The sequence below is a fragment of the Fringilla coelebs genome (assembly GCF_963513975.1).
Source record: "Fringilla coelebs genome assembly, contig: SCAFFOLD_32, whole genome shotgun sequence".
In the NCBI taxonomy this organism is placed as follows: Eukaryota; Metazoa; Chordata; class Aves; order Passeriformes; family Fringillidae; genus Fringilla; species Fringilla coelebs.
In genome coordinates, this window is record NW_028167319.1 from 1587081 (window position 1) to 1657773 (window position 70693).

At 51.3% G+C, this 70693-nt stretch overlaps 2 protein-coding genes across 2 annotated transcripts; one reads left to right on the forward strand and one right to left on the reverse strand.

Annotated features, from left to right (window-relative positions):
- Positions 1-31703: 31703 nt before the first annotated feature.
- Positions 31704-33803, forward strand: LOC311166023 (serine/threonine-protein kinase pim-1-like; the record flags this gene model as incomplete). Its single annotated transcript, XM_084227513.1, has 6 exons — positions 31704-31721; positions 31793-31894; positions 32007-32061; positions 32326-32628; positions 33273-33416; positions 33697-33803. The coding sequence occupies 6 exons, from the start codon at positions 31704-31706 to the stop codon at positions 33801-33803; spliced, it is 729 nt and encodes a 242-aa protein (XP_084083639.1).
- A 13620-nt stretch (positions 33804-47423) lies between these two features.
- LOC311166041 (olfactory receptor 14J1-like) lies at positions 47424-48356 on the reverse strand (the record flags this gene model as incomplete). The annotated part of the gene is made up of 1 exon (XM_084227525.1): positions 47424-48356. One exon carries the CDS (start codon positions 48354-48356, stop codon positions 47424-47426), a length of 933 nt encoding a protein of 310 aa, XP_084083651.1.
- Positions 48357-70693: the final 22337 nt, after the last annotated feature.

The following is a 70693-nucleotide window of genomic DNA, read 5'->3' on the forward strand; positions in this document are numbered from 1 at the left end:
GAAACAGAACAAATTGAAGGTCCTTTCGATTAATCCCTTGGGGCAGAGGGTATGCTTCTGTCTCTACAGGTGCAGGAATTAAGTGGGTCCCAGCCAAAAATGTCAAACCATATCTCACCCCAGAGCGTGTTGACGAGTCTAAGACTGACGAAGCAAGTACACAGATGTGAGCTGAGCAGAGGGATCCCGGGTCACGCCTGACGTACCTTGTGCATCTGTGGAACCTGCAAACTCTGATTTTATGCTATTTATAAATGTGTCAATTGTGGGTTTTGTAGAGCTGATTTTTGGCAAAGGCACGGTCTTAGTTTTTTTATGTTATAGATCCCCTCTATGAGACTTTCAAAGATAAAATCTTGTTTTTAGGTCAAAAAGCAAAGTTCTTTAATTCATAATCTGTGGGACAATTTTTGCCAAAAATTAGCTCATGAAAAGGATGGAGCGAAATCAAATCATATGCTGGTGTTGGTGGGTTTTAATTGCTTCTTGTAGTGCGGATTTGCCTGTGGAACAACCAAAAACCAATGTTTGGGTGACCTTAGCCAAGGCAGCAGGCTCGGATACCATATGTATGTCTAATTCGGAACCAGAAAAACCTTTCTCAACCTGTCTAGTCGGTGTGCCACTAAAGGATTTGCCTTTGATCAAAAAGCAGTTTAATGGTGAGCCTGGTGAAATTGACAATGGGAGTAATCCTATATTAAATTGGAACATCTGGGCCAAAGAACTTCCCAAAGCAGTATCTGAACAGCAAGGATTAGAAATCCTTGGTTCTTTAAAAATGGGTTTTTGCCTTACATTTACAGCTAATGATTGGAAGGAAGGTGATCCTCCAAAGTACAATGTTACTCCCCATTATTTTGCATACAGAAATTTAAGGTTTTGATGTAATTATTCAAACAGTTGAGATGTGATTTCCGAGGCTGACCAATATCCATGACAATTACCAAAAGGATTTTGGCTCATTTGTGGAGATTGGGCTTGGCAGAGCATTCCACAATACCTTGAAGGTGGCCCAGGTCGCATTGGAATGCTCACTGTGGTAGCACCTACTGCTCAAGCACCCACTGCTAAAGTTCTTCATTAAGAAGAAACATAGGGGAACAAGATCTGCTTATCATTATGATGAAAACCGTAGGAGTGATTTCATGCCTTGGAAAGCTGCCATAAGGGTTTCAGCAGGTTTGTTTTTACCCCAGCTGGCTTCAGCAATGGCACTGAAACAATTAGATCAGGTTGGATGTTGGCTGAGTAAATGAACCAATGCCACATGTACTGCAATCAGTGATATGCTGACAGATGTTAACAGTGTTGGGCATGCTACCCTTCCAAATAGAGCAGCAACTGATTTTCTTTTACTGGCACATGGACATGGTTGTGAGGAATTTGAAGGATTGTGTTCCATGAAGCTGTCTGATCACTCTGAATCCATCCACAAAAGCATACAAAAGCTGAAAGGTTTGACAGCTCAAATTAAAGAAGATGGTGGGTCCTGGTTAGATGATCTGTTCCAAGAATGGAGCTTTGCACCTCGGCTAAGGGAACTTTGTAAGATAGGTCTCTATGTATTGGGTGTTCTGGTAGTGATACTAGTAGTAATACCTTGCATACTTCGGTGTGTGCGACAGATGATGGACAAAACTATCAAAGACGTTTTTATTACACAAGAGAGAGAGGTAGGAAATGGATTCACAGAGAGTTCTTGAAATCTCACAGAGGTGGTGGATGAAGGTATAGACATGGAGGAAGATTTTGAATAAAGACCTTGGAACCAACAAGACTTTTTTGAACAATGACTCGTAATTATTGCCAGACATGATTTATGCCCTTTGAACTGACTGGACTTTCACAGCATTAAACTGCTGTGTTGTAATATAGCAATGCTTACGGCAAGCAAAAAGGTGCTTTAAGTAGGTAAAAAGCAGAAATATTATAGCAAGGCTATGGAACACAAGGTAGCAACAAATGAAACGGTTATGAAGGTTTCTTTTTAGATGAATCAAGAGCAGGAATTGTGGGAATCCACAAAATCTGTGGGTTTTGGGAAAGCTGCAAAAGGCAGGCCTTTGAGACAGCAGAACTGCGATCAGAGCTGAGCAGTAGCCATGAGATAGGTCAGCAGAAAAATTATTTAAAAAGTAGAAAAGCAAAGAGAAATAGAACAATGGCCTGTGTATTAACGCTTGTCTAGGATAACTCCCTAAGTTATAGAAAAGTTTATCTGGCAAGATATTAGGAAGTTTGAAGGTTAATAATGGAGCTTTGTGCATTGTGTTTTAAGGCTTACAAGTAGGTATTGTATTGGAAATAAGCAAGCATTGTTTTATCCAAAGGTACGTGTGCTTATAGGGGTTGGACAGAATTACTGTCAATGTGCTTCTGCTTCGTGTTATTGGTGAAAAAACTTATAAAGTAAGTTGTAACATTAAGTTCTTGGTCAGCTGCCTGGGATGTGAGCTGCTGGCATCTTCCCATTGTCATACCCATGTAATGAGACTGATGCTGAAAAAAAAAACAGCTCAGGGCACGTCCACAGCAGTCCCGTCCCATTTGTGATTTGTACATAGAGCCCCGGCCGGCAATAACAGCTGAGAGCTTCACGGGAGTGCAGCAAACAGAGGGCCTGACAGGAGGGGAAAGGGCCCTGAGGGCAGGAGAGATGAAGGAAAAGGGGAATGGAAAAGGAGAGAAGAGAGAATTCACAGGGCTTGAGATCTGAATCGTCCCTAGATTCTCCTGGATTCCCAAAATATCAATGGTGTCTGAGTCTATTATGAAACAAAAGAGGTGAAAAAGAGAATATTGATTAGTTGTTCATCAGCTATTTTGAGCACTGATGATTTTGGGATCTGAAGGAAAATGGATTATATGACCATGACACTAAAAAAAGGTACATATGCATATAAAAATATGGGAATCAGAAATACAAGATAAAAAACCAAAGATCAAACAAACTCTGGCATTTCCTCATTTTGAAAGTAAGGAATCTGTGCTACAGGTTTCCTAAAATTCTTGTAGGTACTTTTATATGTAATACAAGCATACAAAACGTCAAAATTGCATTTTCAAAAGCACTATGCCTTCACCACGTTCAAACAGTTTTCCAAACAGTTGGAGACAAGAAAAATGTCAAAATTCTGGAAGCTCTCAAGTCCTTTAATCTCAGTCTAATCCTGAAAGAAAATCTAAGTAATGTGTCTTTGGAAAAATAGGTATAATTATATTCTATTCAGGAGACTTTTATCTCGGGGTTTTTTTAATCAGCTATCCAATACTGGAAAGAAAACAAGATCTTTCTTGTGGCCTGGAAAGGTAGCAGAAAGAATAATTTAATAGACTCTATTCAGAGCTCGATTTTTCTTACACGTTATTTTTACTGGAATTGCCTAGCTAGAAAGAGCCAGGATTGCTCTAATAGAGCTCTTCCAAGATGAGTAAGAAGGACAGGAAAATACAGGTCAGTCAGCCTTGCCTCTATCCCTTGACAGGTGATGGAGGAACTAACCCTGAAAACCATCCCAAACCAATGGAGAAGTTGATTGGGAGTCATGGTTTACCTACCTGATGCCCGTGATAGGACAGCCAAACTGATGGATATGGGTGCAGCAATGGACGATGTCTGCCCCAGCTCTACCCAAGCCTTGGAGAGTCTCCTACAGCAGCCTTAAACACCAACTGCCAAAATGCCCAGCCAGGAAGGCTGAGAAATGGATGAGGGCTGTCATCAGTGGCACAAAGTAGAGCTGGAGGCAAGTCCCGGTGCTCTGAGCCCCAGGGGCTGATGCTGGGGCAGATACTCTTTAATGTCTTCATTCCTGGCCGGCCTGGAGGAGCAGTTTACCCTCAGCAAGTCTGCAGACAGCACAAAACTGGCAGGAGCAGCTGATAGCCCAAATGCTTGTGCCATTCAGAGGGACCTCGGCAGGCTAAAGAATCGGCCTGAGGGGAATCTGATGGAGTTCAAGGAAGGGAAATGAGAAGTCTTGGACCTGGGCAGGAATAACCACAGGCATCAAGAGGGGATGGGAAGCGGCTTTTTTATTTTCCTTCTCCTGGTGCTTTGGGGTTGTGCCACAGAGCGAAGGCAGCAGGATGGCTGCAGGCAGAGAAAGAGAGGGTTTGCAGCGGGGCCGTGCGGAGCCGAGCCCGGCCGGCCCCGGAGCCGCCCCGCCCGCGCTGTGCCCGCAGCCCCGGCTCTGCCGCGCGCGTCCCCGCCGAGTCCGGACCGCGCCGGGGCCGCGCTGGGCGCGCGCGGGCCCGAGCGCAGCGCCCCCCTCAGGCCGCGCGCCGCCGGCGCAGCCGCGGCCGTTGCGCTGCGGGCGTTGCGGCGACAGTCGGCGATCGACGCCATGGCGGAGCTGCCGCTGCCCGCCGGGCTCCGCGCCAGCACCTTCCCCGCCAAGCTGTGGCGCCTGGCCAACAGTCCCCGCGTCCGCTCCGTGCGCTGGGACAGCCGGGGCCAGGGGCTGCTCATCGAGCGCTCCCTCTTCGAGCAAGAGCTGCTCAGCTCGGGCGACGCCCAGAGGGGCGGTGGCCATGGGCGGGCCCCGGTGCCGCTCACGTTCCGGGCCACGCAGTTCCGCAGCTTCGTGCGGCAGCTGTACCGCTACGGCTTCCGCAAGGTGCCGGGCTGGCTCGGCTCGGCTGCGCCGGGCGACGCCGGGGCCTGGCTGCACTACAGCAGCCCCTGCTTTCGCCGCGACCGGCCCGAGCTCCTGCTGCGCATCAAGCGCCGGAGCGCGGCCAACAGGCAGCGGCCGGCGGCGGGGCGGGAGGGCCGCCGGCGCCCGCCCTGCGGCTCGCAGCAGCTGCCCGGGGCGCGGCCGCTGCCGGCCGGGCGGCACGGGCGCAGTCGCTTCCAGCCGCTGCCCAGGGAGCGGCCGCCGCTGCCGGCCGGGCGCCCGCCCAGCGGCTTCCTGCTGCTGCACAGGGAGCGGGCGCTGCCGGACGGGCGGGAGCTGCGCAGCCCCCGGCCCGGCCGCCTCCAGCAGCCGCCCGCGGAGCGGCCGCTGCTCGCCCGGCGCCCGCCCTGCGGCTTCCACCTGCTGCACAGGGAGCGGCCGGGGCCGGCGCGGCGGGAGGGGCCGAGCCGCTTCCAGGAGCTGTACGGGGAGCGGCCGCCGCCCGCCGAGCGGGAGGTGCTCGGCATCCCGCCCTGCCATTTCCTCGGGCTCCACGGGGAGCAGCAGCCCTCAGCCTGCGACCCACGAGGTAGGCAAAGACTTCTAGCCTTGCTTTTGCAAAAGGTTATGGAAAGTGATCGTTCGAAGTAGTTCTCCACAAGGCTCTGTCATTCTCGGCCAGAAGTTGTCAAGCCTACCAGGAAGGGGCACCTAGGAGGCCAAAAGATTCTGTGCCTGCTTTTCCTGGCTGCTTCCCGTGCTGTTTGATGCAAGGCAGCCCTCGAGCTCTGTGTCCCGCAGCCACACTGTGGAGCCTGACCAAGGTGTTTGGATTCTTGCAGCTACCCCGGGCAGTTCCGCTCCAGCTGGCCCTGCGGTTTGTGCAGCACTGGCAGCCTCCAGCTCAGCACAGGACGCAGCTGGGCTGGAGGAATGGCCACCAGAAGATCTCAGCCTGGCCATAGAGAAAATGATTCGGGAGATCAGGAACTCCCTGTCTCAAAGATCTCCCTCTGCTCAGGTAATTGCATTGGATGGGGATAAAAGGGCCTGGACTGAGAGGTTTGGAATGTTGTTACATGGCTGAGAAGCAAAGGCTTCTTTAATTGAACTTATTTCATCATTATTTAGTGATTTAGTTATTCTTGGTAAAGAAAGATTTCTAAAAGAGGAAATGAAGAAGAAATGAAGAAGAGGTTTTTCTTGCTGAGAAAGATGAGAAGGGTGTTTGGAGAATTGCCACTGAAGGCCAAGTGTGCCGTGCAGGGAGGGGCATGCCAGAGGTGCCTCTGTTGCAGCAGCAGCTGTGGGCTGTGCCTCTTTTGGGTGGGAAGGCCAAGGCAAAGCAAGGGCTGGGCTGCAGCTGCTGCTGCTGCTGTGTGAGCCCTGCCGTGCGTGTAGGCGCTCCCAGAGCCGTGGCTGGGGCTGGGCTGGAGCTGCAGCTCTCTGTCCTTTTGCAGATGATTATCCGTGTTGCCAAAGAATGTCTCTCTTTCTATTCATGTGCTGACCCAGTGCCTGCAGTACGTTTATGGTTATGAGGCAGGGCCGACTCAAGGTGGGGAGAGGGATTTTTTTGGATTTACCAATCCCTTCTTCTCAAGTGGCATGACTTTTGTCTTCTGTAAAGTCACCCATAGCGGTTTTCAGAAGCATTTTATTCCATAAGAAAAGGAAATGTTGCAGGCTCGGAACCATCTTTAGAATCTTTAGGGTTCTGATGGCCGGGCTGTCGCAGAAGAGATGAATATTCTGGAACTGGTTATAGTGAGAATATCTGTGTGTCCAGAGGTAATTTGCAGGTGCTTCATTGTGGGCATTTACTTCCCCAGTGGAATAGAAACACTGCTGGGTTGTCTGGCTTTTCCTGTCTTTTGGGTTGTTTTTTTCCTACTCTCCCGAAGTACAGATTTTTGCCACTGATCCCAAATGTGATCCTGGGAATACCCTGGGTGCATAAATGTTTGCCTGGATCGTACACAGGGGCAGCGGCAGAGGGCTCTGAAAAGCACCACCCTGTGCTGGGTTGTGTGAGCGCTGGGCTGGGGGTGGTGAGACTGCCAGGCAGAAATGTGTGCTTTGTGTGGGGGTTTGCAGCACACAGCCCTGGGCAGGGCTGGGAGCGAGCTGTGCCCTTGCTGGCAGCCGTGCTGGCAGCAGGGAGAGCCCCTGGCTTTGTGCTGGCTGATTTCTGCCAGCTCTGGGATAAGCCAGGGTCAGAGCGTGAGGGCACGCTTGGTGTCTTGTGGTTTGCTCTGCTCATGTTTTGTCTCAAAGGTCATTTTGTAAGAGCTTCAGTTTCACCTTGGCCACCTGAGTGCTGAGTTTAAAAGGCTTGTTATGTGAACCGTGTGGGCAGTGTTCCCTCTTCCTCTGTGCTCCCTGTCCTTTGGGAGTGGAGAAGGAGAGTTCTTGTATCCCTGATGTGTTTCCAGCCAAATAGTGAGTGATCTTTGTGTTCCTTTCTTTCTGTTTTTCTGCTCAGGACAATGTCAGTGTTGGCCCTGATTCCTCAGGAGGGGAGCCTGAGAACAGAGCTGCAGCAGAGGAAGCTTCCTGTGGCACGGAGAGCTGCAGGAACAGTTCCCAGGAGCCCGAGGAGCCTGGTAAGGACAGAGCCCACACTGGTTTAGAGAGGTGTGAGATGGCTGCTCTGAGCAGGCTTGGTGCTTCCTGGTGCCTTCAGTTCAAATCCTGCACTGGCACAACCTGCCTGAGCCCTGCCCTCCACCCTTCTCCAGAGGCTCTGACACTGAGTCCTCTGCTGTGGCAAGAGAGCAGGGAATAAAGCTGACCTTGGGGGAGTTGTGTCAGCAACTCCGGGGTCCCAGTTTTGTGCTGCAGTCGGTGGATAAATTTGCTGCAGGCTGACAGGGGAGGCCATGCTGAGCAAATCTTGAAGGAACAGGGGGAAAAAAGTGCAAAAAGTCAGGGTAGAAGTCCAAATCAGTGACTCAATGTAGTAGCAGTCAGCTGGTATTGGTGCTGACCCACAAGAAAAACAAGGAGCAGAACATCAGAGGCCAACCAATTGAAAAATGACAGTGAGTCCAGTATCAGAAGGGAAAGCTTGAATGAGCCCTGCTTAGGGAGAGCTAAGAGGAGAGAGGGAGCACTTTGGATCCATTCCTTAGCCAGGCTGGTGCAGCCTGCAGGCCTCAAGGGAGCTCTGTCCCTCCCGGCCCTTCCTGCCTGAGCTGATGGTGGAGTGGGAGCAGCTGCTGCTCACTGCAGAGGGCAGTGGGTGGATGCCAGGTGATGGAGCTGGTTCATGGCTCAGCTCCCAGCACCCTCAGCTTCTGGCATTTCAGTGAGGACTGAGGTCTCTGTGTCAGCACAGAGAAAGAACAAGGCTGGGCTTCTTTGTTGCAGCTGGGGCTGAGCGTGTTTCAAGCTCTCCTGGGTGCCCTTTGCACTGTGAGTGCTGAGACTTTATGGAGATCCTTCAGTGTTTTGAAAGACACTTTTGACCACTTGGAATGGTCCCTGTTCTTTCAAGGGCAGGCTTCAAATGGCCAAGTGAGAGTCTGCCTTTCAGGCCATCTTTGATAGTCCCTGGTAGAAGGACAATTGCTGCCCAAGGGAAAGGTGCACAAGGGCCAATATTGACTGAGCGTTCCCTTTGCTTCCCAGGTGCCATCTGAGCAACATCTCCAGGAGGGCTGCCCTGCGTGGCAGGGAGAGACAGGGGAGAGCCCGTGACCATCGGGCAGGTAGAACTCCTCTTTTTGTAAATATGTTTATAGATTTCTATAGTTATATTTATCAACGGGTATAGTTCTATTTATAGATTATAGTGTTCTGTTTATAGGAGTGTATATTGATTGATCTGCATAGAATTTTAGAGTTAAATTTTATTTCTGTAGAGTAAAAAATATATATATATATATATGAAGTTAAATTTTTAAATATGTATAGTTATATATTAAGAGGAATATGAATGTCTAGACAGTTAGATTGATGGATAGATTGCTGTTTTCATAGGCCTAGGCTGCATTGTTTCCTCTTTCCCCCTCGGCTGCCTTTCTCACCTCTTGCTTTTCCCCCTGTGCCCCCTGTGTCCCCTCTCCCTGTGCTGGCTCCGAGCTGGCGGCCGGGCCGGGTGGAGCAGCACTTGCAGCCCCGGCTGTCCCTGGAGTACTGGGAGCTGCCGCTGGCCCCAGGCACTGTGCCCTGAGGAGCTGCTGGAGGACGGTGAGACAGAGGGGGCTGAGGGGGCGGTGGCGCTGAAGGGACGGGCACCCTGAGCTGCTGCTGGGGCTGAGGGCTGTGGGGCAGCCGAGGGCCATGGTGGCATTGGAGGTGACAGGGAAGTGGCACAGGCTGAGGGGCTGGCGGGTCTGGGGGGACAGGATGGCTCCGAAGGGACTGAGGGCATGGGAGGGCTGTGAGGGGCTGAAGACACTGAAGGGGCTGGGGGTTCAGCAAGAGAATGGCGGGGCTGAGGGGATGGAGAGGGCCAGCAGGGAGCACAGAGGGCTCCGGGACTGCAGCTCTGCCAGGCCTTGGAACCAATTCCAGAGCCTCCACTTTTGTCAGAGCTGCGAGGAAGACCTTGAGGACAGCCGGAGACTGACGGGAGGCAGCAGGGAAAAGCTGAAGGCCAGCAGCAAGAGCAGTGAGCGGGGACCTGCTGCTGCCAGCCTGGAGAGAGCCCGGGTGAGGCCCCAGGCCCGGGCAGGCAGGGTGGGGCTGGGGGCGGCGCGGGCTGTGGCCGTGGGCACTGCCCGGCGGGGCAGGAGCGGGCCCTGCCCGTGCTGGGGCTGCTCAGCGCAGCTGCCCCGGCCGGCACAGGGGCTGTCCTTGGGCAAGGCAGCCGTGCCGGCAGGGCCGGGAGCTGTGCCAGCTGTGCCGGGCTGCCGGGGCTGCGGGACGGTCCCGCCGCGGCTGCGCTCACCACAGCCTGGCCCGCTTGGCTGCTTTCTCTTTCCGAGCCTCCTGGGGAGGCTCTGAGATTTCCTCTTCCCTGATGGAAGTGCAGCTGCTGCCAAGGGAAGCGTCCCCATACTCACTCAGTGTTCCCTTTGCTTGCCAGATGTCCCATCTGCTGTCCCTGTCCAGGAGAGCTGCTCTGCACGGGAGGAGGAGACCGAGGGAGAGACTTTGGAGATGGGGCAGCTGGGATCCCTCTGCTTCAAGTGCTGTCTGAATATCCATGGACATGCACCTAGACAGGGATTATTACATGGGTGTTTTTATATGTAGCTTGCTATTTGTATGGGAATATTGGATATATGCTGTTGTATATAGGTATGCATATATATACATATATGTTTGTAATCACATCTATGTGTATATAAGTATACATAGATGGTGTTATATCTGTGTTTAGCTTTATTTCCTCAGTTCGCAGGTGTAGGTAAATAGTTTTTAAATAGGTAGATTGGAATTTGTGTTGGGAGATAGGTGTATTTTTGTATGTGTATTGTTCTATTTCTGTCTATTTATTGATATTTAGTATGTGTCCACATGTATAGGTCTATGTTTGTATTGATGCAGTTGGGTGGATATTCAGCTTGGCACAGGAGGAGTTTGTATAGTTATAGATAGGTTTGGTTTATATATCTACTGAGATATATATGTGTATATATATGTACATAGATATATTTACATATATGTATATATATTTACCTATATATTGTACGTAGTATGTGGTTTCTAATCTGTATTTACATCTGTTGATTGTTGTATTTGTATTTTTATATGTGCATATATGTATGTATTTAATTCTATGTAAAGATGTATGGAGGGTATACTTTAATATTCAATTCTTAGTGTAGGGCTATTTAGAGAGGGAATCATATTACTGTATTTCTTTATGGGCTGTAAGTTTCTAGTCATATGTAATAAATTAAGTTTTTAAATTCCTAATTGATCTTCACGGATAGTGAGTTGTGTATAGTAGAGGTTGGCAATAAACCAAGTTTTGTTAAATGAACTTGGTGTTTGTATATTTTTACATACACATGTAATAATCAAATAAATTCCTGTTTTTACCTAAATTGAGATCTGTATAGTTCTGTATTGTCAGCATGGGTGTAGCAATTTGTAATAAATGACATTTATCAGCTGAAATTGATTCTCGTGTATTTGTGGATCAGCAGTGTGGCTGTGGCAATCTGCAAGAAATGCCATTTTTCAGCTGCGATGGGTGTTCTGTGATTTGTGCTACCCAAAGCCATGAGCAGATGGAAATGCTGGAGGATTTTGGCCATGGAAATCCCCGGCCATGCCCAGCACATGCCCCACCTGCACTCAGGCTGGGCAAGGGAAGCGCAGATTTGGGCTGGCAGCAGAGCCACACCTTGGCTCAGAACTCGCTGCAGAGGCTGCTGAGAAAACCCCGGGACTCCACTGAGCGCTCAACTCCTGCTCTGTGGATATGCAGATAATTCAGTCCATGTTTGGTTCTTTACACACAGACACACACAGAGATATGTAGGCAGCACTTAGAAACCTGTAACATACTCGGTTGTGGCAGCTGAAAAGGACATTTCTCTGTTTGTATGGAGGGTCAGCAGAGTGGTGCCATTCTGTGGCCATCTTGTAACAGGCAGTGGTCACTGTGTCTGAGCAGTGCAGTTGTAGCAATCTGTAATGAATTTCCCTTTTAAACTGACATTGGCTTTGGGGCACGTCTCATTTCCATAATGAGTGAGCACGTGTCCTGGTTCAGGGCAAGTTTGGGAGAAAACCTCCAAAAGGGGGCCCCTCCAGATAGCAAACCCACACGGGCCCTCCCCCAAGTGGTTTGGGAAGAGTTCCTGGGAGAGAAGTGGAAAGAACCTGTTTAATGAACAGGCCAAGCACACCCCAGCACACAAAATGAACAATACCACATGACACCACTCTGTCACCGCTCTGAGTAAGATGACAAATTCAGAAAGTCTCTCTTCGGGGTGGTTCCTCTGTTATCAGTCCCTCCGGCGCTGGGGCAGCTGCTGCAGCCACAGAGCGCAAACTCTCGGTGTTTCCCAGGTCCCAGTCTGGAGCAGGCTCGAGTAGGTCCAGAAAAGGGAAAGGAGAAACAGTCCAGGAAGAAATTTGGACTGCTTGGCTAAACTTACTAATGAGCAGAAGCAAAAACCAAGAGCAAAGCAGAAGCAAGAGCAAGAGCAAAGTGAAAAGCCAAGCAAAAAGCAGAAGCCGCACCATGTACAGCCCCATCTGTGTGTCCTGCCAGCCGTGGGGGAGCGGCTGATAGCAAAACCAAAACAAAACATTCTGTCTTCAGAGCCAGTCTTGAAGGCACAGAACAGAATATCCAGCATAAACAGAACACACAGATGGGGATACAAGCATTGTAACATCACCCTAGGGTGCCACGTCAATGTTTGTCCCTATTTCTTCACTGATCCTGAAGCTCTGACGAGTGTATGACAGGCCATGGCACCCAATTCCTCACGGGTCTGTCCAGCTGTGGGTAATAGACCCGTCTTGCCTGTGAAACATCCATCTGAGGTTATTTGTCTGAGAGCTGTGGTCCATCTCTAGAACCTCCTCAGGCAGCACCATGGCTGAGGAGGGGAAAAATGTAAGGGGATTCTGGCCTTTTTTCTCTTTTAACACATATTTGCACTCAGCTGTAGCCTGAACTTAGTAAGGAAAAGGATAGACCTTCTTTAGTCATGCAGTGTGGGATAAATGGTGTGGGAACAGGCACAAACCAAGCTGCAGGAGCAGCTTCTTCTTGGTCTGAACAGGGCATTGTGTACAGGAAAGCACCACAATCTGAATGATTCACCTCTTAGGTAAAGCCACAATGGTTCACCGTGTAAAACGACCTGGGGATGGAAATGACAAACGTCCCTGAGCTGGGGCAGAAGCCTGGGAGTCAAACGCTTGGAAAAGAGACCGGGCAAAGGCAGCCTAAGGCTCAGGCACGCATTTGACCCCAGGCAAGAGGGAGCTTGTCCTGCCAGCATGGGCAGGGACTCCAGGCAGAGGAGCTGGCCGGCGGCAGGGAGCAGCTCCTGCTGTCCCCGCGAGGGCAGGACTGGCCGGACGCAGGAGCAGCGGGCGCAGCGCGGATGGACAGCGGAGCCGCTCCTGAGCCGCCAAGGTGACCCCTCCTGATGCTGCAGCCACCACGCAGTCACCTGTCCTGCAGGCTCTCTCTGGCTCCCTGAGCTCCAACCGCTGCAGGAGCCAGCCTGACCATCAACTAGAGAAATTATAAGACATCAGAACTTGTTGGCCCATATGTATATATTTATATGTATGTTTGTAATTTTATATGTTTGTAACATTCATCTATCTGAAGAAAGGGTAACCTTAAGAAAGTGTACTTGTTTTACAACAGCACGGTTCCATAGAAATGGATTTCAAATTCTTTTCTGAGGTTGCTATAGTAAATAGACACTTTGCTAAAACTATTAGGGATGAGAATTGCAGGGCTGGTTTAAAATCGAATCCAAATTCTATTTCATTGTGTGCAATATTTCCATTAAATCTGATTAATATCCAGGAATAAAAAACAAGATTTCTCTTTTCTTCTCATATTCTTTTTCTAAGAAACAAGACATTTGTATAATTTTGATTTTTATTTTAAAGTCAGTAATCCACTTGACTAGTTGATACCTTGGAACTTCTTTATCATTTGCAACTACCCATGGCTCTCAGGAACAGAAAGGTTAAAGGAAGGAAAGAGATCAAATCTTTTAAAGCAATGACCTGAGACCTTATCTTACATCACTATGTAATCACTCAGTTAAACACACCATTACCTAAAATCATGTATATATGTACTTGGTATGCAGTATCCACTGAATAAATCCTGTACATAAACAAGTTCTCATCTACATTTTTTTGCTAGCTCCATGTTCTGTTCTTTCTCAGTAAAATCAGGAAGAGGAACACGGCTGTTCTTTGAAAAATTAATCCGTTAAAATATTGACAACCCTGAAGTTTGATTTAGGAGAGTACAAACAATAATTTTAATTGTCACCAAAGAAAAACAAAATTGATACCTCATCTGTGGTAAACAGCAGACATTGTTACCAGTAGGGTTGACCAAACTACCTGTAGGATGCTGTCTAGCAGTGAATATGAAGATCTCATCAATGATGGGGATAAGAGACAGTGACCCTTGAGGATTCAAAGAATCATTTGATAACAGTAAAAAGAGTTTATCTAGCTCATCTTAGTTACACTAAAAATGTATTTTATATGGATTAGATTTATACTGATTGAAAACTCATCACTTCTTGTATGTTGCTGAATAATTAATGCTGATTATTTTAGTCTCAGCCCACAGATTTAAAAGACAAATCCATTGCTACAGCTTGCAGTATGGAACCAGTATCACTTGATTTGCCACTGGAGTATCAGAAAGTGTTGAAAATGACATCGACTGCCATCGTGAGGCATTCCCAGGAGCTGTTCAATATTGCAAATAAACACAGGTCTGATTTGCAGTCTGTCAGCAAATTTGCTGAGAGCAAAACAAATATCTAAAATTGCCATGGCTATAAAGCAGAAAATGTGCCAGTGGAAAGAAAGTGATTAACAGATTCTGTAAGAAATCATAAAAATTTAAGTTACAGTTAAGCAGAAGTGATGCAGAATTGTAAACACAAGTAGCCAGTATCCTCATATCCTGTTTAGAAAGGCAGAAAAAGTCAGTACATTCCAAAGTTGATTGTTGTACTCATTCGTCTGGGGGTTGCTGAGGCAGCAGCAATGCACTTCAATATCCAAGATTTGTTACAGTTCAGACCACGTTATAAAATCTCTTGAATGTCCATGTGCAGCACGATTTATTCTTTCAGCTAATATTTGTGCTCTTGGTAATAGGGTCGTGCAGCCATGGATTGTAAGAGACAGTTTGGATCACAGACTTCATGGTTTCCATCTAGGAAAAGTAATACTAGAAAAGCTTTAATATTCTTCACATTTTATTATTTTAAGCCATCTAAAGCAAGAATTTTACTCCGATTTTTGTCTTGGAGCAGCTCTTCTGGGCTACTCCAAGATTTTATAGGAAGGCTTGTCAAATGTGTGATAACCAGGTATCTAGAATTTAGTTCTGTGGTCTCAGCACAGCCATCTAATAGTGTTTTAAGTGCAAAATGTCCATGAAGAGCCTACAGATACCACCCAAGACCTGCAGAACGCATGTGTCCTTTTGGACAGGCAAATAAAAAATGGCATCGCCCCTTAAAATGCTCTCAAACACTCTTAGGCAGCTACATAAATTTTCTGTAGTAGGACTGCATGTTCTTTGCAGTCCTTATTTCCCCTAGTAAAAATGAGTTGTGTTACAGCTGATATTTAATAATTTCAGGCTGTATTTTAGTTTCCCATGTAGCTGTGCCTGCGTGGGAGCTGGGTGTCCAAACTGTCTGTAGAGCTGGTGGAGATCTCATCCTCAGTTCAGGTGCCTTCAAGAGGGCCCCTTGATCAATTTCATCGACCTGTGGGACCTGTTGTGCCTCATTTGCTGCTCCAGAAGGAAAAGGGTCTCCCATACACACATGGGATGCAGGGCCTTGAGTACAGGGGATGAGCTGCTGAGGTGGAAGGTACACTCATCTTCTTTAGATCTATATCTGTATCTCTATCTATATCTACATATGAAAATCTAGCTCAGCTCGGCGTCATGAGGGGCTGCAGGAGATGTTGGCAGCTGCAGACAGGCTCAGCTGGCACTTTTGCTGATAACTCCCAGGATAAACCCAGGAGGCTTTGTTAAGGAGGTCTCCATTGGTGGGAACACAGCTTCATGAAGGGCACTGACTTCAGGAGTCTGACTTTTGAAACAAATTAATCCCTTTGCTGAATTGCTGTGATCTTTGGCAGCTATGAATGCTTACAGTGAAACTCACTGAAGGAGAGGGTCACACATATATGTGACGTAGCAATAAAAACCAAAAAACTACACAAGTGGGATGCACTTTCTGACTCTTCACTGTGAGCTGTCAGCACCTTTTGTCCCTACTCGTGTAGCTGCTAGAAGAATAGAAGGGAGAACTGCAAATTCAATTTTAAGACTGGTGTGAAATACAAAATTAGACTTACAGAGAGCAGAGGAATGATTGTGATTTATAAGCATGTATCTCATTTTTATTGGAGAAAACAGAGACTGATTACAAAGGATATGCTGACCAGTTCAATGTTTTCTCTGTCATTTTTTCACAAAGCTTGCACTTTCCAACCCACTGCAGTCAGCAAGAATCCCTTCACTGACCTAAACTGAAGAAAATTTTTGTCATAATAGAAGGCACTTATGCATGGATATTTATTAAAGATGTGATAGCCAGTCTTGTCTTTTTTACATTTATTCTGGCTTTTCCTTACTTTATTTGTACAGTCTTACTTAAAAAAAAAGTGAGAAAAAAAGACACGAAAAGTTGTACAACTTGAAATAAAAGTCACAGAGTCATACCCATTCAGTGCATCATATGGGTTAATATTTGTAAGAAGTGTTTCTGTGTTTTTATTCTCAACTCGAAGCTAAGTTTTTTGTTGATCCCTATATTGCTTCATCGCCTTCCCTGAAGTGCAACCTTCTCAGGCAGGTCTAGGGAATTCCTCAATGTAAACACTCTTTTTCTCTTTGGAAAACCAACATTTTTTCTTACCTGCAAATCCCAGATCAAGTCAGGAGAGGATGTTTTTCCAGTATCCCTTAACTGCTTTATTAAACACTGCTCAGGGTATGTAAGGATCACCATCTAACACATGAAATGCAAGTTGGTCCCTTCAGGCTTTACTCATTCTGCAGCTCTTGAGGCTTACAGAGGGATTATCCACCAGTTCCTGAGGAAAACAGCTCTTGTCCACACCACTTGCCAGACCAAACAGCACTGTGGAAAATCATGTTCTCCTGTGTTATAAATGATCAAATCGGCAGCCAAATTTTTTAAAAAATTAAACAAAGATTTATTAGATTAACAACAAAAATAGAATTTCAAAAAACCACCACAGCAAGGGCAGTGTCAACCCCAGAAGTTGGCGCTGGGTGAACCTGGATCTGACTGACACAGTGCCAGGGTATTGTGGAGGAATGGTTACAGGGTAGAGGTCACTCTGACATACTTTTGTTAGCTGACCAAGGAAGGACTGGGAAAGTACCAAACCTAGCTAATCTGAGTTTCTGCACCTGCAACAACATTGTGTCCTTGAGTATGGCAGTAGTATGATAACAGTAATGAGGATGAGATGTGAGGAGTAGAAATGTAAGTTCTCAAGAATGAGGAAGAGCTGATATTGTAGTATAACCAATAGATTGTTTAGCTTACAGAATATGATATAGATCTAGCAAAAGAACTTCTGGGATTGCTTGCTTATGGAGTGGCGTAGGTTTAGAGATAATTATGGGTGGCGGTGCTAGATGATTGTAAAATTGTAAAAAAGTTGTTTAAAACGTAGCAGATAGTTGCTAATGCAGTAAAACAACATCAGGCTGAGCAAAAGCTTGCTCAGGCAGCCTCTGCTTGCCGCGGGATACCTCTCCCCCCCGCTCCCTCCGCGACCTTGCTTACCGTGAGAGATTCCTATCCCCTCGCTCCCTCCACGCCGCTTGGCTTGCAGCGGGGGTAGGCGCAAGTGTTAATTGGACCCGAGAAACTGAAGGAGGCTATGCGGTCGGCCGGGGTGGGGCTGGACAGAGTAAAATCCCCAGGGGGTATTCCCTCATAAATGTGAATTAAACAAGGGAGAGAAGAGCCATTTAGGTTGTTTATTGACAGAGTGGCGAATGCTATTCAGACAGCAGGGGTCCCTGAATATATGCAAAGAGCACTATTAAGTAGTTTAAAGGGACAGGCGTAGGCCACGTAGAATCAGGTGTCAGCTGCTCTTGCTACCTTGCAAGTGTCTGTAAATCGGCCTCAGAGAAAAGGACCATCACGACTCTGCTTTAGAATCGCTGGCTATATGAACTTCTGGTGCCGGCACTGCCAGTCCAACACACACAGAGTCACCCTGCCGTCGCGTCTCGGGAGACGGGAAGCCGAGTGAGAGGGTTGCCCCACGTCAACACAAGTGGCTGCCCAGGATCCGAGCACCTTCCCAGCACAAGTGCCTCCTCCCTCCGCCCCACAGGACTTGGACTTGGCAACCTCAATAGACTGTACCTTAATAGACTGCAAGTCACAGCGTATTCCCATGGGGATTTAGTACCCCGTTACAGCAGGTGGACAATCAATGGGGGCTTTATTGATTGGACGCTCGTCTACCAGCATGGTGGGACTTACTGTTCTTGTTGGCCTTATTGATGCTGATTGTACGGGAGAAATGCAGGTAATGGTACCAACGTTATTCCCACCGTTGTTCATTCTGGCTGGATCACGAATTACTCCCTTGCCTCAGTTAACTGGAGGAACTTTACCACTGGACAAGCAGACGTGGTGAGGGTAGTTTTGGCTCCACAGGAACAATGGCTTTGTTAACTGTGGACTTAAAGCATCGTCCTAAAAAACATATTGATGTTCAGTATCGAGGCCACACCATCACTCTGATTGCACTCCTGAACACCGGCGTCAGCATCATAGGGACGCAGAAATGTCCACCTCAGTGGCCCACTTATGCAGCAGATGCTACAGTGGCAGGAGTAGGAGGACTCACTTGCACGGAAATCCCCTCTGCTGAAAATTCTTATAGAGGAAAGACTGTCCCCTGTGCAGTTTCTGTAATACCACTCCCTGAGGGTGACCATGCCTTGCTGAGCTGCAACGTCTTGGCACAATTGGGACATCTTACCACAGATCTCCCTTTATAGAGACTGCCATTGCATGGACTTTCCTGATGGAAAACAGACGATCCGGTGTGGGTTGAGCAATGGCCTTTAAAAGGGGGAACAAAACTATTATAGATTTGTACTGATAAATGATGCTTGTGATTTCTGGTATTTTAGTGGCTAGTCAAAATATTTACAAATAGAGGTTTATATAATTTATACTAACATCTGGTATTTTATAGGTGACTATAGAAAACATCTTCAGTAATTTTCATATGACATAAAAAAAAAAGAGAGAGAGAGAGAGAGAGAAAGTTAAAAGACTATTTTTCAGATGAATACTATAAGGCCTATATGTGATCTCTGCATATGAGGCAACAGTGGCAGATAGCTCAATAACAAGTAGAATTGCAACAAATGAGCTTTTTACAAATGTGCCTTTCCATCAAAAGGTTAAAAAACAAACAAAAAACACTAAAGCAAGAATCACTGTTAGTCTGAGGCTTCTGAGCACACGTTTTTGCTTTGCACCAAGTAGTTTGCTGAGTGAAGCCTACCATTAAATGTACTAATTTAATTTAAAAATATTTCTTTCTTTATGAAACAAATACCATAATGCAACCGTCTGGTGCAGTTATACTACAAGGAAGGTGTCAATTTCATCAAATGACCCTATTCAATTGCCAGCAGGTTACCTATTAATATGTGGAGACCGTGCCTGGCCTGGTATCCCATCTATGATGTGAGGGGGTCCATGTACAATTGGACGGCTGTCTCTGCTTACACCAAACACCTCCATTATATTGAATATGAGCCGCCGTCATTATAGAAGTAAAAGAATGGCCCATGCATTTACTGCTGACTGTAAAGATGATGTAAAGTTTTGGCTCCCAGAGGCCATAATTGCAGCATCCTTTCTAGCTCCAGAGGTGTCAGCTGCAGGTGCCCATGCCACCTTAAATAGGTTAGGATGCTGGCTTGTGAAACAAACCAATGCTACTTCTATGGCACTTTCTAGCCTTTTGCTTGATGTTGATCCTATTTGCCATGCAACGCTTCAAAATAGAGCTGCAATTGATACATTCAATACAACGATACATTCAATAAAAATGTGTGTGTGCTTTTAGTGAGGGCCATGGTTGTGAAGAATTTGAAGGCATGTGTTGTATGAACCTTTCTGACCATTCTCAGTCCATCCACTCCCAGCTCTCTGAGTTGCGGAGGTTGACTGGAAACTTACAGGAAGAATCAGGCCTTGGTACTAATGGATGGCTCAAATCTTTAGGCCTGGGCTCCTGGCTACGTGCTATTGCTAAGGCTGGTATTATAATAGGCATTATAGCTTTGTTAGTAGTGTTAATTTTGCCTTGCTTTTGTATATGCTTGCAAAATATGGTGCAAAGGATGATATCTGCTGTATTTAATCAAACCTTGCTTGTGCAAAAAGAAAACAGGGGAATTGTAGAGGAATGGTCACAGGGTAGAGATCACTTTGACCTCCTCTCATTAGCGGACCCAAAACTGGGAAAGTACCAAACCCAGCTTATCTGAGTTCTTGCACCTGCAAAAACATTGTGTCCTTGAGCATAGGAGTAGTACGATAACAGTAATGAGGATGAGACGTGAGAAGTAGAAATCAAATTTCTCAAGAATGAGGAAGAGCTGATATTGTAGTATAACCAATAGATTGTTTAGCTTACAGAATATGCATGAGCTTATTACTTGTTGTGTATAAAAGTGTGGTGCTTATCAATAAAGTTGGAGCTTGCTGATTCTTACATTAAGAGTCCCAAGACTTCCCTCACCGCGACACTCTTGCACTTCTGGGGGGGTTAGAGGGACCCCCTGGAATCAGGTGTGGAACCCTGGTCCCAGCCTTTCAGGGCTGTGAGGCCAGGATTTGTGGGGCTGGGCGTGTGCCCTCCCTGTGCTCAAGACTGGAGCCTCCAGCCCCTCAGCCTTAGGCATGGAGCTCCACTGCCTGCTTGCAGAGTCTTGTTCCTGTTGCCATGGTGGAGGCTGAGCTCTGTGGCTTTAGGCAGGATTGAGCCAGAAGAGCAGCAGCTTTGAGCCCGGGGGGGCACAGAAAGGCCCTCTGGACAAAGGGCATTCCTGGCATTCCCAGGGCAGGACACATGAGAGTGTGGTGGGCACCTTCAGGGTGCCGTGCTGGCTTTGCACTGGCCCATCTCCCTCTTTGCTTTGCTGTCCTCAGCCTTTTGCCATCGTGCTCCTTTGGCTGCCTGCAGAGAGGGGCAGCCCTACAAGGAGGGTGAAAGGCCCTGTCTCCAACATCTCAAGGGGGAAATGGAGCTCTTCCGGCCTTCAGCCCACGCTGTAAGCAGAGCAGAGCCTTTTCCCCAGCCCTCATGGCTTTCTGCCTGCTGCTGGCCCCTGGCCACCATGACCCACTGCACTCACTCTGAGTCACCTACAGGATGGCTGGTGCCTCTTGATTTGCTGACAGGACGTGAGGGTCACTGAAGGAAAGGTGGGTGTCCCAATGCTGAGGGCACACGTGGGTCACTGAGCAGACTTGAGGCTTCCCCAGCAGGTTGCAGGTGCCTTATGTGTCACTGAAGGGAAGGCAGATGCCCTGTGTGTGGCTGAGGTGTCATGACTGTCTCTGAATGGCATGCAGATGTCCTGCATGCCACTGAGGGCACGTGAGAGTCCTTGAGGGGAGGCGGGTGTCTGTCTGTCCCTCAGGGTCCGTCGCTGTCACTGAGGGAACGTGAGCATCACTTGAGGGGCACACGGGCACGCCGCGTGTCGCTGGGCGCACATGCCGCTGGCTGAAGGGACGCCAGGGCCGCTGAGGGGCCGTGGGCTCGCCCTGAGGGACACGGCAGGGCCGGGCCGGGCCCCGCTGCGCCGCCGCCGCCCGCTCCCCGCCGCAGGGAGCGTTTCCCGCCCAGCGCGGGCGGCCCCGCCCCGCCGGTCCCCTCAGCCGCGGGCGGGAACTCCGACCCGCTGTGGCCGCCCCTCGGGGCCGGGCGCCGGCCGGCTTCCAGAAGCCGTGGGGAAGCTGCCCTGGGGCTGCCCTGCGCTCATACACACCCAGGAGCATGGGGCAGTGTCGGCTCAGGAGCAGGGAGTGTTTCACTTTGCGAGGGGTAAAGCTGCAGTAGCTTAGAGCGAGAGAACTTCATAGCACAGGAATGCTGGAATTACCTGGCGTCACCTGTAGGGCACAGAATGGACATTTGGGCTTTAAAGTGCAGGTAATCACTGGACTGTGGGAATAATGAAATCGGGAGTGATCTGTCGAGTACATGCAGTGGATATTTGCGCAGGAGATTTGAGGTGAACTCTAGGGGAAAAAATTACTTTTGAGGAAAAATCTGTGTCATTTCTAGAGGGCACATAGAGATAATTTTGTGACAAAACCTGAGGTAAATGTTAGGACAAAGAAAGAACATTTGGGGGGTAAAATCTCAGGTTCTCTGCCTTCCCACTACCTCATCCCATGCCCCAGCAGGGGAGCTTTGCCCTCCCTGTCCCCAGCCAGCCCAGCCTGGGCACCTCAGGGCTGCCCCCACCCTCCTGCTGAGGCCCGGCCTCGAGGGCTTCTGCCGCAGGCCTGGCAGACGCCCTGGGGAAGCGCCCGAGCAGCCGGGTGCCAAGGACAAGGCGGCTGCCCGGGGGCTGCTTGTGGCCTCTGACACCCAATTGCTCAGGGCTTCCCAGTGCCCCGGCTTCTCAGAGGCCTTTTAATGATCTGCCAATTGACAGAGGCAATTTAAAGGACACAACACTGGAAATAATGTTCCTATTTCACTATGAATATTAAGGAACCACAGTATACAATGATACATTCAATAAAAATGTGCGTGTGTTTTAGTGAGAAGCAAAACCAAACAAGGTAGTGCATCTAAATCAGTACTGTAAGAGAGAAAGGAGAGCGATTTAGAAAGATGCATCACCAGTTGCCTAAACTGCTTCTCATCTTGCAGATGCGCACTTGCTGGGAAGACCCGTTTTACACTGGGGACCTGGAAAACCATTCCCAACAACTGGGAAAATCCTAGATGCTCCATCCACCCATAGATGAGGTCTCCAAATTTGCCCGGAAAGTGGCTCCAGCTTTTATAGGCCAAAAAGAGCAAGTCTGAGTGACTTGATGATATTTTTAGCCCAGAAAGCCCTGCAGCTGGTGGCACACTTCACAGTCAGCAGGGACACAGCTAGGCCAAAGCCCAGACCTCTGCTGGGAGGCTTTCTCTTCAAATACCCTTCAAACAAACCTCTCTTCAAGTCACTTGGGAAAGTTTCTTAAAATAATACATTTCTGGCACATTGCTACACAGGGTTATGTGAAAGTTTCTAAAGCAGCTGCTTTGGAGTCAAAGAGCCAGCATCAAGAGTCCTTGTCATCTGTTTGGAGCTAAATCACACTTCAGGGGATTTGAAGGAGTTTGGAACGAGCTCGAGAGCGCACCTCTGAGTTTTTTAGATGATTCCATTTCTTTTCCTTATCTTCTACATAGCCAGGAAGGGTGAGTTTGGCTCCCATCTCCACCACATGGCTCACAAGGTCACAAGACTTCTAGTTACCAGAGCTTTTAAGGATTTATTGGCCAATAAGACACTGCCAACATGGATATCTATGTTTTGGACCCAATCCTTCAATATTTAGTCGTATGGACTCATGCTACAGTGTAAGCTTCCTTAGCCAATCATGTTATGACACACAAACCTATGGCACTGCATCCTAAACTTCTTGTTTGCCATTGTAACTACTTTTATTTTTTCTAGATCTTGAACTCTACAACTTGAGACTTTCCTCCACTTCGTCTTTCCTCCACATGTCTCTGCTATAAACTCTAAATCCACATTCTCGCTTCTAGCACCCTAGTTTGGAAGCCCTTTCCAAAGTCTCAGATCAAATCCTGTGTTTAATTCTAAGCCTTGGCTTACAGGCCCAAAGATCTGAGAACTCCCTGCATTTCGGTTTCCAATGACACTGATGCTGTTAGTTCCAGAGTGCCCAGGATCCGTCTGGATCAGTCAACTCCAGCAGGAACAAGGCGGCTGCCAGGGGGCTGCTTATGGCCTCTGACACCCAATTGCTCAGGGCTTCCCAGTGCCCCAGCCCCTCGGGGTCTCCCCCAGCCCGGCCAAGCTGCCCGGCAGCAGCGCCACAGCCCCACAGCAGCTCCGGAGCAGCCCCAGCCAGAGGCACCTCAGGGCCCTCAGCAAGGCAGCCAGCAGCTCACGGGCAGGAGGACACGGATGGCGCTTCCTGCCTGGCACGGGGTTTGTGGCCATCTCCAGGCACCGCTCTGGCAGGGATCCCCGCAGCTCCGGCCCCTGCCCAGCCGCTCTGTTGGCAGCACAAAGGCTTCAGTGGAACCACCAAAGGCCAAGGGGCTTCTGGCCATTTTGCCTGCAGCACTGCACACCTGGGCAGCTGGCTGAGCAGAAGCACCCTTTTCCCCCCTCAGGGCCTCAGGACCCCTCAGCCTGCTGTGCTGCTGAGCACAAGCACCCTTTTCACCCTTTCTTGCCTCTTGCCCTGCAGACCCTGGGCAGAAAAGAAAAGTTCCTGGCAGTCTGTGTATCATAATACATTCCAAAATTAATTTTTTTACAATTATCTATAATCTATAATAATATATATAATAATAGATACTCTAATATTTGATTATTTGGAATATAGAAAAAATGGGAAAAGAAGAAAAGAAAAATCTTAAAGAAAAGGAAAATTGCCCCTGGCTCAGGTTGCCCCAGCAAAGAGACCCTCCCCAGATCAGCTCTCCCCAGAGCTCCTGCAGTGCTGCCAGCCGAGCCCCCACAGACAAGGCTGAGTGCTCTGTGCCCTGTGCAGCTGATCTTGCAGCCTCCGGAAGATGGAATTAGGGCCACGCTCTATTGCCCGGAGGACATGCAGTGTTTCCAGTGCCAGCTCTGACACGGCACTGCTGGTGTCCTCCTTCAGGCCTTCCAGGGCTGCAAGAGAGAGGAACAGAGCCAAGGTCAGAAGCTGCATCTGCGGGGAGCCGAGGAGAGCCCCCTGCAAGGGCCATCCCAGGCAACTCTTGCCATGGCCAGGAGGGAGCAGGGACCCAGGGGATCAGCCCTGTGAAAAATGTGTATTTTATGATTGGCTTTTTGCAAATATTAAAATGAATATTGTATGTGTTGTGTTAGAAAGTAATGCTGTATTAATTCTCTTAAGCAGTGTTTTCAATATAGTTTTAGGTTATAAATAAATGTTAAGATAGAAACTATGCTATGCAGGATACTTTTTTTAATGAAAGGACTTGCAGTGAGCTAGCAGCTACAGGACACCTAAATCTTTCAGAGAAAAAGAATTTATTGCCCTCTTATCAAGAGAAAGGAACTTCTTCCTGCTTTGAAGGCACTGTTAGGATTAGGAGGAAGAAGATGAGGATAACCAGACTGAATCCTTTATTTGAATGGAATTTATGTATCATGTATGAAGTGTATGAATATGCAACAGGCTGTTGTTTTTAAGGATGAATCCTTTGTTAATGGGTGTCCTTTTTCGGGCTGGTGTTGCCCAGAGAAAGGTACCCGGACATCCGTAACTCTTTGTTTCTATTGTCTCATACTGTCTTAATTCAAATTGTCTAAATTATTATTACTCTAGTTGTATTACTATTTTTATAACTATCTTGTTACCATTAAATGTTTAAAATTTTAAAAAAACCAAGTGATTGGCGTTTTTCACAATTGGTAGCAGAGGATGGTTAAAACACCTCGCTGATGGTGCTTTAGGAGAGTCAGAGTGGGGAGGCGTGCCCTGCCCAATTTGGCAGCCTCGCTCTGTCTCCCCTGGGGTGACTGACAGACGCAGGTTACGGTCGTGGACAAAAGGAGGCAATAAAACAAAGAGAAGGGAAAAAGGCTCCCTAGAACCGTGGTAATTGCCCCCCTAAGACTAGTAGTGCACAGGAAGAACCTGTGAAGGAAAAGGGGCTGGTAAGCATTTCTCAGGGGGCCGTGGGGGAGATGAATGTGTGTGAATGAGAGGCGGGCTGGTTGTCCCAGACCTGCCCAGTGAGTGCTGGAATCTCCCATGCTGCAGTTCCAACTTTTTGTGAGAAAAACAGCCAGTAAAGAGATGAGTGTGTGATAAAAGGAGTGAAAGAATCCCCCGGGGTAACTGGGGACTGGGTCTCAGGGAAGGGTTGGACACCTTAGAGGTAGGGAGCAATGTTTCCTAGCCCACTCCACTAGGAAACAGGACAGGAGGGGCCCCTAAAAACCTGCTGGGTTGAGGGATTTACATTCCAATAGCATCCAAGAGCAGTGTTGAGCAGAATTCTGCCGGAGTGAGGATATACCCAAGAGCATCCAGGGTTGGACCACACAGCTAGATTGAGGAATGAAAATTTTGCCCAATAGCATCCCAGGTTGAACAACACAGCTAGATTGAGGGATAAAAAAGCTGCCCTAAGAACATCCAGGGGTGGACAACACAGCCAAATAAATGCCCAAGAGCATCTGTAGTTGTGCCACACCGCTGGCTTAATTAATAAATGCCCAAGAGCATCTGGGGTTGAACAACACAGCTGGATTGAGGGAAAAATACCCAAGAGCATCTGGGGTTGGATAACACAGCTGGATGGAGGGATACCCAATAGCACCGGGATTGGCCAGAAACACCTAAACTTGTAATAGGTGATGTGAAAGTAAAAGGTACCTTATTGTTGTCTTGTGTGTGTGAGAGTGAGTCACACACAAAGTCAGCCTCAACTTCCCGGGCGGGTGGGAGGTGGGGGGCAGTGGAAAAAGGCTGCAAATCAGGCTGCAGTCCCCAGACAGGTGGGGGCTCTATAGAAGGGTTTGTGTGTGACCTGTGCATCAGGCTGCTGTCCCTGGACAGGTGGGGGCTCTATAGAAGGGTTTGTGTGTGACCTGTGCATCAGGCTGCAGTCCCTGGACAGGTGGGGGCTTTAGCCGAAGCTGAAGAGTGTGAGTGACACGCAGAAAGCCTCACAGGTGAACGGGCACTGGAGGCAACCAGAGTCAGGGCCCTGCCAGAAGGCCCGGAGATACTGAGACCTTGAGTCCAACCCCAGAGCCAGAGGGGCTACAGGGACCTGTGATTTTCTGGTGATAAGGATCCACTTTGTGTCTGGAGGGTGTGAAGGAATGTGTGAAGGTGAATGAGAAATAAAAGTGAGTGAATGTAGACAAATGAAAGTATGGGTAATGTGGATTGTGCATTTTAAGCTTTAGCACATCTCCTTGGAGGGAGGTGTATTGTGTTGAAAAGTAGTGTGGGGGAAAAGGTTTGTTTTGGGTGTAAGTGGTTGAAAGAAAAGTGGTATTTAAGCTGTTAGTGAAAGTGAGAAACAGAGCCAAGGGATGAATAGATAAGGGCTTGAAAATGGAACAGAAAATCAGTAAATTGGTGTGATAATCTGTCCAAATTTTCTCTCATTTGTCTCATGATTTTCGTCATGAAAAAGGACAGAAACTGAGACCACTGAAAGATCCTGTTTTATATCCGGGTTTGATGAAGTCTGCCAGGCTTATAAGGCCGAGACATAACTCCCAGCCTGCCAAGTAATTGTGCAGAGGAGCACCTTGAACCGTTTTGCAACAACAAGCCTTGGAATTTCCCTGCCTCTCAGTTTGGATGGACTCTTTCCTGGAATAACCTTTAGGTGGTCCCCACAGAAGACCCTTGATCTGTTCTGCAACCATTGTGACTGACTGACTGAGATGGGAGAAGCCTCTTCTCCAAGGACTGAGACATGAAACCCTCACATACAGAAAACTCCTTTTCTTCCCAAGGATTGAGACTGAAACCTGGGGGGAACTGGCAGGGGGAACAGAACAGACTGTGATGTTTGCTTGTGGGTACAGACTGTGATGTTTGCTTGCGGGTAGTGATTATTGGGACTATCAGACCAAGAAGGAAACTATTGCATTATTTCCCCCCGCTCTTTCACAATTCTCCATAGGATAAAAATCCCCAGGTTAGCTAGTCCAATTCGAAGATCTTCCCCGCGCTTGGAACTACTCCTCGACTGACGGAACCTCGGCTGGACCCCGAAGGACCCCGTCACTTCCACGGGCGGTAGCTATAGCCTCCTCTTTTCTCTTTACCCCCCTACTTTTCCATATGCTTTCCCTGCTTTCCCTCTTTTCCCTCACACGCATTTTTGCTGTAATCATTCCACTAAAGTACACTGTTTTGATTGTTACTGCAAACCCCCTGTGCCGTGGTGGTATTTTGTACTGAGAAATTCTTTGGAAACGAATCATCACTAAACCCGTCAATAAGGCTTGAGCTCTCTCCACAGCCCGGAGGACAAAGGCTGTCTCGAGAGCCAGGCTTTTGGTGCAAGGGCTGGTGTCCTCTGCCTTGTCTTCAAGGACTGCAAGAGAGGGGAACAGAGCCACGGTCAGATCCCGGATCTGCGGGGACCCGAGGAGACACCCCCCCATGCCAGGGCCATGCCGGCCGGCTCTGGCCATGGCCAGGAGGGAGCAGGGAGCAAGGGGATCAGCCCGAAGCTGCCGGACACTATTGCCCCACGTGGGCCTGAAATCGGCGCATGTGCTCCAGCCACGCCAGCCCTGCTCCACACAGGGAGCAGAGCCCTCGGCAGCAGCAGGGCAGGGATTGCAGCTCCCCCCGGCAGCGGGGGCCGGCAGCCCTGTGCCCTCACTCACCCTGACAGATGTGCCGGAGCTCTCGCTTGTGGCCCCTGAGATGCTGCCCGGCCATCCCTGAGAACACAGAGCCTGTCACGGCCCCAGCGGCACAGCTCCCTGCCAGCGGTGCTGCCAGCCCTGGGGCCACACGCCCTCCTGGCCCGGCAGGGCTCGGGCCGGGCCCTTGCCGCACGCTGCCGCCCAAGGGCACGGCTGTCAGAGGGCGGCAGCAGCGCCGAGGGCAGGCGGGGCTCCCCAGGGCAGGGCACGGATGGCACCACCGGGGCAGCGGCCGGGGCTGGGGCCGAGCTGCGGCGGGCCGGGGCGGGGAAGGGAAGGGAAGGTCAGCCCAGGCTGGTGGCTCACCGATGAACCTGATGGCCGCCTGTACCAGGGACTCCTGTGGGCTCTCCAGGTACTGCAAGGCGTGGCGCACGTGCTCGGCCGCTCGGCTCCTGTCCTCTGCCAGCTGCGGAGAGCGCCAGGAGGGTGCACTTGGTGCAGGCTCTGCCCCTTGGCCGGGCGCTCCGTGCGGCCAGCACTGGTCTCCCCTGCCCACAGAGCCCTGTCTGGCGGCCAGCAGCCGCTGGCGCCGGGCATCTGGGCCGGGCTTCATCGGCACCCGGCTCGGGGCCACAGGAGTCTGGAGCAGAGCCCGCGCGGCCCAGGGAAGGCAGCGGCGTGTGGGGCGCAGGCTGGCGGCCCTGGCTGCAGCCCTGCGCAGGGGCGCAGCTGCCAGCAGCATGCAGTGAGCAGCGCGCTCAGGGGGCTTCTCCAGCCTGAGGCTGGGGCTTGCAGGCCGTCCTTACCAGGCCCTCGCCGAACCTCCAGGTCTGATCCAGCCGCAGCATGTGTTGGAGATCCTTCCTGTGCAGGAATGTGGCTGAGCAATGCAGCGTTTCCCGCGAGGCCTGGAGAGCAGCAGAGACCCGGAGATGGCACCACAGCCCAGGGCACAGGACTCGCCCAGGTCACTGTACCAAGGCCAGGAGGAAGCTGCAGCCCGCCAGGCGCCAGAGCCGGAGGCAGCCCAGCCCCCTGACAGGGGTGCAGCAATTTTCTGGCAAAGAAAGCCAAAATCTGGCAGCTTCCTGGTGCTGCCACCAGTATCGCCCATATCTGGTGTTTGCTGCCACTGCCTGTGCTCAGATCCAGACATTTCGTGGTTCCAGCCCAAGTGCAGGAATTTCTTGGAAAAGAGAGACAAAACCCAGCAATTTTCTCATGCCAGGACTGTCACTGCCCGAGTCTTGGGTTTCCTGGAACTGCCAGTGCGCAGATGCAGAAACTTGGGCTGCTTGGAGAGCCCAAGAGTTGCAATTTGCTGGCACAGAGATCCAAAATCCAGCAAATACCTGGTGCCAGCACCACTCAGATCTGGTGTTTGCCAGCACTGCCAGTGCCCAGATCCAGCAATTTCCTGGTGCTGGTACAGTCCCAGTGCAGCAATTTGCTAGCAAAGAAAGCCAAAACATGGCAAATACCTGGTACCTACAGGAACCCGATGTCGTGTTTGCTGGCACTGCCTCTGCCCAGATCTGGAAATTTCCCTATTCTGGCACAGCCCAAGTGCAGCAATTTGCTGGCACAGAAATCCCAAACCTGGCAGCTTCCTGTTACTGGCTTTGGCACCTCCCACATCTTGTATTTGCTGCGCCAGTTCACAGATTTAGAAATTTCCCGGTGCCAGCAGAGCCCAAATCTGGCAGATTTCTGTCGCTGGCAATGACACGACCCAGATCTGGTGTTTGCTGGCAGTGCCAGTGCCCAGATCTGAAAACGTCCTGGTGCTGGCACAGCTCAGGTCCGGTGATTTGCTGGCACAGAAAGTCAAAATTTGGAAATTTCCAAGTTCTGGCTCCACCAGCACCGTCCAGATTTGGTGTTTGCTAGGACCACCAGTGCCCAGATTTGGAAATTTCCCGGTGCCTTCACAGGCCAGGTCTAGCAATTTCTTTTTTAGCTAGCTTAGGCAGACAAGTTCCTTGGACTGTGACTTCCTTTTTTCTTGGAACTGTTTAAACCTGCTCTGGACTAAAAACCCAGGAAAACACTGGCAGCTCACACCTGTGCCCCACTGAGGTCTGGGACACTGCATTGCAGCATCAGAGAGACTTAGAAGAGACCGAGTGAACCAACTACAACCCACAAAAAGGACTTTCTGAATGTGCAATCTCTTCAGAGCTGTGAGAGGTTTCATTTAATATTATTCATTTCTCATGTTTGTGAATACTTTACTTGTTAAATAAACTGGTTTTTTCCACTTTTCTCCAGGCAAGTCTTTTCCTGAATTAGTAGGGGGAGGGGCCGCATAAACTTGCTTTCTAGACTGACCCTTTTTGGAGGTTTCCTCCCTAAATTTCCCCTAAACCAGCAAAAACAGTCACAATGAAAACTTCACCAGTGGCACAACTCCCCTGCCTACCAGGAAAAGAACGGACATGTAAAGTTCTCAAAACATTTGTCCTGCTTTGCTGCAAAAGTCCTGCTGCACACACAGTGCAGTGTGGAAAGCTAAGAGAAGCTGCAGCTGGTGGCAAATCTTGTGACAGAAGCTCGACCGTGCTCTCCACAAGAGGTTCTTGAGAAGAGCAGAGAGGAGAAGATTCCTGGAAAACTGAAACAGCTTTCCAGAAGTGAAATGAAAACGAAAGAAAGAATCCAAGATGTTTTCCTCTATTTATTTGTATGCTCCCCTTTTCCATGTTGTACTACTTCTCAATCCCGTGAATTCCAGATGCACCTCACCTCCAAGACTGGTGACTTAGCCAGTTCTAGACACTAAAATACCATTAGCCACACACAGTTTTCCTTCCCCTGTTTTTACTGGAAAGCAACACTGGAGATGTAAGTACAGTGCTGGGGTCAGGTAGGAATCCTACACCAAGGGAAGGTGCCCCGACAGTGTTTGACCCTCAGCAAGGACAATGCACAGCAGCAAGCGAGGGGATTGCTCTGCCACCGTGCAGGAGTCAGGGCTCTGCATCTGGGCTCAACGCTGCAAAGTTCCCGTGTTTGGACAGACTCAGGGGCTGTCCCCGGGGGGCGCGGGGCTCGGCCGTGGGGCTCGTGGGGCGAGCGGGGAACGGACACGGGGACGAACGGCGCCGGTGCTTCAGTTGCAGCAGTGGCAGCGGCGGCAGCAGCAGCAGCAGCAGCAGCGGTGGCAGAGGCGGCGGCAGCAGCAGCGGCGGCAGCGGCAGAAAAAAGACATTATCTTTCTCTTTCTTTCTTTCTCTTTCCCTTTCCCTTTCTCTTTCTCTCCCTTTCCCACCGTCGGGCGCCCTTTTCTCGGGGTCCGTTCCCGTCCTCCCTCTCTTCTCCCCGCCTCCCTCTCCCCTTGCCGGGCCGGGCCATGCCCCCGGCCCGCCCCCGGCCCCGGGCGGGGCTGCCCCGTGCCCGGCCCCGGGCGTCCCGCCGCGGTCTCGCCTCCGCCCGGCTCTGCCCGTACTGGCGGCGGCGCCGCTGGGCGGGCATCAGTGCCTGGGGCGGCATCGCCTCCCTTTACCTCCGCCTGGCCCGGCCCCAGCCCCGACCCCGACCCCAACCCCGACCCCGACCCCAACCCCGACCCCGGTCCCGGTCCCGGTCCCGGTCCCGGTCCCGGTCCCGGCTCCTCCCGGGGCCCGCGGAGGACACAGGCGGCGCGTCCGCTCCCGCCGCCTCCCCTGCGGCTTCCCCGGCCCGAGCTCCGCCGTTCGGCAGCGCGGCCGCCGGCCCCGAGCCTCCCGTGCCGCGTTCCAAGGAGCGAACGCCTGGGCATGGCCGGCCCGGGGCGGGTGAGGGGCGCTCGGGGGCCGTTGCTGGCCCCGGGCCGAGCGCTGACAGCCGCGTCCCGCCCGCAGGGAAGGCGCAGGAGGCCCTGCAGGAGCGGTACCGGCTGGGTTCGCTGCTGGGGCGCGGCGGCTTCGGCAGCGTCTTCGCGGCCACACGGCTCTCGGACGGCGCCAAGGTGAGGGGTGGGGGCCGCGGCGGGTGCAGGAGGAGGAGGAGGATGGGGATGGGGAGGATGGGCAGGGCAGGGCAGACTTGGAGCTCATCCCGCTGCTCCCCTTGGCTTGCAGGTGGCCATCAAAAGGGTGCCACGGAACCGCGTCCGGCACTGGGGCGAGCTGGTGAGTGAGCGGGGCCAGCGGCAGAAGCCGGGGCTGCCGGGCTGGGATGAGCCGAGGCCCGGCAGGGTGGAAGCCGCCAGGACGGCTCGAGGGGGAGCGGGCGTGGGGCCAGCGCAGGGCGCAGAGCATCCCGGGCTGGGTGAGGGCTTCCCCAGGCCTGGCACGGCATCGGCCCCCACTGACGGCATCGTGCTCCTCCCGCAGCCCGACGGCACCAGCGCACCGCTGGAGGTGGTGCTGCTGGCCAAGGTGTCCACTGGCTTCCCAGGTGTGGTGCAGCTGCTGGAGTGGCTCGAGCTCCCCAACTCCATCGTGATGGTGCTGGAGCGGCCAGAGCGGTGTCAGGACCTGTGGCGTTTTATTCGGGCACGGGGGTTCCTGCCCGAGGAGGAGGCGCGGGAGCTGTTCCGCCAGGTGCTGGAGGCCGTGCGGCACTGCACCAGCTGTGGGGTCCTGCACCGTGACATCAAGCCAGGGAACATCCTGGTTGACCTGGGCACCAGGCAGGCCAAACTGATTGACTTTGGCTGTGGCACCTACCTGCAGGACACTGTTTACACTCACTTTGCAGGTGAGCCTCCACAGGGGTGTGCTCCCTGTGCTAGCATCTCATGGCCCAGCATCTCCCACCCCAAGGGTGCTGTGGCAGCAGGGATTCTCCCTTTTGCTGCCAGTCAGGGTACTGAGTCTTCAGCTGAGTTGCTTTAGAGCGGGGCTGGGTGTGGAGCCATCTTCCAGCCCTGCTGGCAGCCTTTGCCAGCCACGCTGCCCAGGACTGGGGCTCGGCTGGGGCAGCCAGCCTGACAAAACCCCCCCGTGGGTGGGGGTAGCAGAGCAGGGGGGCCAGAACCTGTGCCCCAGCCAGTTTAGTGTGCAGGTGAGAGGAAGGGCTTGGACTGTTCCACTCACCCTCTTTGCCTTGGCTTCATAATATTTTTGGGGCAATGCAGGCAGGGAGGATAAGGGCATGTTTTTTCCCCAGCACAGAGTGGGTTTTCCCTTTGACTGTCATGGTCAGGCCTAGCCAGGACTGCCCTCTTCCGACACCAGTGGCTTCTTTTCCAAGCCTAAGTTTGTGCACAAGTCCCAGGTGCTGGCAAGAGGGCAGTGGTCACCCTGTGTGCCACTGAGGCAGCCCCCACACGCCCAGGGATGCTGGGGCCATGCTGTGGGAGCAGCAGCATCCCCCTGCTGAACTCCATCTGTATTCCATAGGGACACCGTCATACAGCCCCCCGGAATGGAACCACTCTGGCTGGTACCATGGCGAGCCAGCAACGGTCTGGTCCCTGGGCATCCTGCTGCACCAGATGGTCTGCGGGGAGCACCCTTTCCGGAGGGGCTGGAACATCTGCTGGGGCCAGCTCTCGCTGCCACAGAGGCTCTCTCAAGGTGGATCCTCTTCTCTGGGCACGGGGGGAATACCAGTGCTGGGAGGCAGCAGCGGGCTCGTGAGCATCCCACTCTGGCAGCTGCTGAGGAGGTGGCACATGTCCTGCTCTCCTCCAGAACAGGGAATGGATGGGAAAGTTCAGGCCCAGCTCTGAACGCATCCAGAATGGCCTGGGCATGGGAATAGTGGGGCAAAGCAGACAGGAGCCTTCTCTAGCTGACAGCAGTTTCTGCTTTCTCTCCGCAGAGTGCAAAGATCTGATCAGGTGGTGTTTATCCGTGCACTTCTTGGACAGACCCACATTAGAAGACCTGCTCTGTGATCCTTGGGTGCAGGATATTCCTCTGCCGTAGCAGAAGGGAGAGAGCCCAGGCACACTTTGATCCAGGGCCAAGGTAAGTTCCAGCTCCACACATGCCTGGGCAATCAGAAGCAAAGAAACCCAGACCTTTTTGTCCTGCCTGTGTCACTGTCCTGGGCTCATGGGATGGGAACACGCAGCCCTTGTGCTGGAGCTGAGCTGCTCTGCCCAGCACTGGTGGCCGCCATCCAAGCTGGTTTTGCTTGTCCTGGTTCCCTGACAGCTGGGGCCCTGGGCAGAGCCCTGAGAACCTGGTCTTACCAGGCTCTGGGGAGATTGACTGGGGTGGGTAGAAAATAGGAGTGGGCTCCTGGCCCTGCCAACAGCCCCCAGCACCCACCGTGGCCTGGGCTGGGGCTGGGGCAGCCAGCCCGACACACAGAAAGGCCCATGGTGGGAGCAGAGGTGGGACTCCAGAAGCTGTGCACAGCTGCTTTGCTTTGCAGGCAAGGAAGGGCTTGAGCTGCTCCACTGCCCTTGTTTGCTTTGGGATCACCGTGATTTTGGGGGGCAGAGATGGGGGGAAGAGAGAAAGTGTGGGCTTCCCTCCCCCATGGCTGGGTTTTTCCCTAGCGTCTCGGGGTTGGCCCTTCCTCAAGGCCCTGACAGAGATAAGAGTTTTTACCTTGTTTCTTGTTTACCCTTTTTGTCTCTAATCTCTTTTCAATAATGTGTTGTTTGTTTTTCCAGAGGAAGCATTCTAGGTGGTCCAGTGTGGATGGGGAAGTGTTTGGAAGCAGCTGTGCCGTGGATGGGCCGTGCCCTAGGAGAAGGCTGAGGCCATGGTTTGGGAGCAGCTTTTCTTCCAGCCGTGGATGGCATGAGGTGGGTCCCTGTGTGCTTGGCAGGGTGGGATCAGAGCTTTTGGGAGATGGCAGCGAGCACAGGAGCATCCGGCTCTGGGCAGCTGCTGAGGGCTGGATGTGCCGTGGCTGGCTGCAGGCTGGGCACATGTCCTGCCCTCCTGCTCTGCTCCCAAAGGCAGCAGGGATGGGCAGCTCTGGGCACAGCTCTGGGCACAGCCAGCATGGCCTGGGCACCGCAGGCCTTGGCACAAGGGGACAGGAGCCCTCAGCTGACGGGCAGTTTCTGCTTTCTCTCCTTGTAGCTGGGCTCTGCAGGTGCGGAGGCTGCTCTGGGCTCTGCCAGGGCTCTGCTGGGCTCAGCCCTGGGCCCAGCTGGGCTGGCTCTGCCCTCACATTGCCATGACAGCTTTGCATCAGACGAGCCCCTTCCAAGCACAGCGCCTGAGCTTTCTGCTTTGGCAGGTGAGTGAGACTCTGCTGCAGGCCCAGAGATTGCAGCTGGGGACACACATCCAATTGGCAAGGACCCAGAGTCTCAATAGCCCCAGCTGAATGCCTGGATCTGCACAGGCTGTTTTGTCTGTCCCATTCTTCCTTCTTTTTTGGCTGGAATTGTGCAGTTGCACTTTCTTCCTCCTCTAGAAGTGCCAAGAGTGGGCCAAAGCTGGTGAGTGGGCCGTGTTCCTGAGGCAGTGCAGGCTGGAGCTGATGGATGGAGAATTGCCCTTCTGCGCTTCCCAACCAGAGCAAAAAACTGTAAGTGGGACTTGGTGTCTTTAGAGAAATCCCTGACAGTTTCAAAGGGAATGTGCAGCTCATTACCAGGCTGAGAATGAAGGGCATCTTCTAAAGGATTTGGGGTTTGACAGAGTTTCCATTCCCAGTCCTGCTTGGAGCTGGAAGGGCACAAAGCAATTTCCTCTTGCTTCGACCACAATTTCAAATACCAGTGTTGGAAACAAAGCCCAAAATTTTTTAAAAGGCTGCTGAGGTCATTAAGATGGATCCATGCCATCTGCACATTTACAATGTTAATAACTGAGTTCTCTTTTTAGAAACATCATTTATGTCTACATGCAAAGTTACAGAATGTAACTTTGTATTTATGTTTTGTTTTTTTCCCCAACCGTTATGTTGTGGTTTTTTACTAACTCTTAGATTTTATTCTTATCTTTTACAATTTATAATTTTTTTCTTTTTCCTTTTTTTTCCTTTAAATAGGAAACATGTCCTACAAAAGGAATGTCCTTTGCTCCTGGTTCCCGTGTGGAGCAGCTCCCTTCCTGCTGGCTGAGCTGCTCAGGCAGAGCCCGGCAGCTCCTGGCCCTGCAGGGCTGAGGCTTTTCCCCGTTGCTGGGCACAGACTGATGGAGCAGCACTGCTGAACACGGGCACACCCAGAGGGACCAGCAGCAGCTGCCTTTGGCCACCTGAGGCTCCAAGGCCCAAACTCTGAGCAGACAGGGCTGGAAGAGACTGGCAGGCTCCCTGTTGGCTGTGCTGCCCCACTTGTGCCCGGCCCAGCTTTGCTTGGGGCAGAGGGAGAACAAGGGGCAGCTCCCTGCCAGCCCCAGCCCAGGGACCCCTCCAGCCCCGGGCCTTGGGGCACTGTCAGCACCTGCTGCTCCAGCCAGGGCTTCTGCTGGCCCTGACAGCAACACCCAAAGTGGGGCTGATCCCGAGGGAGCAGCAGCAGGGCCTGGATCTGATCCCTGACTCTGGGCCAGGGCTGCACAAATGACCCCACAGCAGCAGCAGCAGCAGCAGATGGAGCTGACTTTGAGCACAGCCCCTGCCCCTCTTCCCTGCCGTGTGCAGCGGTGTCACAGCAGCCTGAGGCACCTGGGAGCCCCCAGTGCCAGCAGGGACTTGAGATGGCAGCCCTGGGCTCCTGGAGGTTGTGCAGGGAATGGAGCTGGGGACTCCCTGTCCATGTGGAGCTTCCAGATGGAAAAGGCTGCTGTGCCCAGGCAGCTCCAAAGGCACAGAAAGGAGGGTCTGGAGCACTGGATCTGTGCCAGTCCCACAGTCCTGGGCAGCAGGCAGCAAGCCCTGGGGGAACAGAGGGCACAGCAAGAGGGACAGAAGCAGGCAAGGTCAGAGCCTGGAGAGAGCCAGGCCCGGGAGCAGGAACAGCTGCTCCATTGCACTCTTGGAGAAAGCTCTTGGCTGGTTCAAAGCGCTGAAAGGCGTGAGGGGCAGAGAGGAGGCCACAGCAAACAATGCTCCTGTTTGCACAGCCTCCCCTCTCTGTGTCCCAGCAGGAATTGGATGGACTGTATTCGTCTCTGCGAGTCGTCTCGTTCAGCATGAGCAGCTCAGCACCAGGAGCTGAAGGAGCTGAAGCCTCAGGCCACAGGAGCTGGGCAAGAGGGAACTTTGTGAGCAAAGTCATGCTGCTAAAACAGACCCAGCTGAATGCAGTGGATATAATCATGGAATCACAGAATCCTTTGTGTTGGAAAAGACCTCTGAGCTCACCCAGTGCAGCCGGTCAGCCAGCAGTGCCAAGGCCAGCACTAAACCACGTCCCTGAAGTGCCAAGGCCTGGACAAGAGCCCTGAGTGAGGCCTGGACAGCAGCCCTGAGCCAAAGGTGCCTCTGGATGAACCTTCCAGCCAAAGGTTATCTTTGTATCTGCTCCCTAATAGAATGTGCATGGTCATTAGCACTGTGATAGATGTAGGCACTCCTTAGTGAAACATGTATTGACCTTTCTGTGTTTAGAAGGCAGACAAGGCCATGGAATCTGACATCTGGCCTTGTTTGGGGCTGAAGGATCAAAGTCAGCTGCCTTGGTTCCTCCTGGAGCCCTGGCCAGGCTTTGGGAGGGAGCCAAGAGGAGGATGAACCCAGATGTTCCCGCACTGGAAGTGCTGTCAGTTTGTTCATTCAGCACTGTCAGAGCTGGGCCCTCTCCCAGCGGGGTTGGAGCCTCACCTGTGGCTGGAGGCACCTGCAGGAATTCCCAGTGCCCAGGAGTGGCTCTGCAGCCCTGGGCTGTGACAGCTTCCCCCAGCTGCTGGGTGGATCTGGGGGATGGTAAAGGCTGAGGGTAAATGCTGCTGGATCTGTGTTAATCACTGCAGGCAATATTTGGTGGGGATGATTGGGTGCATTGCTGAGCTGCTCCTTTTGTGATTCTTTGCTGCTCTGAGCTGCAGTAAATGACACTGATTCCTTCAGTTGGAGTCTGTGTCTTTGGTGCTGACCCTGCCCACTGGTAAAACAAAACTGGCCCAGTCTGCCCAGATGACAACAAAATGTCACTTGTTCAGTGTAAGTGTGAGGAATCAGTCCCATCAGGAATTCCCAGATGGGAAGGCCTTCCCTGGAGTTCCCTGGCTCTGGAGTGGGCTGAGGTCGGAGCACCGTGTGAGCAGAGAGGCAGTCACTTAAAGAAGCTGAACCCTCTGGATGGCTTCAAATACATCCAAAAATTGCATATGGAAAAGGGAAAGAACTTGTGGGTTTGGGCAGAGAAAGATGAATTTGTTAAGAGTACATTGGAAACAGAAACTTGAGAAGGAACAATTACTGTTGGAATGCTCCCACATGGAGAAACAGAAGGAGGTTTTAATATTGAGCTCAGATGCATTTGTGCAAGTGAAATATTAATATATGTAACTATATACATGATTATAGTTTAATGAGACCTTAATATATGTATTTTATATGTATTTATAAATATTTATATATTTATTTTGTATATATATATGTCTATATCTATCTATAGATTTCTAAAGCAATATGTACATATAACATAATAATAATGTGAAATCATGCTGACAATACTAATTTGGTAGCTTTGGCTGCTCAGGGATGTAACACTACACAACCTACAGAACAGGATTGGCCAGTGGTCAACTTTGGGAGATTGTATACACGGAATAAAGAAGGAAGGGATGAAATTGGCTATTTTTGCAGGGTTTGCTGGGTTTGCTGATACTGTGATGCAGAGTGCTTTGTCTGTTCCTGTGAAAAATACAGTGATGAAGCCTGCAGGGTTTTTCATGTCCCAGACTATCCACAAGCTGCAGGATTGGTTGAACGGGTGAAGGGGTTGTTAAAAGAGCAGTTGAAAGAATGAGGAGATGGGAACCTGTGCCCATGGAGAACCCATCTCCCAGCTGTGCTCCATGCCCTTAACAATGGCCCACTGGGGAAATGGAAACCCCCTGGCTGTGCACAGCTGCACCCAATTTGCAAATCCAGCCATGGGCAGTGAGACTTGGGTGCCTGGGAAATTGTTCTGGCTGTGATGGCCCCTGGCAGGGCCAGCCCAGAGGCTGCAGGGCTGGGCCTTCATGCATTGGAATGAATTAGGATAAATTCAAAGCAAATGAGAGCTGTCAATACTGAAACAGGAATTCAGATTCCTCCAGGACACTTTGCTTTGGACACTGCTGGCTTGGAGCTTGGCCTTGCAAAGTGTTCATGTCATGGAAGGAGGAATTGATGCCGAATGTCAAGGAGAAATTTCAATAATTCTGTTAAACAATAGCGAACAAGATTGGAATATTCAACCCCATGACAGGGTAGCACAATTATTCATATTGTAATTTTAAGAACCATTGTGAAAAAACGGAGCTTCCCCTCCAATCCCCATCATTTGTGGAGATAAAGGGTTTGGATCCAGCAGTCCTAATAATAGAGCCAGAGTGTGGGTCTGGAGGCCAAAAGGCCCTCCCGAGTTAGCTAAAGGAGCAGCTCGTAGGAAAGACAACTCTGAATCCTGAAACCTGGGCAGGAACAATGGGAATGTGTCCCTGCAGCAAAGTGTTCTGTGTGAGAACAAGTAGATCTGACAGGATATTGTTTTACACATCCTGCCAGACCAAATCTCCCTGTTTGCCCCAAGGGCCCCTTTGGAAAATGCTCTGATCCACGGGGCTCCATGTGAAGGCTGCTGTGACCCTGAGGGACTTGCACAGGAATTCCATCCAGGAGCCTGGGTGCCCCTCAGGGACTGGGACCCGGCCCCCTTCCAGCCAGAGGGGAAAGGGCCCCCCAAGCCTTGTTAGGCACAGACACCATGGTAAAGCTGAACAGCAAAGGGCCTGGGGGCATTATTCTGGAATTAAAATGGCATCAGCTCCATGGACAACAGAATTATTGTTCCTAACTTGAATGAGATTGAGAAAAAAGAATGAAGAACGGTGTCACTAAAGTACTGCTGATGTCTGTGAGTTGTACCTTGATGGTCAGCCAGAATCTTTGTCTGCCACAAACACCTCTAGTGTTTGACCAAGGGGTTAGTGATCAAAATGGAATGATTAGTTATAAAAATGTAAAGATCAGGGTAGCCAAAGTGCTGCATGTCAGCAATTGCTGGGTGTGTTCTCAGCTGAAGTTGGGAGGAATGGGGTTCCCTTGGAGGGCCCACCCTGTGGGGTGGCCAGAACTCTGTCCATGGGCTCTGACTCGTCACTGTCAGTGAAGGGACAGTTAAAGAAAACAAAGGAATACAGTGATCAGTGTGACAGGATTCCCTAAGATTTCCCTTCAGGAGAAACCAAACCCTGTTCTAGTTCTAGAGGCCACAGTGTGAGAGGATTTCTGTGCTTTCCCATCCCTGCCAGTGTCAGTAGAACTTGGGGTGCAGGAGCTGGTCGGTGTCAGTGTCACACCACTCTTGGCTACAGGGCCACCATTTCGGGTCCTTCGGCCACAACCACAAGGAAGAGTTGGGGCCCAGAGAACATTTTCCCCCCAAGGAGTGCCTTGGCTTTCAGAAAGCAAAAGATTCTGGTTCCTGCTGTGCCCCATGTGTGCTGCCCCGTCCTGTGGAGTTTCCATGAATCAGCTGAATGGATTATTATCAGAAGCAGCAAATGATGCTGTTAAAATGTGCAATAGCACATCCTGTGAGCTCCAACAAACACAAATGGGGACTGCACAGAACCGCATGGCCTTGGATTATCTGCTTGCTGGCCAAGGAGGAGCCTGGGCTGCCATGGGACAGGAATGTTGCACTGCTGTCAGGGATGGGTGTGAAGGCCAACAGTCAGGAATCACCTTGACACAAAGAGCAGTAGAAGAGTGGCAGAAAGAAGAAAATTCTTCTTGGTGGGATTGGCTTCATGGCTGCCAAATTGGAGGCTGCTGTGAAATGCATTTGTGGCAGTGCCTGTCATCATTGCAGCGTGTGCACTTGGTGTGCACTCTGACATTCCATGTTAGAGTTGTTGAGACGCTTTGTGCTGGGAAGTGGAGTATTGAGACTTGTCTGAAAAGAAACAGTCTCAAGAAAAGAGAGGCATTTGATAAATAGCAGAGAATAACAGCAACTATTAAGGGATGTTTTAAAAGGAAGGTGAATAGCTCAGAGTAATGAAATTAACCAGCACTTAATTGAAGCACAAGAGGAGATGCCTTTATGCCTAATATGTAAATCTAAACTGTGTTATTGAAAGACTTGTTATGAAGGTTGTAGTTCATTGTAGGTCTGAGGACTGATCAAAGTATCAAGGCCTGAACAGGTCCTGAGGCAACGTTCACCTCTAGATGAACCTTCCAACCAAATGTTATATTTGTATCCAGTCCTTAAGGAACCATTATTAACAACATGATCAGTGTATGTGTTCCTTGATAAAACATAGATTTATCTTTCTGTATTTAGAAACCAGACCAGGCCCCATCTGGCCTTGTTTGGGGCTGAAAGATCAAAGTCATCTCCCTTGGTTCCTCCTTGAGCCCTGGCCAGGCTCTGGGAGAAAGCAATGAGGAGAATGAAACCAGATGTTCCCACAGTAGCAGTGATGTCAGCTTGTTTGTTTAGCAGTGTAAAAGCTGTGTCCTCTCCCAGCGGGCTTGGAGCCTCCTTGCCTGCAAAGGTGGAGGCACCTGCAGGAATTCCCAGTGTCTGGGAGTGGCTCTGCAGTCCTTGGCTTCCCCAGCTGATGTGTGGATCTGGGTGATGGTGAAGTCTGAGGGGAACTGCTGATGGATCTTTCTTTAATCACTGCAGGCAATCTTTGGTAGTAATCTTTGGATTGCTGAGCTTCTTCTGTAATTCTTTGCTAATGATGATGTGCTTTGCTGAGCTTATCCTTCTGCAATTCTTTGTGTCTGTGCAATGATATAAATGACACAATTCCTTAAGCTGGTGTCTGTCTTTGGTAGTGACTCTGCCCACTGGTGAAACAGGGCCCCCTCTTGCCTGAGTGTTACCTGGGAAGGCAAAACCCCTCCCTCCAAAATTCTCCCTTTCCCCCTTGTTCCCCCCCTTCATTCAGTGAGCATGATGTCCTATGGTCTGGGGTATCCCCGGGCTCAGCTGGGGTCACCTGTCCTGGCTGTGTCCCCTGCCAAGCTGCCCCGCAGCCCCAGCCCCTCCCCAGCGTGGCTTGACAAGGGGCAGGACAGGCTTTGGCTCTGCTGCAGCTCAGCAAGAACAAAACCATCTCTGCGTGCTCAGCCCTGTGCTCAGCACCGGCCCAGCAGTGTCTCAGTGCCAGTGTCTGTGCCCTCAGTGCCTGCCAGGGGTTTCCATGGCAACTGCCAGCACAGGTGACCCAGGTGTCACCCCCAGTGCCGGTTGCCATGGAAACAGTGCCCAGCACTGCCCCTTTCTGTCTGGCTGACCTGGCCTTTGGCCCTGGCAGTGGCGTTGGCTGCTGGTTCCTGGTGCCTGCCCGGCCAGCGCGGCACAGGGCAGGTGGCCATGGCACGAGCCCCCAGCAAGGGATCCCCTCTGGCTCTGGGCACTGACACCAGCCCTGAGCAAGGGGCCCAGGGCAGGTTTCCATGGCCACCAACCACCACAGCGGGTCCGGGCATTGGTTGCCATGGCACCAAACCAAGGAACGGGTCCCCGTGGCCGTTGCCATGGCACCTGGTGGCACCAAGGAGTGTCACTGCAATTGTGCCTGGAACAGCCCTGGCACCGCTTTGTCCTGAGGGGTGCCATGGCAGCCCAGGGCAGCAAAAGATCTGCAGGCAAGTGGCCATGGAACCTGGCTGCAGAAATGGCTCCTTGGGCTGGTTTCCAAGGAAACCTGAACTGATGGGAGTTGCCATGGCACCCAAAGCCAGCAGTGGGTCACTGCAGTGTCCATGGCAACAGTCCCTGGCAATGGCCCACTGCAGGTTGGGATGATGATCCACCCTCACAGCTGGCCCAGGGCAGGTCTGGACTGCTCTTGGTGGCACCTTGGGCTTGGCACACACTTGAGGAGGATGTCTGTTTGCAATGGGGAAACTCAGGACTTTTAGATTGCTTCAAAACTAAAAGAAGGAAAATTCCTCTTTGGCTGTGTGCAGCCAGTTCTCCAAGCAAAGCAGGTCCCAGGTGAGTGAGGAGAGACACGATGGGCTTGGGGAATGTGGAGCAAGGTTGTCCACACTGGCTCAGACTTTAAGGCACAGCTTCTCTGAGCAGGCCAGAGCTCCTTAGGAGAGTCCCTGCATCAATATCAGTCACTGAATGCTGCAATCACCTCTGGTGTAATAAGAACAGCAATAAAAGACACCCTTTAAAATAGGAATCCATATTTCCAAGAGGCTCTTTGAACTATTTCTCCATAGCTGTAAAAGGAAACCCTCCTAATGAACTGCACTAGAGCAGAGGGAAATCAAGGCAGAGCCGTGGTTTGACAGGACTTGCTTGATCCTAATGAGCCTCACTGTGCATTTGGAGCTGAGCCCTTGAACCTCAGGCCCTGGGAGGAGATTACACAAACCTTTCCAGGAGTCAGAGTCAGAGGAAACACCCAAAGTGTCTCAAGGCATTCATGGGTCCCACTGAGGTTCCTCTCCAACACAGGCTCCTGATGGACTCCTTGGAGGAGAGAATTGGTGGCCAGGATGGCACAAAAGCCTCTCAGACACTCAGTGTGGAAAGGAAAATCCTTGAAGTATCCCAAACACCTTGAGTGTCTCAAAGCATTAATGAGCCTCAGGTGGGACTTGGGCTCATTTGGTCCCTCATGAGCTGGGCTGGGGGCTCCAGAGGTGGCTGTGGAGCATTGCCTGTGCTGTGCCAGGGACTGTCAGGCACTTCTGGGCTGGGATAGAGGCTCTGGGGGGATTGGGGTTCCAGGGCAGGGCAGTGCTGGAGCTGCCCCTTCCTCTCCCCCACACACAAAATGTTTCTAGCTAAGTCTCCTCCAGTCTCTCACAGTAAGGGAGTGTTGGAGGTGAAATCCCAATTTTAGCTAAGGGCATCTGGAGGAGAAGGACAGTTCTTTTCCATAGGAAGGAAAGCACAGACCCCAATGTTTGGAAGGCAGGTGAGTGTCTCACTAGTCCAAAGGCCAGCCAAACTTGTCAGCAAAGGATGATTGTGTTTGGGAGCAGTATTCGATTTAGGAAATTTCGGAGTTGAACCCAGTTTTGGCCATAGGCACCTGGAGAAGCAGGACCGTTTTTTCCCATAGGAAGGAGAGCATGGAGCCTTCCCCAGTGTTTTGGGGACAGATGAGACATGACCCTCATGAAACCATTGCAAGCCAGACTTGTCCTGGCAATATTCCTATGGGAACAATCCCTGGATATAAGGAAATTTGGAGATGAAATCCCAATTCTGGCCATGGGTGCCTGGAGGAAGAGAAGGGAGAGTTCTTTTCCATAGAAAGAAAAGCACAGAGCCCCAGTGTTTCACAGCAGATGAGAAGTGACCCTCAAAATGCCAAGATCAGCTGGACCTGTCAGATGGCCACTGGGAGGCCAAACCAGCCAGACCTGTTCTGTGTTCCCTTGGTTTTATGGGGCTCCATATTTTCACAATGATTCCTTGATTCCATGGGGCCCCACAGTGTCAAAATGGTCCCAATGATTCCATGAGGCCCTGCAGTGTCACAATGGTCTCCATGGTTCCCCTTGCCCCACAATGTCACTTGATGCCTCTATACCATGAGCCCTGCAATGTCACAATGGACCTTTGGACCCTGGGGATTTGCCTTGTCACAATGATCTCCATTTGCTCCAGAGTGTCAGAATGAACCATTGATGACAGGAGGCCACTCTGTGTCACCCTGGAGCTTTGGTTCCATGCAGCCCTGCAGTGTCACAATGAACACTTGGTTCTATGGGGTTCCACAATGTCACCATGGCCCCTTGGTTCCATGCAGCCCTGCAGTGTCACAATGGTCTCCTTTGGCTCCCCAGTGTCACAATGGACCACTGATGCCATGAGGCCCTGTAGTGTTACAATGGACCTTTGGTTCCATGCAGCCCTGCACTGTCACAAAGGCCTCTTGGTTTCACGAGGCCCCACAATATCACAATGGTTCTCTTGGTTCTGTGGGCACCCCCAGGGTCACAATGGTCTCACCGGATCCATGAAGCCTCACAGTGTCACAATGCTTTGCTTATTCCATGGGCCCTCACAGTGTCACAATGGTCTCCATGATCACATGAGTCCCCTCTGTATCACAATGGGCCCTTGGTTCCCTGAGGCTGTGAAGTGTCCTTATGGTGTGTCCATGGTTCCATGAGGTTTTACAACCCTTTTGGCTTCATGGGGTCTCGCAGTGTCACAATGGCCCCTTCGTTCCATGACACCCCAAAGTGTCATAAGGGTCTCCACAGTTCCATGAGGCCCCACGGTGTCACAATGGACCCTTGGTTTGATGGGGCCTCTCAGTGTCACAATGATCCCTACATTCCATGGAGCCACACAGCATCAGTACAGTCCCCTTGGTTCCATGAGGCCCAGCAATGTCACAGTGCTCTCCATGATTCCATGAGGCCCCACAGTGTCACAATGGTTCCTTGGTCTCACAGGGCCCCACAGTGTCACAAGGCTCCCTTGGTCCCATGTCCCTGTGCTGGTGCATTTCCCCCCTCCCCTTCTCAGGCCGCCCTGCCAGCTGAGAAATGCTCGTTGGGCCTCGGCCTTGGCCAACAGCCCCTGGGCTCAGCTCCTCTGCAGCTCATCACAAACACTGTCTGCTCCAGGCACTGCTGCTGCCCAAACAGCTCCTGGCTCCTTTAGGAGCAGCCCTGGGAGCTGTTTTTGTTCCCTCAGTGGCACAACATCCCTGTTTTCACACTGCCAAAGAAAGCTGCTGATGCCAAGTGTGGCCAGGATGAACCATTGCTGGGACTGAAGCCCTTCTCGTGGGGCCCTGCAAACAGCGCTCCAAAAGGAGCGCTTGGAGCTCTCCTGGGCCAGCGACTCCCTCTGAGTGGGGCCTCTCCCAGCCAGGAACTCTCTCCCAGCCGGGTGGTGTCAGAGCACAGGTTGTACTTGATGTTCTCCAAGATCTTTTCCAGCCTTGCTGATTCTGGGATTCCCTTGGAGCAGTTGCAGGAGGAGCCCTGGGCCTCCTCTTCAGATGCTCCAGCAGCCCAGGTCCCTCAGCTTCTCCTGCCAGCCCCAAAGCCCATCCTGTCACTCCTGCAGAGCCTCTGCAGCTCCTTCTCATTGCCCAGAACAGATAGACCCAGAGCCAGACACAGCAGCCCAGATGTGCCCTCCTGGCCTGTGGTGCTTCTGGCAAGGGAGCAGCACGAGGCACTGCAGGAGCCTGCAGACAATTCCTGCAGCACTTGGAGGATGATCATGCTGCCCAAGGGATGTTCCCATGGCACCAAGTCAGGAACTGCAATGGGGAGTGGGGCCAGAGAGGAAAGGGCAAAGAGGGATGGGCTCTTTGCAGGGAAGGGAACAGGGGTGGGAAATAGGAAGAAATTTGTATCAGGAAGAGTAAAGAAAGCAAAGGTGAAGCAAAGGAAATACTCAGGGCAGTTTGGGGGCGGCTGACAGGCAGACGTGGCTCTGAACAACAGCATCTGCAGTGGGACAGGAAAGACCCAGCTGATGGGAACAAACTTGTTCTGGCTGACTGCAAAGGCCAGGACAAAGCTGAGTGGTTTCCCTGGCATTCCCCAGCCCTTGCTGGCCCAAGAAGCTGATGGCATTTGTGCTCCCTCAGGTTCATGTCCCCACAGCAACAGCACATGCACCCCCCTGCTCTGTGCAATGCAAACAGGGGCTCCTGAGCCAGGGCTGCCCTCTCTGTGCCTGCAAGGATGGGTCAACTGTGTGAGCTTGGGGGAGAGGCCAGGGCTGCAGAGGGGGGATGTTGTTGGCAGCTCCATGATGATGCTCTGGGACGGTGCCCTGGGCTTTGCAGCGCACTGGGGATGGATCAGCCCCTGCTCTGTTGCTCCTTCCCATCTCCCCAGGGCCCTTGCAGAGCACCAGCCATGCTGTTTGCCCCCAGCCTGCCCATGGCCAGCCTGGGGCTGCTCATAGGCATTATCTGTGCTGAGCATTGGCCTGGGCATGTTCTTGAGAGAGCCTGGGCAAGGAGCCTGGAGCACCCAGGGCCTGGTCTGAGGCATCAGCGCTTCCCCAGCAGTGCCCATGGCCTGTCCCTGCTGCAGCCCCGGCACTCCCACCCTAGGACTGTGCCCTGCGCCAAGAGCACTCAGGCCCTACCGCAACACCAGGGCCACCAGGGCAGCAGGGCAAGGCCACAGGAGCAGCAGTGGCAACACCAAGTGCTGCTGCTGCTGGGCACAGCTTCTGGGCCAGCGCTGATCTGTAGTCAGCTCTGTACACAGACATTGCTGCTGCAGCTCCAGAGAAGGCAACAAAAGAGTATCTCTGTAGAAGACTCTGCTGGGAGATCCTTTAGTTCCTTTAAAGCCATTGAGAGAACTGTTCTTTGTTGACACGCTCTGGGTCAACAGTAAAAGTGGAGAGAAACAAAATAAGAAATATTGCAAGCAATGTCATTTTTGCGGACAATGTTAAAAATGGAAATCACAGGAAAAAATCCCACAACAAAACCCAAAAAGAACAATCAAAGATTACTTTTATTACAAATTATTTGCAGAAATTGACCATCAGTTTAATGTTCCTGAAAGCATCCAGTCATCAGTTTCCACACTGCAGCCTTGAACTCCTGGTTCCTCAGGCTGTAGATGAGGGGGTTCAGAGCTGGAGGCACCACCGAGTACAGAACTGACAGGGACGGATTCAGGGATGGGGAGGAGATGGAGGGGGGCTTCAGGTAGGTAAACACTGCAGTGCTGCTGAGCAGGGAGAGCACAGCCAGGTGTGGGAGGCAGGTGGAAAAGGCTTTGTGCCGTCCCTGCTCAGAGGGGATCCTCAGCACAGCCCTGAAGATCTGCACATAGGAGAAAACAATGAACACAAAACAACCAAGAGCTAAACTTACACTAAGAGCAAGAAGACCAAGTTCCCTGAAGTAGGATTTGGAGCAGGAGAGTTTGAGGATCTGGGGGATTTCACAGAAGAACTGGCCCAGGGCATTGCCATGGCACAGGGGCAGGGAAAATGTATTGGCTGTGTGCATGAGAGCATTGAGAAAGCCACTGGCCCAGGCAGCTACTGCCATGTGGGCACAAGCTCTGCTGCCCAGGAGGGTCCCGTAGTGCAGGGGTTTGCAGATGGATATGTAGCGGTCGTAGCACATGATGGTCAGGAGGAAAAACTCTGCAGAGAAGAAAAAGACAAAAAAAAAGAGTTGAGCAGCACATCCTATGTATGAGATGGTCGTGGTGCCCCAGAGGGAATTGTGCATGGCTTTGGGAACAGTGGTGCAGATGGAGCCCAGGTCAGTGAGGGCCAGGTTGAGCAGGAAGAAGTACATGGGTGTGTGCAGGTGGTGGCCGCAGGCTACGGCACTGATGATGAGGCCGTTGCCCAGGAGGGCAACCAGGGAGATGCCCAGCAAGAGGCAGAAGTATAGGAGCTGCAGCTGCCATGTGTCTGCCAATGCCAGCAGGAGGAAGTGGCTGATGGAGCTGCTGTTGGACATTTGCTCTGGCTGGACTTGGGGATCTGGTCATGGAGAAAAATAACAGTGAAGGGTTAGAGGAGATACCTGTAACCAAAATCAAAGCCATTTCCCATACACCCTCCTCTGTAACACACATGGACAAAACTCTGTGTTTAAGAGTTCTGAAGTTTTCTTTTTAACCTCCCCCATATCTGTCCTGGTGTTCTTGGATATCAGAAACTGTCAGCATTTTTGCTGCCCTCTGGTAATAAAGAGAGAGTTCCCTGATGCAAGATGATGAGTGGAGAGTGAGGGCAGATGGTCTGTAACTTCATTTCCTTTGGCATTTCTCTGGGTTTTAACTTTTCTCAAATGGAGGATATTCACACTCTCTTGTTTCTCTTTGAAAACCCCTAGGTACTGCTGACAGCAGATGGAACCACCACAGACCAGCTCCACATTTGTAGCAAAGGACTCACATTGTTCATTGCAGCATTTTCACTGTCAGGACATCTCTGCCTATCCCCATCAATTTTATACCAAAGAGATAGTCTAGCACAGGTTTGCACCCTGGATTACTGCTCCCAGCCTGGACTGAAATCTCAGGGAGACTCCCAAGTGTCCTTATGATGGCATTGGATGAAGGGAGATGCAGCTCCTTCCCTGGCTGCACTGACAGCATTGCCCAGAGCTGGGCACAGGGGATAGCATCAACCAGAGCCAGCTGTGCCCCCTGCCAGAGCCTCCAGGGCTGGGCAGCTGCTCCCAGCCCTGTGCTCTGTAGAGGGAACTGGGCCTGGGGCTGCAGAGCTGCCCCACAGCTCTGCTGCAGCTGCCTGCATAGGAGGGGCTGCACACCTTGGAGCCCCGGCCCTGATGGCAGAGGCTTGGCTGGGGGACGGGAGGAATGGGGCTTGTTCAGAGGGAGGGGCTGCACTGGAGGGGATCCTGTGGGCATCTCTAAACTCTCCCTGCCACAGCATTACTGGGTTTGGTTTTTTCTCAATGCCTGATCTCCTCTCTGCTTCCTGGAGATTTTCCTCCTCCAGGTGTTTCCCTATGCCTGATCTCTCCCTGCCAGAACTCACAGACCCCAAATCTCTGCGCACTCTCCTTGGCCCAACAGAACCCTGCCTGTTTGCATGTCACTAGCTGGGGGCAGGTTCTGTTTGCAGCTTGGAGAAAGGACAGCTCAGACTGACCCTTATGGCTCCAGCAAAGGTGATGCTGCTGCTGTCCATGGGCAGAGTGTCTGAAAGCACATTAGGGATCTCTTGTGAACCTATTGATAGCTACAAGTAACAGTTCAGATGTTTCACACACTTGTCCAAATTCATAATTAATACATCATATTCAACCTTTACTATTTATCTCTCCTCCCTGCCTTTCTCCATTAGTAGGAATAGGAATACCTAGTCTTGAGAAAGGTCATCATCCTCAAGTCAAAATCCTGGTCTTGGAAATATTCTAGGACTGATCAGAAACCCTCAGCATGTCAGAGCTTCAAGAGCATTTCACCTCCCTGCACCAGAAATACCCGGAGATGTACTCACAGAGTCTGTAGGCATTGGGATATTCCAGCTTTAGGAGATGGCTCCAGGAGCTGCAGCTACATTGTCCTGCAGCCAGAGGTTCCTGTGCCAAAGGCTGGCAGAGATTGTGCCCCAGGCACTTCTCAGCACCTTCACAGCCCTAACTGATTGAAACTCTCTGCGCCTCTGTGCTGTGCCCAGGGTTGCTGCAGGCAGTGCCCCAGCCCTGCTGGGCTAGGAGAAAAGCTGCTCATCAAGAGAAATGTGCTTTTGAAGCTTTTCTTGGTTATCAGGAGCTGCCTCTGTGCCAGGAGCCCAGCCCAGCTCAGCAGCGTAGCACAAGGACTTTAATGACCCTCTGGGGCTTTGTGCTCAGGCCCTGAACATCAGTCCCTGAGAGGGAGCTGAAGAAACCTCTCCAGAACTCCAAGTCAGAATCCAACTCCAAAGTTTCTTGGACTTTTAATGGGTCCCACTGAGGGACACAACTGAGAAAGTGTCCCCAGGCCCCAGGCAGAGCAGAGAACTGGAGGCAGTGATGGCAGGTGCGGACAAAGAGAAGCCAAGTCTTGGTGCCCTGGGGCACAGCAGGCTCTGTGCCACCAAGGGCTGTGAGGAGACACCTTGTCCTGAGGCACTGGGGCCTCCTGGCACAGCTCCAGCCAGGCTGGGCACTGTCACCCCCTTGTCCTGCCCTCTGAAACCCCCCCTAGCCCACATCCCAGTGGCCTCAAGGATCTGCTGGAAGGAGTCCCCTGGGGAGCCTTGGCCAGGAATCGCCCTGGGGGCTCCTTAATGCTCCCAGGGACTGGAGGTTTTTCAAAGGACTTTGGGTTTGGCTTTTGCCTTGGAGTCTCTGAGAGGTTTGTGCAATCATGGCCTCCAATTATCTGCTGTAATTAATCCCTGGAGAGGCTTTGTCAGTAACAACACTCAGTGGGGCTCATTAATGCTTCAAGGTACTTCACTTATTTTAAGGTACTTGGTGTTTCCCTTTGGATACAGACTCTGGGAGGTGTTTGTGCACTCATGGCCCCAATTATCTGCTTTAATGAGTCCCTTGAGAGCTTTGTACTGACACTCAGTGGGACTCATTAATACTTTGAAATACTCAAGGTTTTTAAGGTACTTTGGATTTTCCTTTCTACACTGAATCTCTGAGAAGGTTTTGTGCCATCCTGTTCTCCAATTCTCTCCTGCAAGGAGTCCATGAGGAGCCTGTGTTGGGGATGGACCTCAGTGGGACCCATTCATGCCTTGAGACATTTGGGGTTTTCTTCTGACTTTGACTCCTGGAAAGGTTTGTTTCATCTCCTCTCACACGCAGGGGTAAAGGACTCAGCTCCAAATGCACCATGGGGCCCATTAGGATCTAGCAAGTCCTGACAAACTGTGGCTCTGCCTTGATTTCCCTCTGGTCTTATGCAGTTTATTAGGAAGTTTTCTGTAGTGGTTTTGGTTTGTCAGTTTGAGATTTCTCCAGCAATGTGTCAATTTGTGTGGTGGGTCCAGTTTGGGCAGCCTTTCCAGTGTTGGCAGTGTAATTACCAGTGCACTCACTAGAATATCCTTACTCATTTCCTGCTGTGAGATAGGATTAGGAGAAAGGCAAAGTAGAATCAAAACTTTAAAAGGGTATAAAGAAAAGTTTATTTACAGTAACTAAAAGAGAGAGTAATAGGAATCAGAATAAAACTTTCAGAACACTTCTCCCTACAACCTTTTCCTTCTTACTGACAATGTAAAGAGAAAAACCCTAAAATTTTCAGTCAGTTTACTATCACTAGAATAACCTTTCTTCAGTTCACTTAGGGAGAGGAATCTCTCTTTCATGTTTTGGAGACTTCTCCATATGAAAACAGTTCTTTCATGGCTGTCAATTCCCATGAATGGCAGCCACCCATAAACAATCTGAAATCATCAAGTCCCTCCCAAATTTTCACAGCTTTTCCCACAGTTGTGTTTACGGGCCATGTCAGCTTATGAGGTAAGAATTTAAAGATGACCTGTTTAAGAGAAAAGGTTCTCTTCATCTATTTTTGAACTCATTTTCATCTCTGGGAACAGAGATCTTCTTCTTCTCTCCCTGAGGGCACAGGATGTCATCACACTGCTCTCTTTGAATGTTCAAACTTCTCATGGGATCAGAGCTACTTAAATATTTGCTTAATTTAGCATGGAAGCCTTTGCTGAACAAGTCATCTCCCCATACTTGTCAATGTGTTATAGGGAAAAGGAGAGTCTGATGTATCAAATGCATCCCTCTCTACAGCTTTACAAGAGGATTTCAGCCCCAAGATCAGGACATCTCCTCATCCCTCCCATCTGGGACTCAACTTCCCCTTCACTGACCTTGGTGTCTTCATGTTCCTCCTCTATGTGCCTAAACTTTGTCCTTTTCTCTCACTCGAGGGAGGATGGAAGCACTGAAAGAGTTCATATCTCACCCGGGGCCTGCAGACGATTCCGTGACCCCGGCCAGGCTTGGTCCTTGCGGCCGGAGCTGTTTTACCATGGAGATTTCTGCAGCGGCTGCGCTGGGGCTGTGTCAGGATGGGCCGTGCTGGGGAAGAGCCAGGATCTCAGCAGCCAGGCCAGAACACAGCAGCAGCACGGCCGGGGGCCGATGGCTTCTCCTCCCCCTGCCCGGGGGTTGCAGGTGAACCCCAGCAGTTTTTTCATCTTTAAAATGTGTCTTCACAGAGCCATGTACAGTTTCTGTAGTGGTTTAACAGATTTTCAATTCTCAAAGATAAATACTGATTGGTTTCTTAGCCAGACACTGAGGAAACTGCTATCAGCTTCTCTTAGGACATCACTTCTGTGATGCAAAACCACCACAACAGCACAGAGCACACAGCTCCATTGTCACCACATAGTAGTCATGTGCCCGAGGCACATACTTTTGTTTGGGACCAATCCTTGGATATACCAAATTTGGGAGGACAAATGCTCATTTTGGCCATGGTCTCTGGACATGAAAGCTGATTCTATTCCATAGGAAGGAAGAAACAGACCCCCACTGTTTCAGGGGCAGATGAGAGGTGACCACCAGAGGCCAAGGCCAGCCAGATCTGGAAGGTTTTTTTCTGAAAGAAACCCTTGCATATAGGAATTGTTTTAGGGAGAGTAACAAGTTTGGCAATGGTTATCTGAAAAGAGGGGTGATTCTTTTCCATAGCAAGGAAAGCACAGAGCCCCAGGGCTCCAGGAGCTGATGAGAGGCAGCCCTTGACATCCCAACATCAGCTAGAGCTGTCAGGTAGCTCCTGGGAGGCAAAGCCAGCCAGACCTGTTCCCTGGGTTCCATGGGGCCCCACAGTGTCCCAATGGTCCCTTGCTTCCCTGAGGGCCTGAGGTGCCATAATATCCCCTTGGTGACACCAGGCCTTGAAGGGTCACAATGGTCTCCATAGTTCCATCAGGCTCTACAGAGCCATGCTGGTCTCTGGGTTCCATGAAGCGCTGCTGTGTCACCATGGCCCCTTGGTTCCATGGGCTCCAGTGGTGCCACAATGATCCCCTTGGTGCCATGAGGTCCCTCCAGTGTCCCAGTGATCTCCATGGGAAGGAAAGAACCCAGCCCCAGTGTTGTAGGGGCAGCCACCAGAGGCCAAGGCCAGCCAGACTTGATGGTACTGGCAGATTTTGCCTGGGACCAACCCATGGATATACAGAATTTTAGAGGTGGAATCCCAATTTCAGACATGGACACCCAGAGGAGAAGGATGGTTCTTTTCCATAGGAAGGAAAGCACAGAGCCCAAGTGTTTCAAAGGGAGAAGACAAGAGAGGTGGCTCCTTGGTGGCCAAGCCAGCCAGTCTTGTTTGTTCTAGCAGCTTTAGTCATGGAGGAATCTCTGGATATAGGGAATTTCGGTGGAGGAATCTCAATTTTGAGCATGGACACCTTGAGAAAAAGGGCAGTTCTTTTCCATAGGAAGGAAAGCACCAATCCCCAGTGTTCCAAAAGCAGGTAAGGGGCACCCCCCAAGAGGTCAAGGGCAGCCAAACCTGTCTATCCTGGCAGCTTTCACTTGGGAGCAATCCTTGGATGTACGGAGTTTTGGAGTTTGAATCCCAGTGTTGGCCATGGGCGCCTGGTCAAGACGGTTGGGTTTTTTCCTAAAGGAAAGAAAAGCATGAAGTCCAAGTGTTTTGGAAGAAGATGAGAGGTGGCCGCCCTCAGGCCAAGCCAGCCAGACCTTTCTCTCCTGGCACCTTTCATCTAGGGGCTGTCCTTGGACAAAGGACATTTTGGAGGTGTCATCTCAGTTTTGGCCGTGGGTACCTGGACAGGAAAAAGAGTTCTTTCCATGAGGAAGGAAAGCACAGAGCCCCAGTGTTTTAGAGGCAGATGAGTGCCAGCCCTCAGGAAGCCAAGGCCAGCCAGACTTGTCAGTCTTGGCAGCTTTTGTCTGGGATCTATCCTTGAATATACGCAATTCTGGAGGCAGATTCCTAATCATGGCCATGGACGTCTGGTCAAAATGGATGTTTTTTCCCTAAGAAAGAAAAGCACATGGTCTCAAGCTTTCAAAAGCAGATGAGAGGTGGCCCCTGGGTGACCAAGGCAGCCAGATCTGTCTCTCCTGGCAGATTTCATCTGAGAACAATCTTTGGATGAAAGGAAATTTGGAGGAGGAATCCCAGTTTTGGCCATGGACCCCTGGGGGAGAAGGACAGTTCTCACCCATAGGAAGGAAAGCCCAGAGCCCCAGTGCTTCAGGGGCAGATGAGAAGCAGCCCTCGACAGACCAAGGTCAGCCAGACCTGTCAGGTGTCCCCAGGAGGCCAAGCCAGACAGACCTGTTCCATGTTCCCTTGGTTTCATGGAACCCCACACTGTCACAATGGTCTCCTCAGTTCCATGAGGCCCTGGAATGCCACAATGCTCCCCTGCTTCTATAGTGTCACAGTGATCCCATGCTTCCATGGGGCCCTGCAATGTCACAATGGCTTCGTGGTTCCACAAAGCCCTGATGTGTCACCATGGCTCCTTGGTTCCATGCAGCCCTGCTGTGTCACAGGGCCTCCTCAGCTGCACTCTGGGCTCCACAAGGTCACCATGGCCCCTTGGTTCCTTGTGGCCCTCGAGTTTCACAATGGTCTCCTTGATTCCATGAGTCACCACAATGTCACAATGGCCCCTTGGTTCCATGAGGTTCTGTAGTGTTACCGTGGTGTCCTTGGATTCATGTTGTAACAACTGACCCATGGTGGGGATCACCAAAATGCAGAAAGCCCTGAGGGGTTCTTTCTCTTCCTGAAATTTTCTACAGTTCTCCAGGGCTTGTGCAGCTGATTGGAGTCAGTTTGGAGTTCTGTTAAGAAGGAAGATTTCAAAGTGCACCTTATGACTTTTTTCCTTTAATCAAGTGAGTATTTTTTATTTACCAGCTGAGAGAAGAGCTGATAGAAGCATTCCCCAGGTGATCTGGATGCTGAATGTCTCCTTAGGAAGTCTGGACACAAAGAAGAATGAGCCCCTTGAGGGCTGACCCTATTTGGACAAGCTGCTCCTCACCCCCAGCCTCACCATGTCTGACACAGTCTACCTGGCACTGACATCCCTGTGCCCTGCAGCAGAACCTTGTTCCCTGAGCTCTGCAGCTCCACGTCCCAGCCCATTGCACCATTTCCCACCTGCTCTCCTCAGGGCTCTGCCTGCACACAGGCCCAGGAGGAGTTTTCCTGTTTGGAAGGAAAGAATGGAAAAGCCTGAGCAGGTTTCCTAACAACAAACCCCCCTGAGGAACCACCTGCTCAGTCCAGGCTACCTGGAATGGTGTCACCTTTCTGCAAGGGGCAGTGTGAGCAAAAATGATCTCTGGAAGCAGAATTCTCTGAGTCTTGCAGCTGAGTTTGCTGACCCTGTCCTTTTCCTGGATCTGTGTTGCAGATGGAATTTGCTGGTGCCATCCTCACCTTTGACCTCTCTCTTGAATGCAAGCAAATGTTCCCAGGTGCGTTAAGCAGGATTTGCTCAATGTTTCAACAAAACTTTTGTGTTCCTCATGGAATGAAGGGGCCATTTTGGCACTCAGGGGGTGACGTGGAAGCAAGGAGTCATTTGTGACTAAGGGGCCATGGTGACACAGCAGGGCCACGTGGATCCAGTGGTCCATTGTGACACTGTAGATCCAAGGAGACCATGGAGACACCCCCAGAACCTCATGGAACCAAGGAGTGCATGGTGACCAAGCAGGACTGCATGGAGCCAATGGTCCATGGTGACACTGCCCATCCAAGGAGGCCATTGTGACACTGCGGAAGCTCATGGAGCGAGGGAGGCCATTGTGACACTAAAGAACTTCATGGTACCAAATATCCATGGTGACACAGCAGGGTATCATGGAAACCAAGGAACCGTTGTTGGCAGTAGGGAAACTCATGGAACCAGGGGCTGTTGAGGCACTGCAGTACCCACAGAGCTGCTGGAGCTTGTCCTCTGGCCCTGCACAGCTCCTTGGGAGGCACAGCGGGAGCAGCACCCTGGGAGCCTCAGGAATGTCCCTCTGGGATCCATGGCCCACACTCCCAGGGGCTGGAATTCCAGTTCCCAGCCAGGAAAAGATGTTCCTGCCCTCAAAGGCAAAGCTCTAAAGAATGATCCAAAAGCCAAGTGGAGCAAGATCTTAGTGACATTTCACTGCCACCATTCATAACTTCACCCATGGTTGTTGTAGCTCATGGATTGGAAATCAAATCAGGGCAGGGTCATTGGCGGGAGCTGCCCATGGTCAAGAGACACTGAGAGAGAAACAGAGCAGGCAGAGAAATGCAGGAGAGAAAGGAGGGCACAAACACAATGAGCTGAGAAGGTGGCACTCTGAAAACAGAACTGGAACTGACTGAAAATGAATGGGGCAGAAATCAATAGTTCTGAAAGTTTTATTTATTGTCAGAATATATCCCACACACCCAGCCCCACACAATCCTGATCCCACAGCTTCAAATTTGGATCCCACTTCTCCCAGTCTCCATCCAATCCCATCTCACGCTGCAGGCTGTGGAATTGAGCAATTTTGGCATGGGACTATGGGACTTTTTTTTTTTTTGAGGTGGGAACCAGTGAATTTGAAGTGGGATTGGGCCCCATGAGGGTAAGATTGACTTATTTTTAGTGGTATTGACTTGTTTTCAGTGGTATTGAATCATTTTGAGGTGAGAGATCAATCAAACTTACTTTTGGAGTGCAAAGATATGGAGAACACTACATGAAATATCCCAAGAACCCACAAATCTTCTAGAATATGTCCCAAACCCATAAATTCCTTCTTAAGTAAGTGTTAACTGATGGAACTTTAGACATCTTTGATAAATTCCTTTCTTTTTAGATCTATTTCAGGTGTTTTTAAGTGATAAAGACAAATTAAGAGGAAATTGTGGCCAAACTAAAAGGATAACCAACCAGGTGTCCTCCGAGCACAGATCACAGGGAATTTGGCTCACCACAGCTCTGCCCAACAAGGATTCTCCCATGGGGGATGAAGCTGGAGCGGTGCACGAAGCTTTTCCAGCTGTTGGGGCACTCGCAGGGCTTCCCTTACCGGTGTGTCCGTTGGTGTCTGGTCAAGTGAGAGCTGCTGGAGAAGCTCTTCCCACACTGGGGACACTCGTAGGGCCTCTCCCCAGTGTGGATGTGCTGGTGCCTGACAAGGTGGGAGTTGTGCTTGAAGCCCTTCCTGCAGTCAGGGCAGCAGAAGGGCCTCTCATCCGTGTGAGTCCGCTGGTGCTTGAGGAGATTGGAGCTGGTCTGAAACCTCTTGTGGCACTCAGGGCATTTGTAGGGTCTCTCCCCAGTGTGGATCATTTGGTGGATGATCAGTTGGGATCTACGACAGAAAGTCATCCCACACTCCCCACACTTGTATGGCGTTTCCCTAGTGTGGATCCTCTGATGGGCAGATCAAGTGGGACTTCTTCCTGAAGCTCTTCCCACATTCCCCACACTCATAGGGCTTCTCCCCAATGTGGATGTGCCGGTGAGTGATGAGGTGGGATTTCTGCTTGAAGCCCATCCCGCACTCAGGGCAGCAGAAGGGCCTCTCATCGGTGTGAATCCACTGGTGCTTGAAGAGATTGGAGCTGGTCTGAAACCTCTTGTGGCACTCGGGACACTCGTAGGGCCTCTCCCCAGTGTGGGTGCGTTGATGGGTGAGGAGGTCTGAGCTGCAGCTGAATCCCTTCCCACACTCCCCACACTCGTAGGCCTATTCCTCAGTGTGGATCATCTGGTGGCGGATCAGGTTGCTGCTCTGACTGAAGCTCTTCCCACACTCCAGGCACTTGTAGGGCTTCTCTCAATCATGAAGCTGCTCATGGACCACGAGCTCTGAGCTCTGGCGGAAGCTCTGTCCACTTTGCTGGCACAGGGTGGGTCTTTCCTCCTCAAAGCACCCTGGGCTGGGTTTGCAGCCCTTCGTTATGTGGGAGATCTCTGTGGCTTTTCTTCCCTGTTGGATTCCTGTGCCCTGGAGCCACTCAGAACAGCTTCTGCCACGAGAGTCTGCCGTGGAGATTTGTCCTCCCTGATCTCCATCCCCAGCTTCTCCTTGTCTGGGTGAGGAAGGACAAGGAGAGGATGGGATTTGCCTCCATGACAGAGGGAAAGGGAAGGAGATCCCCCCAGGGCATCCCCAGCAGGACAGCGTTGGCAGCAGTGTTGTCCTGCAGCTGAGGGCCGTGCTGGGCTGGGAGGTGGAGCAGGACAGGGGGAAAGGGGCACTGACTTCCTCCTCATCTGCCTGGGGGTCCTGGGGTATCTTTGTCTTCCTCGCAGCCTCCTCCTCCATCTGGCAAAGGTTTGGGAATGGGAAATCCTGGTTTGGGAGGAAAATAAGGGATGAGCAGATTGAGTCTTGTACTGGATTGAAGGCAAACCAGGGGGAGTGTCTAAGCTAGAATTACAATTCAATAAGAAAATTCAGATCAAGGCAATGATACAGAAACACTGCTTTAACCTGACAGAGTCGGATATAACCTGACAGCCTGTTGGTCAGGGTGGTGGTAGCAGTCCCATTAAATGGTGGCTGCAGTCCTGGTGGAGTGATGAACATGATTCTGTGGAAGCAGTGATCCTGTAGAAGGGTCTGGTCTTCCTCTGAAGGTCCAGTGGTGATTATGGAGCTCTTGTCATCTGGGAATCCAGTTGGCAAGGTGCTCCTGGTTGTTCCAAGCCACAGATTATATCCAGGTAGGAATGCCTGGATCCTCCCCCTGGGCAGATCCTCCCACAATGGGAGGATGTAATTTTATCAGTCCTGCAGTGACACTCAATGGCTCATTCACAGAAGATAGCCCCTGGAGGGCGTTATTAGGGGTGAGTCATGGAAGAGATAAAGAACACTGCCCCAGCTGTTTATAGCAGTTTGTGAAGATGGTGATGGAAAACATGCTTTTGGTTACATCTTACATTGTAACCTAAACAGTAGGGTAATCCCTGCTCAGGGGGGTGAACACCACCCCCCTTACCCGAACTAGATCAGGGGTAAAAACCCCCACCCCAGGAAGGCACCACACACATATAGGGGACAATGTCCCCAATGTCCCACTTGCCCCACCCCAGGGGACATCTCTGTCCCTATCACTCCCTTGCTGTTCCCCCCTTTTCTCTTTTATGGGCTGAGGGGCTTTGCAAAATGTGAGAATCATTTTTCGCTTTGTCCCTGTCACATTTGTGACAGCTACGCAGAGCTTTCCTTCCTTTTCATAATCTGTATTTGGCCAAATTTCCACTTTTATCAGAATGCACCAGCAGCTGAGCTGGAGCTCTGCAAGAACCAATTGAACTTGGAATTGCCACAAAATTGCTTCTACTGTCAGTTTAATAAAGTTTGGGATTTGTTTGCATTTCCATTACAAGTGACTTGTGGGAAGAGCAAATTCAAGGCACTTTATGTAGGGTTAAGTTTGATTTCTGACAAGAAAACACTTTACTTTGTCTGATGCCCAGTGGATTCTTTCTGTGCCTCTTGTCCTGGGGCATGCTTGGGAGGGGCTGGAGGGGTTTGTCCCTGTCCTTGTCACCCCAGGCTATTCCCCAGGGGGTGTCCCTGTCCCTGTCATCCCAGTCCATTTCCCAGGAGGTCTCCATTTTTCTCACCCCCAGGAATGCCTGGGGGGTCTCCCTCCCTCTCACCCCTGTCCCAGGGGGTGCTCAGGGCAGTCTCTGTCCCTCTCAGCCCAGGGGATGCTCAGGGGTCTCTGTCCCCTCACCCTGGAGGATGCTCGGGCGGTTCCATCCCTCTGGCCTCAGGGAATGCCTGTGCAGGGCTGGGCACCAGGGGCTCTGTGTCCCTCTCACCGCTGACGGTGCTCGGGGCTGGGGGGGGCTCTCCGACCTTCTCACACCTGGGGAGGCCGGGGGGGTCTCTGTCCCTCTCAGCCCTGGTGTGACCCCACCCAAACATCATCGGGGTCAGAGGGACAGAGACATCCCCAAACCCTCAGAAGGGCTGAAATTGGGATTTGGTTTGGGGCTGAGGATTTAGGAAGGGGCTGGAATTGGGGCTGGGGTTGGAGTTACAGCTGAGATTTGGCTTAGAGCTGGGATCGGGGTTAAGGCTAGACATGGGATTGGCTTTAGGGCTGGGGTTGCATTAGGGTCTGGGGCTAGACGAGTCTGGGACTGGGATGGGATTAAATACAGAACTGTGTGTAAATGTGGAGTGTGATTGAGACCAGGATCAGGGTCATGCAGAGCAGGAAAGGGGGGATTTCACTGCAGGATGTCCCTGGCATCATCCCTGCCCTCCTCAGGCACCTCCAAACACGGGGGACAGCTGGATGCTCCAAGATCCAGGTGCTCCCACCCTGCCCCTCAATACCAGGTGAGCATTCCCTGAGGGCAGCCCTGACTGTGACCCTTGGGGCTCTGGGATCAGCCCTCACATCCCTGTGGGAGCAGCTGCAGAGAGGATGACAGATTCCCCCTCCCTCATTCTTCTGGAAGGATGAAGCCCAGGTGCCCTTTTCTTCTTGTGCCTTCTCCTCTCCTCAGCTGGGGATATCAAACTCCCCAGGAGCAAGAAAATCCCCATTCCCTGTTTGCTTCTGGCTGCAGCCTGGAACATCCACTCAGAACAAAAAACTTTCTGACAGCCCTGCTGAATGACACTGGGAGGAGGTTTGTGAGCAAGGGAGGAAATTGTATTTTGATAGGAAATAAAGTTACAAAATTATTTCTTTCTGTCCCATTAATTTTCAGCAGTTACAGCTCTGTTTTCAGAATGCCACCTTCTCAGCTGATTGTGTTTGTGTCCTCCTTTCTCTTCTGCCTTTTTCTGCCTTCTCTGTTTCTCTCTCAGTGTCTCCCTTGACCCAGGGCAGCTCCCACCAAAGACCCTGCCCTGATTTGATCCCCAGTCCACGAGTTACAACAACCATGGGTGAAGTTATGAAGGCTGGCAGTGAAATGTCACTGCAAGATCTTGCTCCACTTGGCTTTTGGCTCTTTCTTGAGAGCCTTGCCTTCCAGGGCAGGAACATTTTTCCTGGCTGGGAACTGGAATTCCAGCCCCTGGGAGTGTGTGCCATGGATCCCAGAGGGGCATTCCTGAGGCTCCCGGGGTGCTGCTCCTGCCGTGCCTCCCAAGGAGCTGTGCAGGGCCAGGGGACAAGCTCCAGCAGCTCTGTGGGCTCCCGGAGATCACAGCAAAGGTGGCTTTGCTGGGCATTTTCCAGCACATTTCTGCCTGGAACCAGAGGGAAGGAGGAAATGGAAGCAAGTCCCCAACAGAATCCCAGAACGATTGGTGTGGGAAGGGACCCTGCCCATGGGTTATGATCTCAGTAGACAGAGAGACGCCTTTTCCCCAGTGAAGGTGCAAATGAGAGCATGCGAAGGCAAGCTGCAGATTTTATTGAACATGGATTGAACTGAATAAAAAATGGGGAGGATAAAGGGAGAGAAATAAATCCGGAAGAAGTCTCAGAGGGACAGAAAGGAAAAGGAAAGAGGTCTGGGGCGGGAGAAAGAAACAGAAAATAGATCTCAGAGGGAGGGAAAGAAATAGGGAAGAGGTCTCAGAGGGAGGGAAAGAAATGGGAAAATGGTCTCAGAGGGAGAGAAAGAAAGAGGAAAAGGCTCCGGCCCGGACTCCGCAGCTCCCAGACATACCTGCACGGCACAGCGCCTTTCACAATTCCAGCCAATCAGAGAAGGCGTTAAATAATTTCCAGCCAACCAGAGCTTTTCTCGCCGATGACTCACAGGTTGCCAGGCGGACCCGCGGAGCCTGGCGGTCCCCGGAGCGGAATTTGGGGCTCGGGCCGGGGGGACGGATCCGCACCGGGGGGGTCCCCGAGTCCCCTGCCCACCCCTGGGGCCGATCGGGGGCTCCCCCCAGCCAGCAGCCGGTGCTGCGGCGGCCGTGGGGCAGAGGGGTGGGAAAGGGGGGTCCGGGCTGGGAGTGGAGGAAATGCGGGGGCCGGTGCTGAGCACAGGGCTGAGCACGCAGAGATGGTTTTGTTCTTCCTGAGCTCGCACTGAGCCAAGGCCGGTCCTACCCCTCATCCGGCCACACTGTGGAGGGGCTGGGGCTGTCAAGGAGGTTGTGAGGGGACACAGCCAGGACAGGTGACCCCAACTAAGCCCAGGGATAACCCAGACCATGGGACATCATGATCATGAAGGGGGGGAACAAGGGGGAAGGAGGGACATTTGGAGTGAGGGTTTTTGTCTTCCCAGGTAACACTTAGGCAAGATGGGGCCCTGTTTCGCCAGTGGGCAGGGTCAGCACCAAAGACACAGACACAAACTTAACTTTAGGAATAGGGTAATTTTGATAATGCAAATTTGCAAAAAATTACAAAAGTATTAGAAAGAGCAAAAAATCCCCAGTAAATAATTCCAAATGAGAAGATGTTTAAATGATTATCACACAACTCTCCATTTCTGGCTGCAGTCTCTGGAGATTCTATCTCTGCCTTCAGTCAGGGTTGCATTCCCTAACAAATCCTGGTACCAAATCCTTCTTTCCAAGGCTGGAACAGTGTCTCAGTTTTAGCTGGGTGTGTATTCAATTACCATCTGTTAAAGGTGGGGCAGTTATCCTCTGTTAATTGAGCAGTTTACTTTATCTCTTCCACAGTGAATCCTCCCTCTGGGGAGATATCTTCTGTGAATGGGCCATTGAGTGTCACTGCAGGACTGATAAAAATTCCATCATCCCATTGTGAGGTCCTCTGCCCAGAGGGAGGAGCCAAGCATTCCTAATTGGATATAAACTGAGAATGTGAACAGCAGAGACAGCCTTCTCCCACAGGATTCCCAGAAGAGCAGCTTTCAGCTCCACTGGATCCCAGAGGAAGACCAGGCCCATCGACACCACCACTGGACCTTCAGAGGAAAACTCCACCCTTCTACAGCATCACTGCTCCAACAAATCCACATCTGTCACTGCAGGAGGACGGCAGCCACCATTTAACGGGAGTGCTACCAACACCCTGAGCCAAAGCGTGTCAGGTTGTATTCTGACTCTGTATGTAGTTTTGTAGTATTATTGCATTTCTATTTTTAATTTTCCTACCAAAGAACTGTGATTCCTATTCCCATAGCTTTTCTTGACAGCCCCTTCTTTTGAAAATTATAGTTCCAAGGGAGACAGTTAACATTTTCCATTTCAGAGGAGGCTCCTGCCTTCCTTAGCAGACACCTGTCTTTTCAAACTGACACAATGCTCCAGGACACCCATGGAGGTGAGGAAGAAGTAACTGCCCCTTTCCCCATCTCTCCTGCTCCATCTCCCAGACCAGCACAGCCCCCAGCTGCAGGACAGCCATGCTGCCAACACCATCCTGCTGGGGATGCACTGGGGGGATCTCCTTCCCCTTCCCTTTGGCACGGAGGCAAATCCCATCCTCTCTTTGTCCTTCCTCCACCAGGGAAAGAGCAGAGGATGGAGACCAGGGAGGACAAATCCCCACAGAAGAACTTCATGGAAGAAAAGCCCTACAAGTGTTTGGAGTGTGGGAAGAGCTTCAGGCAGAGCTCTGACCTGATCAGCCACCAGATGATCCACACTGGGGAATGGGCCTATAAGTCTGGGGAGTGTGGGAAGGGCTTCAGCTGCAGCTCAGATCTCATCAAGCACAAACGCATCCACACTGGGGAGAGGCCCTATGAGTGTCCCGAGTTGCAGAAGAGGTTTCAGAGCAGATCCAATCTCCTCCAGCACCAGCGGATTCACACGGATGAGAGGCCCTTCCGCTGCCCTGAGTGTGGGAAGGGCTTCAAGCAAAACTCTGATCTCATTAGGCACCGGCGCATCCACACTGGGGAGAGGCCCTATGAGTGCACCCAGTGTGGGAAGAGGTTTCACACCAGCTCCAATCTCCTCCTGCATGAGCGGATCCACACGGATGAGAGGCCCTTTCGCTGCCCTGAGTGTGGGAAGGGCTTCAACCGCAACTCCCACCTCGTCATCCACCGGCGCATCTACACTGGGGAGAGGCCCTACGAGTGTCCCCAGTGTGGGAAGTGCTTCACCACGAGCTCACACTTGAGCAGACACCAACGGAGACACCGGTGAGGGAAACCCTGCCTCTGCCCCAACTGCAGGAAGAGCTTCGTGCCCTGCTCCAGCTTCATTCCCCATTGGAGGTCCTACGTTGGAAAGAGCCCTGATGATCCATGGTGCCTGTTATCCATGCTGGGAATACACCTGTGCCTTTTGTTGCCCCTGCCAAGGACATGGGGTGGAATTGAAGAACATGAGGGTCTGGCCATGGCTGAGACATTACATTCGCTCCCACCTCAGGTCAGTGCCAGGGACAGGAAAGGGACTCACTCTCTCTCTCTCCCCCTTAGGAGAAGGGTGTCCTTTCCAGGCAGGAGTAAATACATGGCCAGGAAGAGAGAGTTGTTGATGTTGTAGTTTTTCCTGCAAATAGTTTTACTTACTCTTCTGTTATCAGTATTGTTTCTGTTCCTGTTTGTTGCTTATTTCATTTCTGTTCCAAATAAATTGTTCTTATCCCAGCCCGGGATCTTTGCCTTTTGTGCTTTCCATGGGAGGTGGGAGGGCAGCGAGGGCAGCGCGGATTTAGTGGGAGCAGGAAATTGGGGAATCCCATTCCTGAACCCTGGCCCGTGGAAACTGAGCATCCCAGCTGGTCCCAGCCCTGGTGGCCATGGCAACAGCCTTGAGAGCGGATCCCTGGCTGGGGCTGTGGGAACCTCTTCACTCTTTACAGGGAGAGGAGTGGAGGGAACGGCTGCAGCTGAGTCGGGGCAGGCTGAGGTTGGATCTCAGGAAAAGGTTTTTCCCCAGAGGCTGCTGGGGCCCTGCCCAGGCTCCCCAGGGAAGGGTCCCAGCTCCAGGGCTCTCTGAGCTCCAGCAGCGTTTGGACAGCGCTGCCAGGTCCAGGCTGGCATTGTTGGGGTGTCCTGTGCAGGGCCAGCAGTTGGACTCAAGGATCCTGATGGGTCGCTCCCAGCTCAGCCAGTTCTGTGGTTCTGGGATCCCATGATCCTGGAGGTCCGCCAATGGTTGCCATGGCAATAGGCTCTGGCTGCAGGCCTGAGCTGGTGTCCATGGCAACCACCCCTGGCATGGGGACTCCATGGAGCTGCTGAGGGACTGAGCATAGCAACAAGGGGGCTGGTGATGGTTGCCATGGAAACGGATCATAGCAACAGGGGGCTGGTGATGGTTGCCATGGAAACTGAGCATAGCAACATGGTTTAGGCTGCCATGGAAACTGAGCATAGCAATGGATGCTGGAGTAGGTTGCCTACTAAGTATCAGGTTTTTCACAGGCCCTCAGAGGGGTTCCATGCTGACTTTTCAAGTGGCTCCAGGCTGTTCAAGAGCTGGAATGTCACAGACCAAGACAGGGGCTCCATGGAGACCTTCCAGGGCTTTCTGGGGATGGTAAAGAGCCGTGTGGTCAGAGGCAGTCACAGCCATTCCATGGTGACATCCCAGGGAACCTTGGGCTGCAAAGGCACCGATCTGTCACAGGCACTCATGGGGGCTACACAGTGACATTACAGGAGTCCCCAGGCTGCCCAAGAGCCAGGATGTCCTAGACACTCACAGGGGTTCCTGTCATGGGCACAGTGGGAGATTCAAGCAAAAGCTTTATTTCTTTATTGGAGAAACTCCTGCTGAGATATGTTGAGAAATGACATCCAACAGCCACCATGGATCCTCAGACCCCTGCAGGACCCCATGACTTCTAAAATTCCTTTTAAGAGAGGAGACTGGGAGCGACTGCTTTCAATCCCAGCCCCAGAATTTCTCAAAGGTTTCTGTATAAAAGATTGGACACGTGGAATTGAACCTTAGCTCACAGGGGCTCAGCACTGGCAGGGGCTGTGGGATGTTCCAGAGGGGGCTGTGTCACAGCAGCACCTCTGTGGCTGTGTCATAGAGGCACAGAGCAGCTGTGATGTTAGCAAGGGGCTGTGTGACAACACAGATTGGTCTATGACATCCCAGAGTTTGTTTTGAGATGTCAGTGAGCAGCTAGAGCATCACCTAGGAGATTCTGTGACATCACAGAGCCGGCTGTGACATAATGGCATGGCTGTGTGTCATCATAGAGCAGGCTGTGAGGTGAAAGTGTGTGCTGTGACATTACAAAGTGGCAGTATGACATCACAGAGAGGGTTTTGTGAGATCACTGAGGGGGTTGTGACATCACAGAGCTCTCTGGGACATCATAGAGTAGGGTGTGAGGCCAGAGAACAGATCCTGCCATCATAGAGGGTGGCTCTGTGACATCAGAGAGTGGGTTGTGACATCACTGGGTGGCTGTGTAACATCATAGAGCAGGCTGTGACATCATGGAACAGACTGTGACATCACATGTTGACTTTCTGACATCACAGAGTCTTCTGTGACATCACAGTGCAGCTGCATGACGTTCTATGACATCCCAGAGTTGGCTCCATGACATCAGAAGGGTGCTGTGTGACATCCCTGAGTGGGCTGTGACATCACAGGGAGCTTTGTGACATCACAGGGGCTGTGTGAGGTCACTGGGGAGGTCACTCTGCCCTGTCCCCCCTCACAGTTGCCCCCAGAGCAGTCCAACCCTGCTCGTGCACAGCAGAGTCCCCTGTCCCCCAGGTCCCCCTGCCCCAGTGCCGCAGCCTCCCCCAGAGGATGTTCCACGAGATTGACCCCAGAGCCTGACATGGGGACGGGGGCCGGGGCCCTGGGGGTGGGACAGGGGGACAGGGACCCCCCGGCAGCATCCCCGTGTCCCCCAGGGCCAGAGCCTGGGCCAGGGCTCCTTCACCCTGTTCCGAACTAGGGCTTGAGAGCACTGAAAAAATCCCCAGCAAGGGATCAGCAAAAACCAGATTTAATATTAAGGGACAGCAGCACAAAGTTCCTTGGCAAGAGTCACTCTGCTCCTGACTGGACATTTAAGGCACACCAGGGAAACAAAGCAACAACAAAACCAAACAGAATCCAGGCAATCAAACCAGAAATGAGCTGAGAACTGTCCCTCTGTGTGTGTGTGACACAAGGACAGTGAGGGCAACTATAAAAGGAATACAGCCTTAACAGAGCTCAAACATAAGAGGACTTAACTTATACCTTAACCTTAACTGATACCTTTAACTTCACAATTTAGCAGAAGAACAGCACTTAGATAACTTATAACCTAGGACTTTGCAATTTAACAGAGTGTTTTAGTTTGAGAGGAAGTAGGTTTTTTTGAGATGCTGTGGTCAAACTAATAGGTGCTCAGATTTGAATATTGGCACTTGGTGTGGATATTGAAGATATGGATATGCTTTTAGAACACAGGAGGTTAAAAGCTGAGAACTCTCGGGGGAAACCTCTTTTACTTCTGGTCCATGAAAGAGCTCAGACTTCTCTTGCTCGGCTCTGAGATGGGTGGGGGAGGGGAAGCTACGAGGCTTGAGTGAAGTAGGCCGGGGGGCTTGGACAGAGAAGGGAGGAGAAGGCTCCGACAGATAGAAGAATGGAAGAACTTTGAGAGCAGCCTCCTCCGCCCCCTTTCCTTCGGAGGGAGAGAGAGAGAGAGAGTGAGCTGGTGTCTGTGCTTGTGCTACTTTGAGAGTTGATAGCACAGCTCGGCGAGAAGGAGGAGGGGGTGCGGTGAGAAAGTGCCGGCTGCCCTGCCAAAAAAGTGCAGAAAGAAATAGAAATAAGAATAAGAATAAGAAATAGAATAAGAATAAGAATAAGAATAAGAATAAGAATAAGAATAAGAATAAGAAATAAGAAATGGAATAGAAAGAAGAAGTCACGCTAGCAGATGAGCTCCGAGCACCGCCACGTGTGACATGGAAACATAAGAAGTTTCAACTGTGTTTCCAGGGGAAGCCCACTGTGCAAGAGAGACTCCGTTCTCCTTGATGATTTGAGAATTGATTATCTAAAGGGTGGTGACAGATTGAGAGTTGATGATTTGAAAAGTAAATGTATAAGAAATCTGGTAGGAGGAGGAAGAACGAGACATGCAAAGTTTTCATTCCAAATTGTGTGTGTTTCACATTATGTAGAGCTGTAGGTTAATAAAGTTTTCCCTTTTTTATTCCTAAGCTAGAGCCTGCTTTGCTCTATTTCTGATCACATCTCACAGCAAACATCAAGAAAGAAGTATTTTCATAAAAGCACTAGCATTGCGCCAAATTCAAACCATGACACAGAGGAATAACACTTTAAAATATTTTCCTCAGCTTATATCTTATATTAAACATAACAGCTTAGCAAAAGAACAGCTCTTAGAAGCATTTAACTTCACTTAGACCTTGTGATTTAACCTTAACTACAGGCCTGACTGACTCAGCTATCCAAGGCAGTCAAACCCCTCAGAGAGCAGCATTTCTGCCACATTTCCCCAGCACAGGCACTCCTGTGTGCACACAGACACCAAGAGACAGTGCAGGGCACCTGGGAGAAATTCCCCTGAGGGCAGGGAATGCTCCCTGCTGATGCTTTGGCATCTCCCCAGCGGGTGAAGGGTTGAGCCTGGAGGAGTGGGGGGATCAGCCCAGGCTCTGTCGTTGTTTGGGATCCCCAAGTGCAGCAAACGGGAGAGTTCCCGTCTGGGAGACGCCCCACTCAGAGGGAGTCGCTGGCCCAGGAGAGCTCCAAGGGCTCCTTTTGGAGCGCTGTTTGCAGGGCCCCACGAGAGGGGCTTCAGTCCCAGCAATGGTTCATCCTGGCCACACTTGGCATCAGCAGCTTTCTTTGGCAGGGTGAGAACAGGGATGTTGTGCCACTGAGGGAACAGAAACAGCTCCCAGGGCTGCTCCTAAAGGAAGCAGGAGCTGTTTGGGCAGCAGCAGTGCCTGGAGCAGACAGTGTTTGTGATGAGCTGCAGAGGAGCTGAGCCCAGGGGCTGTTGGCCAAGGCTGAGGCCCAAGGAGCATTTCTCAGCTGGCAGGGCGGCCTGAGAAGGGGAGGGGGGAATGCAGCAGCACAGGGCCATGGAACCAAGGGAGCCTTGTGACACTGTGGGGTCCTGTGAGACCAAGGGACCCTTGTGACACTGTGGTGCCCCATGGAATCATGGAGAGCACTGTGACATTGCTGGGCTTCATGGAACCCAGGGGACTGTAGTGATGCTGTGTGACTCCATGGAATGTAGGGATCATTGTGACACTGAGAGGCCCCATCAAACCAAGGGGCTATTTTGACACCGCAGGGCCTCATGGAACCGTGGAGACCATTGTGACACTTTGGTGTGTCATGGGACCAGGGGGCCATTGTGACACTGCAAGATCCCATGAAGGCAAAGGTCCATTGTGACATTGCAAGGCCTCATGGAACCATGGAGACCATTAGGACACTTGACAGCCTCATGGAACCAAGGGGCCATTGTGACACTGTAAGGGCACCATGGAACCAGTGAGACCATTGTGACACTGAGGGGACTCATGGGATCATGGAGACCATTGTGACACTATGAGGGCCCTTGGAATAAGCAAAGCATTGTGACACTGTGAGGCCTCATGGAACCAGTGAGACCATTGTGACCCTGGGAGTGCCCACAGAACCAAGAGGACCATTGTGATATTGTGGGGCCTCGTGAAACCAAGAGGCCTTTGTGAAACTGGAGGGCCTCCTGTCATCAGTGGTCCATTGTGACACTGTGGAGCCAAAGGAGACCATTGTGACACAGCAAATCCCCAGGGTCCAAAGGTCCATTGTGACATTGCAGACCTCATGGAACAGAGGAGTCACGTGACATTGTGAGGCCTGGGGAACCATGGAGACCATTGTGACACTGCAAGGCCACATGGAATTATTGGGACCATTTGTGACACTGCGGGGCCCCATGGAATCATGGGACCACAGAACAGGCCTGGCTGGTTTGACCTCCCATTGACTGCCTGACTGGTCCAACTGACCTTGGCATGTTGAGGGTCACTTCTCATCTGCTGCTGGAACACTGGGGCTCTGTGCTTTCCTCCCTATGGAAAAGAACTCTCCTTCTGCTGCAGGCTTCCATGGCCAGAATTGGGGTTTCATCTCCAAATTTCCTTATCTCCAGAGATCATTCCCATAGCAATATTGCCAGGACAAGTCTGGCTTGCAATGGTTTCATGAGGGTCACCTCTCATCTGTCCCCTAAACCCTGGGGAAGGCTCCATGCTCTCCTTCCTATGGGAAAGAACTGTCCTGCTTCTCCAGGTGCCCATGGCCAAAACTGGGTTCAACTCCGAAATTTCCAAAATCCAAAGGCTCCTCCCAAACACAATCTTCCTTTGATGACAAGTCTGGTTGGCATTTGGACTAGTGAGACACTCAGCTGCCTTCCAAACATTGGGGTCTGTGTGTTCCTTCCTATGGAAAAGAACTGTCCTTCTCCTCCAGATGCCCATGGCCAGAATTGGGATTTCACC